Source organism: Rhineura floridana, chromosome 5 (assembly GCF_030035675.1).
Source record: "Rhineura floridana isolate rRhiFlo1 chromosome 5, rRhiFlo1.hap2, whole genome shotgun sequence".
In the NCBI taxonomy this organism is placed as follows: domain Eukaryota; kingdom Metazoa; phylum Chordata; class Lepidosauria; order Squamata; family Rhineuridae; genus Rhineura; species Rhineura floridana.
In genome coordinates this window covers 162,559,968-162,632,056 of record NC_084484.1, presented here as the reverse complement: position 1 = coordinate 162,632,056, position 72,089 = coordinate 162,559,968, and positions in this window count along the sequence as shown.

Genomic DNA, 72,089 nt, shown 5'->3' with positions numbered 1-72,089 from the left:
CTCCCCACCCCTGCAGGTTAACTGTGACAGGTAGGTGGAACCACCCACCCATCAGTCACCTGGCATCATCACGGCATCAGAAATTGACAGGTGGGTGACCCTTCCCACTTGTCAAAAATGGCCCATGGGAAGGGGGTAAAGATCCGGCCCACTGGGCCAAAAGAATTCCCCAACCCCTGGTCTAAGCTGAGGTTGGCTAATGGTCCCATAGCCTTACCCCTTTCTACATTTCTTTAGAAACAAGAGTGCTCATTACATGCTCAAACATTAGCACATGTAAAGAGGTCCTTTGAGCACAGGTGCTCTGCCATATTGCCCTCTAAGTGAAGGAGTCCGAGACAAAACATGGCTTGGACTTGGAATAACCTCCATATTTTTATAGGGATGACTGCATGGGAAATTGCAAAAAGGAGCTGAGTGCTAGAATATGGGAAGGGGATATAGAGTTGTCAAGGTGCTTTTTGACAAGGTACCTTGTGACGTTCCCATATGTCTCTGTGACTCCACCTCCTGATTCCCCATGCCTGGATCAAGAAATCCCCCAGGAAGTCTGCGTCAGCCATGCCCTCTGACTCACAAGCTTCAGCCCCACCATCTTTTCCCCAAAAGGTGACCACTGGTGTAAACCATAGTATAATTAGTATAGTTATGGGTATGGAACAGCACTCTGATTTTGTAGCACACGTGACCAAGCTGACACTCAGGATTTTAAAACAAACAAATAAACTTTATTATTTACAAGAATTTAATGTTGATAATTATTAAGAAGTTGTTGTCCCTACTCTGTCTACTTATCCTACCGCCCTAACCACAATAAAGTCTCCCTCAACATGCCAGCCCCTCTACCTAGATGTTCACTTCACAATACCTAATCCTATCTCCTCCAAGTCAATTCCCTCCCTAATTCTAACTGTCAAAACAAATCACTTTTCACTTTCAAAACCCACTCTGAACTCTCACTCACAGACCCCCTCCCACCTGTCAGCCTTACATCATCCACTCCCCCAGCATTCTATTGATTTTTTCCTACCTGAATAATAATCAGTTTCAAACATATCAACAAATCTGATTTCGTTACATTCCTCACCGAATTCCACATCCCTTGTTGAACAGCAACTAGCTAGGAAACAGGAAGCAGAGAGTAGGAGTAAATGGATAGTTCTCCCAATGGAGGGATGTAGAAAGTGGAGTCCTCCAAGAATCCTTAGAGAAAGACCATAGCTCAGTGGCAGAACATCTGCTCTGCATGCAGAAGGTCCCAGGTTTAATCCCTGGCATCTCCAGCTAGGGCTGGGAATTACCCAGTCTGAAATCCTGGAGTGCTACTGCCAGTCAATGTACACAATACTGAGCTGGATGGACCAATGGTCTGACTCAGTATAAGGCAGCTTCCTATGTTTCCTATATTATCGGGACCTGTGCTTTTTAACTTGCTCGTAAATAATCTAAAATTGGGGGGCAGCAGTGAGGTGGCCAAGCTTGCTTTTTCCCTTTTCAAACACAAAAGGATGCCAAGAGCTCCCAAAGGACCTCTCCAAACTTATCTTAAATATCTTCATTTCACATGTACACTCGTAGGATCTGGACTGGTGGTGACTGACCAGGAACAAGATCACGGAGTCATCGTAAACAGTTTGATGGAGATGTCAATGCAGTGTGTAGCAGCTGTTTTTTAAAAAAGGCAAATTCAATGCTAAGGATCATTAGGAAAGGTATTGACAATGAAACTGCCAATATCATAATGCCACTATGCAAATCTATGATGCTATCACATTCGAAATACTGTATACAGTTCTGTTTGCCTCACCTCAAAAAGGTTATTGTAGAGTTGGAAAAGGTTCAGAAAAGGGCAACCAAAATGACCAAGGGGGTGGAACAACTTCCCTATGAGGAAAGGCTGCAGCATTTGAGGCTTTTTAGTTCAAAGAAAAAGTATGATAGAAGTATTTAAAATTATGCACAGCATGGAGAAAGTGGATAGAGAAACATTTTTCTCCCTCTCTCATAACTCTAGAACTCATGGATGTCCAATGAGGCAGAAAGTTGGAAGATTCAGGACAGACGAAAGAAAGTACTTATTCACACAGCACATAGTTAAACTCTGGGATTTGCTCTCACAAGAGGCAGAGATGGGCACCAACTTGAATGGCTTGAAAAGACAATACATGGAGGGTGAGGCTATCAATGGCTACCAGCCATGATGGCTATGCTCTGCCTCAATAATGGGAGGCAGTATGCTTCTAAACAACAGTTGTTGGAAACCGCAGGTGGGGAGAGCGCTCTTGCACTCAGGTCCTGCTTGTGGGCTTCCCATAGGGACATCTGGTTGGCCACAGTGAGAACAGCATGCTGGACTAGATGGGCCATTGGCCTGATCCAGCAGGTCTCTTCTTATGTTCTTAAGGAGAAACTGTTTAGAGTTGCATACCATAGGGCTCTGCACAGCCCCCTTGATCTGCCCTGTAGCCCCAATTCAGCCCCCCCAAGAGGCCTACCTGCCCTGAGCCAACCCAAGGACCATCTGTCCCACCCTGGATCCATCCCCAAAGTAATTCAGGGGACAGAGCTAAGGGTTTTTTAAACCCTACTTTTAAGACATGGTTGGGTGGGGGTCGGGGAAGGGGGAGATGCTGCATCTCCTCTTTCCTCTTTCAACAAGCCTTTTAAGTTGAGACAAATCCCAGTCTGCATCTTTGTTGGAATTGCTTGTTAATATGTTCTTAAACTTTCTTTTTTAAAATGCTTTTTAATCTTGGAAGATGTTTTGATAGCTTTTTTTAAGTAACATTTTTGAAGGTTTTTTTTCTGTGTTTTAAAGTTTGTTTCTATGATGATTTTATGTTTTTACTGCTTTTGTTTGCCGCCCTGAGCTCCTGCTGGGAGGAAAGGCGGGATATAAATCAAATCATCATCATCATCAATCTCCTTCTCCCCAACCTCCCAAAGAAACATCAACCAGTGCTGCACAGGTTCCAATCCTCCTGCTTACCACGTGGTAAGTGGGAGGATTTGATCCTGTGTGGTGCTGCTTCAAGGGCAGGAAGAAGGAGAGGCCTGGTGGGAAGAAGGAGAGATCAGCCAGGAGAGACACCCACCTGACTCCTACCTTCTCCGCAAAGATGCAGCTGTCGAGTAGGTCCCCCCTTTTCAAATTCGTTTCTCCTTTTTCTCACTCATGCCTGCCACTCCTTCCTTCCTGACACCCTGCTCCCTGATGGCTCCAGATCACTCTGGGCTGCCCAGCCCAACCTGCTGCAATCTGGAGCTTTCTGAATCCAACTTAACCGAGTCCTGGATCCCTCCAAATAGGCCTGAATTGCCTTGTGCCTCGGACGAATCCGGTGCACAGTCCTAGCACTCACTTTTCAGACTGATGAACAAGACTGCACCCTTGAGGTGTTCTTAACAGAAGTTCTCCTGTTTATGAAAGCGTCAGAAACCAAGCAATTATTTTAGCAAAACCACACTGAGCCACATTTTTGAATGCAAAACTCATTTCAGCAAAAGCTCACTAAGCCATGTTTTTGAGTGCAAAATTCTCTGAGGGAATGTGCTTGCAACCAGCGCCTGGGAGGATATCTCTTTGTATCTGCTTTGTATCCTCCTTCTCCCAGCACCCTTCTGATGCTTTTTACTTTGTCAAGCAAATCTGTAATGCATTTTCTTTATCTCCTTGAAAACGTTGAGTTTTATTCTCAATTAGATAGCCGAGGGATTTACAGAAGCAATTCTAATTAATGCCAATGAGAGAGTTACCCAGTTTTTATAACCACACTTACTGATAATGGGAATAGACTAAACTTCTAAATGGCAGACAGGCACTACGAAGCAAGCCTGCTAACTGACAATGTAGCAGAAAGGTTAGATTGATAGTGACAAAGTAAGCATGATGTGTATTTGTTTCCTTCATTCTAATCCATTACAATTCTTGTCTTTTGTGACTATGGCAACTGGTGGCTGCATGTCAGTGGGGCAGTGGAATCCGTTCTGGGTTTTAGTCTGAACTTTCAAGGAGCTGTCCAAGGTGGACTAAAACCCAGAGCGAATTCCACTGTCCCCCTGTCATGGAGCCACCAGCCACCATTGATTTGTGGCCACAAGTGCTGGAAACATTATTTTTAAAAAAGTAGTCTGTGAGATTCATGAAACTGCCCTACATGTCTGTACACACATCCCCAAATCTGCTTTGGAGGGCTGGGGGGAAGCCAAGAACAGATTTAGAGGGCGCACAGGAGAACAGAGGGAGAGATCCTTCTGTTGCACAAGGATAAATCCTTGCACTTACAGAACAATCTGCTTGATGCTACATTGAATACAACCCTGAAGGTCGTAGCCAATTCTAGCCCTTCTCAGAGTAGGCTCATTGAAATTAGTGGATATAAGTCACTTAGGTACATTAATTTCTATTGGTCTACTCTGAGAATTTATGACATTGATTGGTTTTGGCTCAAAATATTTCACGGTTCTTGTTAAACCAAACACAACTCTTTCTCTATGCAATGAATCCTGAATCTATTAACTTTACGCTACATGGGTTCTGTGCAAATCATCCCCTTAAAAGTTCAGGCTAGATTTCAGGGGGACATAGAATCCAATAAATAACACAGAGGACTGCATCTTACATGTATCATCAGATGAAACCATTTTTTAAAAAGGCTTGATTTTTATTCTTCATTTCTTTAATTTGAATAACCATGCTCTCTAAGGGCTGGTTCACACAGAGTTTTAGTACGGGTCTGGTGCTACTCACAGCCCCTTTTAATTTGCATGGTTCACATGACATGACTGGCAATCAGCAGCTAAAACGCAGTTTTCCCCTTTAAATCCATAGTAAAAACATGCTGTTTTAATCCGAAAAGGGAAGGTAAATATTTCTCCAGTTTGTATCACTAGGGCTTGTAGACACTTTAATGCTTCCCCTTTCCACGCCCACACCCTCCTCCTCCCTTTGTTCATGTCATTTCCTGTTCGGTTCCTGCCTCCAGTTCTTCAAGCCTGCTGCAAATTGTGCTTTATTTTTCTCCTCCACCCATCTGTGCACAAAAGCATAACTCTGTTCAACCAAATATTTGCATTCCGGCTGGATTGTAGCAGTGAAAACACAAATAATTGCACTTCGGGAGGGGATATGAAACTCCAGAACAAACTGAGCATGCTCGGTTGCCAAGGTAACCAGGGGAAGTGAACTCTTGATCTTAAGAGGGCGTGGTCATTAGGAAGCTGCATGATTAATCTTTCCCTTCCCTGTGAATGAAAAGCACCCTGTTTGCAGCTGGCTTTGAGCCCCATATGTGGACTGTGCAAACAGAAATCGAAGGTAAAAGCAGCATTTTTAATATGATGTTTTGCTTCCATGTGGATAAGCCCTAAATTGGAGAACTTAAAGGGAAGAGGCACCAGAGATCATATCGCAAACATACGTTGGATAATGGAATGGACCAAGGAATTTCAGAAGAAAATCACCCTGTGCTTTATAGACTACAACAAAGCCTTTGACTGTGTAGATCATGAAAAACTATGGAATGCTTTAAAAGAAATGGGGGTGCCACAGCATCTGATTGTCCTGATGCGCAACCTATACTCTGGACAAGAGGCTACTGTAAGGACAGAATATGGAGAAACTGATTGGTTCCCCATCGGAAAGGGTGTGAGACAGGGTTGTATTTTATCACCCTATTTGTTTAATCTATATGCAGAACATAACATACGGAAAGCGGGATTGGACCAAGATGAAGGAGGTGTGAAAATTGGAGGGAGAAACATCAATAACTTAAGATATGCAGATGATACCATACTCTTAGCAGAAACCAGTAATGATTTGAAATGAATGCTGATGAAAGTTAAAGAGGAAAGCACAAAAGCAGAACTACAGCTAAACATCAAGAAGACTAAAGTAATGACAACAGAAGATTTATGTAACTTTACAGTTGACAATGAGGACATTGAACTTGTCAAGGATTATCAATACCTCGGCACAGTCATTAACCAAAATGGAGACAATAGTCAAGAAATCAGAAGAAGGCTAGGACTGGGTAGGGCAGCTGTGAGAGAACTAGAAAAGGTCCTCAAATGCGAAGATGTATCACTGAACACCAAAGTCAGAATCATTCAGACCATGGTATTCCCGATCTCTGTGTATGGATGTGAAAGTTGGACAGTGAAAAAGGCGGATAAGAGAAAAATCAACTCATTTGAAATGTGGTGTTGGAGGAGAGCTTTGCGGATACCATGGACTGCAAAAAAGACAAATAATTGGGTGTTAGAACAAATTAAACCAGAACTATCACTAGAAGCTAAAATGATGAAACTGAGGTTATCATACTTTGGACACATCATGAGAAGACATGATTCACTAGAAAAGACAATAATGCTGGGAAAAACAGCAGGGAGTACAAAAAGAGGAAGGCCAAACAATAGATGGATTGATTCCATAAAGGAAGCCACAGACCTGACCTTACAAGATATGTGCAGGGTGGTTCATGACAGATGCTCTTGGAGGTCGCTGATTCATAGGGTCGCCATAAGTCGTAATCGACTTGAAGGCACATAATAACAACAACAACAGGGAAGTGAGAGAACCTGAAGGGTGATGGAGGAAGCAGCAATCAGTTTGAAAATTGAGTGTTGAAGATGTCAGATGATGTTATGTCCTAGAGAGGGGGGTCCCCTGAACAACTATGAGTTGCTTTAAATTACTCCGCATTTCAAACAGGAAATCATCCAGTTAGAGTAACAGCTGCAGAGATGTGAATAAGCCTTGCACATTAGGAAAATAAAAATGAAAAAACATAGCTGAGCAGTACTAAAGTATATAAAGTAACTCCTCCCCCCTTTTCTCTACAATAAAATTTACTCTGTTCCCAAATTCCTCTTGAGGGCATTTAAAGATAATTTGAGGATCCCCGGTTTGCTCTTTCGGGGATTCTTTTGCGGAGCGGGGAGTTTGACATGCAAGTTATGAAGATATGCAGCCTGGCCAAGGCTTAGGTCTGTTTGGTGCTAGGAATTAGATTGGCAAATGTGTAAAGTTGTAGCATTATTGAGGTTAAATGGTTTTAGACTTGCCTGGATGGGACACTAGTGGCAATCTAGGGGAAGTAATTCTCATTTTCAGGGAACTTTAGAATTTCTTTAGAATTTTTATAAGTGGGCAGCAGGGATGGAAGAATCTATTAATTTTGGTTTATTTATTTATTTATTTATTGCACTTGTATACCGCCCCATAGCCAAAGCTCTCTGGGCAGTTTACAGCAATCAAAAACATTAAAACAAATATACAATTTAAAACATAATTTTAAAATTTAAAACAATATAAAAACAATTTAAAACACATGCTAAAATGCCTGGGAAAAGAGGAAAGTCTTGACCTGGCGCTGAAAAGATAACAGTGTTGGCGCCAGGCGCACCTTGTCACAAATATCATTCCATAATTTGGGGGCCACCACTGAGAGGGCCCTCTCCCCTGTTGCCACCCTTCGAGCTTCCCTCGGAGTAGGCACCCGGAGGAGGGCCTTTGATCTTGACCGTAGTGTACGGGTGGGTTCGTATTGGGAGAGGCGTTCCATCAGGTATTGTGGTCCCAAGCCGTGTAAGGCTTTATAGGTCAAAACCAGCACCTTGAATCGAGCTCGGAAACATACAGGCAGCCAATGCAAGCGGGCCAGAATCGGCTGTATATGTTCGGACCGTCTGGTCCCTGTTACCAATCTGGATGCTGCATTTTGCACAAGCTGCTGTTTCCGAACCATCTTCAAAGGCAGCCCCACGTAGAGTGCATTGCAGTAATCTAATCTGGAGGTTACCAGAGCATGGACAACTGAAGCCAGGTTATCCCTGTCCAGATAGGGGCATAGCTGGGCCACCAACCGAAGTTGGTAGAAGGCACTCTGGTTCTCCCAGTTTCTCATTTTTCCAATTTTAAATTCAGTTCTCCACATTTCTGCAGCAATTTGCAAATAAATAAATAAATATCCTCACAAAAATTCATAACATTTATCCTAATTAACACATCTTGTATGCAGTTTTGACTAACGTACACCATTTTGCAAGCAATTTCTCCTAACATAATGCATGTTTGCATGTTATTTTCACTTTCATTTTCAAGAATATTTCCCCTTAAGACTTCCGGGAAGGGTGACTTAGCCTGTGCCTGCTTTTGAGACGGGCTCCTGCCTCAAAAGAAGCTTATTCAGATATATCAGTCAGATTTTTTTTTTTTTTGACTGATTAAACTTCTCCCGGGTAGGGAGAAACGAAGAGATTAACCTCAAAGCCTATTTTTGTTGGGACGACCAGATCTCATTAATTTATGGGACGAGGTCCAGCCGACGAAGGTGGGACGGATTTTCAACAACAAGCTCTATCTGATAAAGCGAACGTTCATCTTATCTTCTAAGAGAGAACGCACTAACAGGCAAGCACCCTTCTTTCTATATTTTTCTTTTACTTGACTTAAATTGTTGCTGTTTAAAAGAGATTTGCCAGATTGATCGGTTTTTGACATCTCACTGGGGAGCCATAACTTCTCTCTGCTACTCACTAATTAATAGCTTATCTCTGTTTTTGTTGCAAAAAGCTGTCCTGGATTTGCATTCTAAAGATATACACAGAAGAGGGATTTCTATTCCAGATTTTTATTTTGAAGAATATTATATTGTCTGAGACTACTCTCTTTTTGGTCTATTTTATTTTGACGAATCTGTTTCCTGACGACCGCCATTAATTGTTTCGATCCTGGGAACTGCATTTTGTTTACTTAAGCATGGAGAGATAAGGCTGTCTGCTCTGTTTATACTGTGATGTCACCAAGTTTGGAGTATTAACCCAATTGTTGCTGAAATAAGAAGTGGTTTTCCTATATTTTTCTTTTAAAATGGCAATTAAGAAAGTGGCTGAGAATCTGGAAATAACTATGTTTCAGAAAATAATGGATGAGATTGAGATAACGAAACAAAACCTGCGACAGGGTTGTAAGGAGCTGAAAATTGAATTGAGTAAAATGAAGCAGGAGATTAAAGATATAGGGGTCCCTGTGAGAGAGGTGACCCTGGAAGGGGTCCCTGTGAGAGAGGAGACCCCGGAGATTGGAACAAACGTGGAACAGGAAAAAGATTTGGAGTCTATGGACTTTAGAAACAAAATCTATTGTTTGGAGACACAGGAGATTAAAGACATAGGGGTCCTTGTGAGAGAGGAGACCCTGGAGACTGGAACAGGGGTCCCTGTGAGAGAGGAGACCCTGGAGACTGGAACAGGGGTCCCTGTGAGAGAGGAGATCCCGGAGATTGGAACAAACGTGGAACAGGAACAAGATTTGGAGTCTATGGACTTTAGAAATAAAATCAATTGTTTGGAACTCAATGTTATCTCTGAAGAAATTAATGAAGATTCTAGAGATAAAGTTATCAATGGCATGGATAATCTTCTGGACTGGAATGATGTGATGGAGCCCAATATAGAGAAAATCTATGGAATTAACTGCAGCCATGTGACAATGGAAAAACTTTCAAGAGATGACCCAGTGTATTTTGAAAAAAAGAACAGAGATATGATTTTACAGCAGTATTTCAGCAACCTATTCAGAATGGATGGCAAGAAAATATTTGGGATAGAGGTAATTCCCATCAGACTCTTACTATATGACTATGGCTTTGACAGCAAGATTATTATGGAATACTGATAATGGAAGATTGGATACTGAAATTACTGGACTTAACAAGACTACTGAAGATGGAAGATGGAAAATGGAACTAATAGGGATAATAGAACAATGGCTACTGAAATTACTGAACCTAACAGATTCTGATGTGATGGATTAATTGAAATGTTTATTTTGACTATGGTTATGACAATAAGATTATCATAATTAGTAATGAGATGGATTAATCGATATGCTTATCTGGAAAAAAAAATTGATAGATATATTTCTTAAAGAATTGAAACCTCTCTTTGACTTTTTGTGGAAAGAATAAAGTAATGTTTATGAGATTTGATGATTAAGTAAGATAACTACTGGAGGAAAGTGATTTTATAATATGACTTAAGAGACAGGATTGTTATATATTATAGACTTATAACTGATTTGATCTTTGACAAATGGGAAGTCAATATTTTACTCTTTATTTTTTATTTTTGTTTTTTTTTTTCTTTTTTTCTTTTTGTTTAACTATTTTTGATTTTGTTTTTTGTCTTTGAATGTTTTATGATTTCGTCTTGTATGTTTTATGAAAATCTGAATAAAAATTATTGAAAAAAAAAAAAAAGAATATTTCCCCTTAATATATGCATTTTTGTAAACATTATTTGATTGGAGAACTGCATCACAAATGTGAATTTTGGCTATGTTTTGGTTTGCATATTGTTTCTGAAAATGTAAATTTGATAAATGTGGCTTTAAATGCAAACTGAATCGAATTTCTCCTCCACCCCAGTGGGTGGTTATAAGCTTACCATATTTTTCTAAGGTGATTGAGAATTGTTGCATTTGATCTTGCCTTTATTGAAATGTAGGCAGCAGCCTCATACCAAGTCAGACCGGTGGCCTATCCAACTGACTAACCATAACTCTCCAGGGTTTCAGGCAGGGGTCATTCCCAATCCTTCTTGGCGATGCCTAGGATTGAATTTGGGACTTTTGCATGCTCTGCCGCTGAGTTACTGCACTTCCCCTGTATGGTATGTAAGAATTATTGTCTCTCTGTTGCAGGTAAGGGCTGCAGTTTAATTCACTAGGCAGGACTGAAGGTGCCTAATGTGTCATGGTAGAGGTGACATTTGAAGTGGACTTTCTGGTTAGCAGCTCGGGCTTTGTCACAAAGTTCATCATTGGACAGCCATCTGTCAGGAATGCTTTGATTTGGATTCCTACATTGAGCAGGGGGTTGGACTTGATGGCCTTGTAGGCCCCTTCCAACTCTACTATTCTATGATTCTATTATCATTGTGTAGCTGATTTTTGTTAAACAAACAGTAGGGGAAGAAAGATGAGGCTCATGTCCTACTGGGCTCCTCATGGGCTCCTACTGGGAGGAAGGGCAGGATATAAATTAATTAATTACAGCTGTTGTTTGAGTGACACATACGTTCACATGAGTCACAGAAGCGCAGTGCTCTGAGCCTCTTCTGCGTAAGTGTAAAATATATTGCAGACCATTATTATTCTCTTATTAAGCTCCACACTTTAAAGAGCTGCTTAGATCAGTGGCCACTCCTCCATTAGGGCACATGGGACACCACCCCACCAGCCTCAGTCTGCCCTCAGCCAGCCCCCATCTGCCTGCTGTCTTGATTACAACCAGTCAGGGAGTGACTCTGCCTATTGTTGGCTGTGGCTCCACCTGATAACTCTTTACCTGTTGTACAGTAGGATCATTCCAGCCACAGAAAGTCAGACATTTCTAACCCACCCACTAACCTCTCCATAAGATCTGGCCAAAGGACCATCTCATCCAGCATCCTGTTGTCACAGTGGCCAAGCTGATGCTTAAGGGAAGCCTGTAAGCTAAGAGGCAATATCATAGTTCAAGGTTATATTCTGGCCAGGTAAAAATACTCGAGGAGGGCATGGAGGAAGGCCAGTGAGGGGATGGGCCTGGGAAGGAGGCATGGTCTAGGAAGAGTCCTGAGCAGTAGTGTAGTGGCAAATTCAGAAGTGCAGGGTCCCTTCATGATAGTCACATCCACAGCCCCTCTCCCCCTTTTGCTGCTGGGTTGAGGATGAAATCTTTGTATAATGCCTTTTCCCACAACATCCTTAGGAGCCAATCAGCATGAAAAGGGAGAATGTTGGCTATTGAGAAATGTCTTCTCAGTAGCTGACTCACCTCCTTTCACTCTGGCTCCAGTCTGCAGGAAAGGACAAGGAAGCATGTTAGAAGACTCTGCTCAGCGGCTAACACTCTCCCCTTTCATGCTGATTGGCTGATAGGACCCTGCTGGGACCTGTTCCCCCAAAAGTAAGAGGTTTAAGACCCCCTGAGACTCCGGATGACTAGACCCTTTGTTCTGAGGACCAAACAGAGAGGGCTGGAGGGCCTCATTCCACCTCTGGGCTGAGGTTTCCTACCCTTGTTTAAAGACATGCCCCTGCTTTATCATAGACTTCAAATACAAGAGAGAGAAATACCCACTTTAGGGTGTCTTAAATATCTAGTGAACTAGCAAAATGGATCAGATGAGGGAAAGCTATTTTTAAAAAGCAACCTACAATCACCCCCAGGGATATGTCAGAACCTTCTCTGCTGGCAGTCAAAGCACATAGTCGCATCCACTTTATTGGAGAGGTAAGCATAATTCCAGCTCCAGGTTAGAAATGCTATCAGAACCTGCATGTTGCTGCCCAAGATTATGGGGACAGGCAAGCACAATTGCTTTGCTGGATATTTGACTTCTTGTTTGGAAGGGCAGAAATGCTATTAAGCCTTACCCCCCAGGATTGATCTTAGAAAGTGAGTTGAGAACTAGCACTAACATCAGTTTAGCAAGAACAAATTCTTTTCCCAGGAGGAACAGTGTGAAATGGTGCACCAGTGGACAGGGCAGTTTATAGGTCTTGAAATGAAAGTCAAAAATGAAATGAGAGCAAGCAAAAGAATCCAGGTTTATATTTTGCTCAGAGAAACAGTTGTGAGGCTGACAATCTGCCTCCTCTTTCTCGCCCAGCAATTGATCTCTTTAACTGGAGTGCAAATTAATTTGGAAGTGGAGATTGGATGCAATCCTTTATATATTATTTACCTGTCCCCTGTCAAAATAGGTTTTTCCAATCTTGAATGCATGAGGCTTTCATTAATATAATAGGCCTCCCCACTGAAGCAGAGATATTAGCTTTACATGCTTATTTCAACCATCAGCTACACTAACTTTGCTTCCCATGCTATTGGCTATTAACATTTTGACCAAAATTGTGACTTCATTTGATATTTCTGTTTTATACTGCTGATTCAGTGGCTCAGAGAGAACTTGAAAAGTCAGGTCAACTGAAAATCCCTCCCCAATTTTGTGGGTCTATTTGTCCCCTGTGAAACTGGGGAGCAAATTTCTGCACCTCTCAAGGGGGAAGGAAAGCAGAAAAACAGCAAAGAAATTTGGGGGGGGTCACACTTACCTTATTAAGTGTCCAAAGTGATGGAGGAATCTTTATTGCTCTAGGGATGTTGGAGACTTCTGACTAAAACAGAAATGGAAGTAGAACTTGCTGATGTTTGCTTATTCGTCCGGAATGAAAATCAATCCAGCAATTACAATTGGTATTTGCTGGTGCTGCTGCTTTCAATCTGCAAGTGATAAATAATAGATTACTTGCCCCCACTTGATTTGCATTGTGTTTCCTTTGTGTTGAAACAAATGGGGTGGGATAATGTAATAACAATGTGTTTTATTTGTTTGTTTGTTTGTTTATATCCCCCCCTTCATCCCAGCAGGAGCCCAGGGCGGCTTGTAATTACTTACAAAAGTTATATCATTTTACCACAATGGACAGGGAGACAACTAACATCATTTTTGACAGAAGACAAACTGCAGTGGCATGGGAACAGTGCTGCATGCAACAGACACAGGGCAGAACAGAAAACGATGCCTTCTTACATCCCTAAGTACCTCTCAGTTCCTGTTCTTCAGGTCAATGCCTAGAGCAGGTAGGAAAGACTGCAGGGGTTAAATAGAAGAGCATTTTTGCTGTTTTGTGCATGTGAAAATAAAACTTTACTTCTCCCAAGCTTGTATACAAAAAGATTCTCACATACAGCATTTGCAATGCACACAAACATGTATTTTCAAGCAGTGGTGCATCACACATAGGGCTGCTGTGTGGTGAGGATCCCAAAAATGCACAATGTCAGCTCTTCACTGACACAGCAGTGTCGGTGGGGGTGCAGGCAGGGCTGGAGATTCCTTGGTAATTGCCAGGCCGTAAGTCCTCAGCCAGCAGCTTGGCTATAAATCTGCCAGGCTAGCAAGGAGGAAGCAAGATAAGGGCAGAGGCTATTTGAAGCTTACGTGCCAAGCCAGAAATCCAGAAGAGACATCAGTGAAGATCCAGGTCTAGTTTGCCGAGAGATCAGTCCAAGTCAAGGTTCAGGGGATAGGAAGACACACAGTGGTCACGCCTGACATTGTAGTCAGCAACAAGCTGAAGCCAAGGTTTGACTTTTAAGGAGCAGGTTTGTCAGCAGGTGTGAGCCCTCAGCATTTTGGCCTTAAGTGGACAGGCCTGCCCCTCTTCTGCCTGACCTTCTGCTGTCTATGTTCTGCAGGTGAGGGGGGAGTCTCCTGTTCACTGCCTGCGTCTGGCTGAAGGGCTTCAGCTGTGACTGGGGTGCTCTGCAGCTGAGGGGGAGAAGGAGCTGGGTTCTCAGGAGTTTCCTCCGTTTCTCCTTCTGGGTCTGCTGCTGTTACTCCTGAGTCATCCTTGTCTGATGAGTCCTCTGACAGGGCCATGACACACAATAGAAAAGGAGAATTGTTAATGTATTGAAAATTGGCCCAAGCAGTTGTGACTCTATTGAGCTGTCACATTTCTCAGCCATTGAAGAAGAGACATAGGGTGGTGTTCATTGCTAGTTCTACTCGGAGTTGAAGTTAACTGACATTACTAACTTAGATTCATTAAATTCAAAGGGTCTTCTCTGAGCAGGACTGAATACAACCCATGCCTACCTTCCTCCTTTTTTATTGATTTACTATTATATGTATTTATAGCCTGCTGTGCATCAAACAGTCCCAAGGTGGCTTACTATCTCAAAATAACTGCAATGCAGAATAAAAATAATACAATAAAACCATGAAACAGAGCAGCGGCACAGCAATGCTGGGGGAGAGAAAACACCCACTCAACCAATGGTGTGGATAAAGAGGTGCATATTGACCAATTGTTGAAAAGCATGTCATGATGGGACAAGATGCACCTCAAAGGTGCATATATTAGTGCAAAATATGCATAAAATGAATATGTTAGTGAAATTAAGATGCAAATGCATAATATTAGGAGATATTTTTTGTAAAAAACAGTCAAAACTACATACAAAAATATGTGTATTAGAAGAAATGTGAACTAAAATGTTCACTAAAATGCTGAACAATTCTCACAAGGATTTTTTTTAAATGCAAATTGCTCCAGAAATGTGGAGAACTGAATTCAAGACTGAAAAAATGAGGACTGGAATTGACAATTCCTTCCATCCCTTTCCATTTTCCCAAATAGTATGCATTTTATATGTTATTTTCAATAATACCTTTTAATGCACATTTTCCACTAGGAGCCCTGGGCTCCTACTGGGAGGAAGGGCGGGATATAAATCTAATAAATAAATAATAATAAATAAATAATATGTGTATTTTTATAAACATTGTTTGGTTGGAGAACTGCATAACAAAATTTGGATAAGTGAATTTCAAAGGATGGCCATGTTTCAGTTCTCATATTGTTTCAGAATGTACAGATTTGATAGATTCAGCTTTAAAAGCATCTGAATCAAATTTCTCCCCATCTCTAGCCAGTAATAGATCGGCTATCCGTATAATCAGTCACATCTCAGCTCCATCATCCTGTTTTATCCTCATAGTCACCACAAGGCTGTGAAACAGTGATTGACCCAAGGTCACCGAATGAACTTTGTGGCTGACCAAGATTTCTGACCCAGGTTTCTCCCAGTTTAAGAACAACACTCCATTCACTATACCTAGGAATGTCAGAGAATTCCAACAGAAACAGGAGCAGAAATTGTTATTTGCTTATTTGTCCCATGTCCAGAATGGAAATCAATCCAGCAAATACTGTTGGTATTCCCTATTGTTGTTTACAGTCTACAAATGATACGGATTTTATTATATTCCCCTCTATTTGCACTGTGTTTCCTTTGCACTGAAATGAATAGGGTGGAAAGATGTAAAGACAATGTCAGCATAAGTTATGTAGGTTACATAATTTTGGCACAGTAGGCAGAAAGACAAATAACATAGTTTTTGGTGGAAGACACATTGCAGCAGAACAGAAACAGTGCTGCATACAACAAATACAGGGTGGAACAGAAAACCATGCCTTTTTACATCACTAACTACACCACACTAGTTCTCAAGATCTATAAGCCTGAAATTATTGCTCCATATTTCCAAATGTTGAACCAACTTTAAAGGCTCTTGTCTTGTAATGGCTGTTGAGCAGTTCATTTTTCGGGGTATAATTTATGGTTGCTTACACCATGTCTCACATTTAACTACCATGTTCAAACCTTTTAGTTGCAGCTGTTTTCTTTCTTGCCTTCAGATGATATAACTTGGATAATTATATTTTGGTAAATTGGTTACACATTGAGATTGAATTGAACCAAAGGAAACAGGGCCACTGCTGAGCATAATATCTGTCTTAGGATAAATAATTATTGTTTTTCCACATGCAATAAAAATTCCAAGACTACAAGGGCAAACAGGGCATGGGGGTGGGAAGGAGAAGGAAAGAGAGCAGTTAGATTAAAAGACTAAAAGAGTATTTGTGACTGTGTATTCAATAAGCACACTAGCAAGGGGAGTGCGACCTAAGTGATGTTCACATGGGTTTGAAGGAGGGATCAGGCAATTTCTCCGACTTTGTTCCATTATTGTTCTGTGGGTTTGCCTGACCTTGTGTTCCACTCGTCATGATTTCATGTTTCACTTGAAGAATTCTAAAATTAATTCCACAGCTGAAGGATGCACAGCTTGCTGCAGCTTTCAGTCCCTTCAGTGTATTTGCATTGCCCTCCCCTTCTACATTACCACTGTGGACGTATGCATTGAAAAATGCAGCCCCCCCCCCAAAAAAATACCCACCATGAAGTGTGTGTATGATCACTCCAGAGTCTTGAAGCCTCCACATCTTCTGCACCACCTGGACATGAACCCACCTTTTTCACATCTCTCCTCTTCTGTGTGGTTCTGTGAAGTGGAGAGGATGGCAGGGAAAATACACCCTGGTCATTTGGCAGGAAAAATACACCCTGGTCATTTGGATGATATTATCAGGCATGAGATAGGGCAGGGGTGAGGAATCTATGGTCCTTCAGATGTTGTTGGACTCCAACTCCCATCAGTCCCAGCCAACATGGCTGATGGCTACGGATGATGGGAGTTGTAGTGTGGCAACATCTGGAAGGACACAGGTTCCCCATCCCTGAGCTATCTCCTGGATCCATCTTTGTCCCAGGTGATCTCAGTGGCTAGGAGTGCTTTTTATCAACTTCGGCTGGTAAGACAGCTGTGGCCGTTTCTGGACCGGGATAGCCTGACCACTGTTGTCCATGCACTGGTAATCTCCAGGCTGCATTACTGTAATGCACTGTATGTGGGGCTGCCCTTGAGGTTGGTCTGGATGCAAAATACTGCAGCATGACTGCTCACTGGGGCAGGGTATTGCCAACATATCACCCCACTGCTGAAAGAATTGTGCTGGCTGCCTATTAGCTACCGGGCCAAGTTCAAGGTTCTGTTTTTGGTGTACAAAATCCTATACAGCTTCAGACCAGAATACTTGAAAAAATGTCTTACCCCTTATATACTCAGTCAATCACTACGCTCTGGAGGTGAGGGCCTCCTGCAGATACCATCTTATCAGGAGGTCCATTCCACACAACATAGGAAACAGACCTTTAGTGCAGTGGCACCTACCCTTTGGAATTCCCTCCCCTTAAATATTAGACTTAAATATTAAAGAGAAAAATCAACTCATTTGAAATGTGGTGCTGGAGGAAAGCTTTGTGCATACCATGGACTGCAAAAAAGACAAATAATTGGGTGTTAGAACAAATTAAACCAGAACTCTCACTAGAAGCTAAAATCATGAAACTGAGGTTATCATACTTTGGACACATAATGAGAAGACCTGATTCACTAGAAAAGACAATAATGCTGGGGAAAACAGCAGGGAGTACAAAAAGAGGAAGGCCAAACAAGAGATGGATTGATTCCATAAAGGAAGCCACAGACCTGAACTTACAAGATCTGAACAGGGTGGTTCATGACAGATGCTCTTGGGGGTCACTGATTCATAGGGTCGCCATAAGCCGTAATCGACTTAAAGGCACATAACAACAACAAAATATTAGACAGGCACCATCTCTGTTATCTTCTCGGCGCCTAGTGAAGACCTTCCTCTTTCAACAAGCCTGTTAAGTAGAGACCTTCTCCCAGTCTGCCTCTGTGTTTGAATTGTTTTTAAGATGTTTGTAAAGATTTTAAAGATGTTTTGTTTTAATGTGTTTTTAAAGATGTTTTATTTTAACATGTTTTTAAAGATGTTTTGTTTTAATATATTTTAAAGTCTTTTTTATGATGTTTTAGACTGTTGTGTTTTTGTTTGCTGTCCTGAGCTCCTACTGGGAGGAAAGGTGGGACATAAATTTAATAATAAATAAAATAAAATAAAATAAAGCCCTCCAAGTCAGGAGCCTAATCTGAGTTGTTACGTGGCCCGGGCAAAAAATTAACCTGGGCAGTTTTGTTTCTTTCTTTCTTTGTTTAACTTTGGGGCCAGTTTCCAGAAGATCAAGGGAAAAGTCTCGTCCAATATCCAACTTTCTGCCCCTATCCACCATAGGTGGCTTTTGCATTAGGTTCTATATCTGAATGGCTCCACCTGTAGAACTGAAAAAAAAACAACAGTGACATTTCATCCATTGATCTGCTGGGCTTTGTCATTTGACTCAGAGGGCACCCTATATTGCTTTCAGGTACCAGAAGGATTTTCTGCATCAAGAGTTTGTCCAAAATGTAAAGACAAGTGAAAGTTAAGGCCAAAGTATATATACATATTTGCACTTAACATGCAATTTAAAAAAAAGCAGCTGTGGGAGCTAATAATAATTGAAATAACAGCAGACAGAGACGATGATATTAACCCTTTCCTCCTCTTTCTGCAGGTCTGAAGATAACCCTCCTCTGAAGGTACCATTTGTATAGGGAGGAAATCCTCCATGCACTCCAAGAGGCTGCTAGCCTGGTTGGAGGATGAGTGATAGTCTGCTCTGTTATGCCTGTTGGAAAAGTTTCCAAATACATAACAAGGCACTTTACCAATAATCCACCCATCAGGTTGCTGGTTGGATAATTTTTTAACTGCTTTGTTATGCCAGCTTGAGAGACCCTCAAGAGTCTGTTGACAAATCTGTTGTCTGGTCAATCATGACCATGCCCTGCAGTGTCTGAAAGACTTTGAGCTGTTTTGACTTTGATTAGAAGCAGGGGGGGGTGCACGGGAAGCATAGTTGTCTTGCGTTGGATGTTCCCTAATTTTTTCCATTACATCTCTGGCGGAAGTTGCTTGTCTATGTCCCTACTGGGCGGTTGCAAAAATTCCTCTTCAATGCAGAAATGTCCTCTTCATTTTGCTCAGCATCGCATCTGAAACTATCCCCAGAGGGTTAGGCAGCTGCTGCACTTCTGGGCGGATGGTTTAGTTATGTCTACCTGGGAGAGAGAGTGAGAGAGAGCAGTGCTTATTCAAAGTCATGTTCATATTTTTAGTTGCTTAAAATTATCACTCCAAAGGAAAGAAGGGATTCTGAAATCGTGAACCCTTTGTTTTTCCACAAGGGTTAGAATCCTACAGGATCCTACCTGTGGCCCTCTACATGTTGCTGGACTAAACGCCCATCATCCCTAACCATTGGCTATGGTGACTCAGGCTGATGTGAACTGGAGTCCAACAACGTTTGGAGGGCCACATAGTCCCCACACCTGCCTTACATGAGGTTGCATGTGTAGCCTTAACAGTTTCTGTGACTGCTTATCAGGAAACACCTCCACCTGTCTTCTCCAATATTGGACTAGCTGGATTCCCTCCATAGCTCACTGCAAATTATAATAATGGGTAAAAGGGCACTCTGTACTTATGCACTCTGTGACAATACAGCAGGGAGCAATTGAGAGGCTCTATCGAAAACCATCTGGCTGCAAATAAAAGGGGGGGGTAAAAAATCTGTATTTCCTGCACCAAGTTACCCATTTTTGTGTGCTGTCTCTGTGAGTTGTTGTTCACCCGGCTGTCAAGTGGAACAAAATGTGCTGCAGTTATTCTGGGGGTTACAAGCAGCATACCTAAAAGGATAAAAATGTAATTCACAGCTCAGCAGCTGAAAGGTTGTGACAACAGCTATGAAAGAAAGAAGTACTGAACATTTGGTTGTATGATAAAGCTTCATCATTTAGTGCCTGAAAAGTATCCAGGATAATGTCCCAGGTACTGGACCACTGCAAATACACAGCAGAAAACACAACATTAGCATTCCATCGTCAGAGTAAATTTAAAAAGTGGGGAGGCAATTCAGAGGTCATGTCCAGTATTCAAAGTCCCTTTGAATATAATGGAGCTACTGCAATAGCTATGATTCATCCCTAGGACTCATAAAATGTTTCAAGCAAAAAAAAAAAAAAAAGCCACACACACCAAAAAACGTGCTGAATAAAAAACTAATGATGTTTTTCAATTTCATCTTTGCTGGCCAGAAATACGAATCTCAGTAGCTTTTAATGCTCTCCTCAAATACGAGATTGAGCATTAGCAGCCTGCAAGTTCTTCTCCGGCTTGGATTTTAATGCAAGCTGGAGAAGAAATTATGTTGCCTTTCCTGCCTTGCTCTCCAATACATGCCTGCCTCCAAACCCCATCAGACTAGGTGTGTCAGGGTTCAGTTTAGCTTAGAATTTACCTTGGAATAATAATAATAAATAATAATAAAATTTTATTTTTGAGTCGCCTATCTGGCCGAATAAACGGCCACTCTAGGCGACGTACAATATCATGATAAAATACAATATAACCAAAAATATAGTAATTAAAATTAAACAGCATTAAGCCAATCTATTTTTCATTTGAGGTGGGGCTGGATAGTTTGGGTTTCGAAACCTTACTAGGGGTGTTAACTCAGTCATTAACATGCCTATGAGAAGCCCACAAGCAGGACCTGAGTGCAATACCGCTCTCCTCACTTCTGCTTTCCAGCAGCAAGTATACAAAGATATACTGCCTCTTGCAGCGGAGACAGAGCACTATCTCAGATTCTGCTTGCAGGATTCCCATTGAGGCATCTGGTTGGCCACTGTGAGAACAGAATGTTGGACTAGATGGGCCATTGGTTTGATCCAGCAAGCTCTTCTTATGTTCTCATGAAGCTGTATGTAGGCTTAAAGACTTGGTGTGTGGTAGGCTCCGCCTCCCTGGAAGGATGGGCTGGGTGGTTAAAGGGCCCTCAACTTATTTTGCAGGTTTTGACTTGGAAGATTTTGAAGCACTTGGAAGGTATTGCAAGGGACCTGATGGTTCTCCACCCAAGGAAGCAACTTGAGCCTCATCAGAGTTCTCCACTGGCCACTGCAGGGTCCTCAGGCATGAGTCTTGGGGCCGTATCCAACATTCTGTGTCTGCTAGCCCTAGCACTACAGGCTGGCAGAATTTAAAGGCTGTGCAACAAAGGAATCAAATGCAACAGTTTCACTGGCGGAAGCTTACTTACAATAGTCGGTTCTTGTTGTGCAACAGCTGATTCTTGCTGTGAAATCTGTTGCGCAATGATCTTTGGTAATGTACTTGCATTTTCCCTTACACAACAACCCTCCATCAGTGCAGCACGTATACCTCTAAGTGACTTTAACTTAGCCCTAGATTGGATACAACCAGGGCCGGTGCTATCATTAGGCCAACTAGGCAGCCGCCTAGGGCGCAGACCTCAGAGGGGTGTAGTACTGACCTTTGAGGGGCACAGTTTTATATAGTTTAGTTTTTTTTAACCCTTGTAAAAATGCAACTGACAATTTATATTTTTTATTTTAAGATAAATACCACAACAGTGCTATGGAATATAATTAATTATAAAGTATTATGAAAAATTTATATATTCTGTTTTTTACAGTAGGGCCCCACTTTATGGCACTTCGCTTTACGGCGCTTCGCTAATACAGCGGTCTCAATTAGATGCAATTAGACTAAAGCCCCACTCATACAGCGCTTGTTCCGCTTTTATGGTGGTTTTCAGGCATCGCGCTCCATTCTATTCAATGAGTTCCACTTTTCAGCAGTTTTTGCTTTTCTGCGGGGGTCTGGAACGTAACCCGCCGTATGAGTGGGGCCCTACTGTATTTGTCCTTTTTATACGCGAGTGAGTAACAGTGTGTTTGTGCAATTTTAGGAATATTGACAATTTAGAAAACTATCAGACCTGGAGAGAACTTGAATTGCACTTATCTAAAGGAAAAACAATGGATGATATTAACCAGCAGAAAATTAGGCAAGAAGAATAATATTGGTGACAAATCTTGGAACACTTGATTGCTTTGGTCATAGTTCTTGACATACAAAACTTGACATTCTGTGGTACAACTGAAAAGTTGTACAGTGCTAGCAATGGAAATTCTTTGAAGTTTGTAGAATATCTTGCCCTTTTTGATCCTATCATGAATTTATTTATTTTATTTATTAATTATATTTCTATACCGCCCAATAGCTGTAGCTCTCTGGGCGGTGCACAACATAGAAACATCCAATATACAAATAAAAAATATATCAACAACTTAAAAACAATATACCAAAAGTAGTAGAACATAATTAACATATAAACAACTACAACACAAGCCTAAAAAATATTAAAAACGTATTAAATCAGTTAAAAGTATTAAGATGTTAAGATGTTAAGTAATTAAGATTACTAAAATATTAAGAGCGTAAGTGCAAATGTAGGTGTTACAATAGATGTTAAAAGTGTTGTTAAAATGTTGTTAAAAAGCCTGGGAGAACAAAAAGGGTTTTACCTGGCACCGGAAGGATGAACATTTGTGCAGAGTTAAAGATCAAGAAACAATGGTTCACTACCTAGGAAAAGATATCCAAAATGAGCTTATACAGCTTCTGATGATGATGGACTGCCTTCAAGTCGATCCCGACTTATGGCGATCCTACGAATAGGGTTTTCATGGTAAGCGGTATTCAGAGGGGGTTTACCATTGCCTCCCTCTGAGGCTGAGAGGCAGTTACTGGCCCAAGGTCACTCAGTGAGCTTCATGGCTGTGTGGGGATTCAAATCCTGGTCTCCCAGGTCCTAGTCAAACACCTTAACCACTACACCACACTGGCTCTCATATACAGCTTCTAGCAGGTGCTATAAAGCAGAATATTTTAGCACATGCAAATTCAGCCAAATACTACTCAATTATTCTGGACTGCACACCTGATATTAGTCATATTGAACAAATGACAATGATTATACGTTATGTTGATGTAATCAAACCATCAGTTAATAAGATGTCTGAGCCTGAGGTTATCATAAGAGAACATTCTTCTTGGACAGCTTGAACAAATGGGATTACCCATTGAGAATCTGCGTAGTCAAGGTTATGATAATGGAAGTAACATGAAAGTCAAAGAAAATGGCATACAAAAGAGAGTCCTGGACATAAACCCACATGCCTTTTTTGTGACCTGCAATGCACACTCTTTAAACTTGGTAGTCAATGTTGCTGCTAAGTGTTGTCTGGAAGCAACTAGTTTCTTCAGTTTGGTTCAACAGATCTATAATTATTTCTCTGCATTGACTCAGTGTTGTCAAATTCTAACTAGCCATGTATCAGACTTAGGCATAACTGTTAAGCCATTGAGCGAAACAAGATGGGAGAGTCGGATCAATGCTTTGAAACCACTGAGATATCATCTTGGTAGTATATATGATGCTTTAATAGAGATCTTGGATGACACAAGCCTAAAAGGTTTATCTGGAAATACTTCCCGAATTGAAGCTAAGGCCCTTGCTGATGCAATTTGTAAGTTCATGTTTGTGGTATCCCTTGTTACATGGTACAACATCCTTTTTGAAGTCAATCTTACAAGCAAGCTACTACAAAATAAGGAAGCTGATTTAAATTCAGCTACAAGCCAATTGCAAGTGACCAAGAATTACCTTGTGGGCTGCAGATGTGATGAGGGTTTTCAACAAGTTTTGTTAGATGCTACTGAGATTGCAAAGGAGCTAAAAAATACTACCAAACTTTGAGACAGAACAGGTTAGAGAAAGGAGAAAGAAACAGCAGTTTGAGTATGAGACCCAAGAAGAGGCACTGCAAGATCCAAAGCAGAAATTCAAAGCAGGTTTCTACTATGCTGTCTTAGACATGGCCATACAATCTGTTGAAGAGAGATTCCAACAGCTACAGCAATATAATTCCCTATTTGGCTTCCTGTATGATATATACAGTATCAACAAAAAATCTACTGAAGATGTGCAAGAATTTGGAAAAATCATTGATGCACAATGGAAACAAAGATATTGATGTTGAAGATCTGTGCTGTGAACTTATAGCAATAGCTTGAAGACTTCCAAAGTCTATGACACCACTTCTCTTCATGCTACAACAAAAACTCCTGGATAATGTGCCTAATGTTTCTGTTGCTCTAAGGATCCTTCTCACACTTCCAGTGTCAGTGGCAAGTGGTGAACGCAGTTTCTCAAAGCTCAAACTTATAAAAACTTACATACGCTCAACAATGTTGCAAAAGATACTAGTTGGCTTGGCAGCTATATCAATTGAATATGCCCAAGCATCAGCATTTGACCTGAAGGAATTGGTGACAAAATTTGCAAAGGGAAAGGCACGCAAAGTGATATTTTGATGTGCCTGAAATTGAAACTTTTAAGAGAGTTAAATTTTAACATCACATTCACAAGATTATTCAACATGATTTGCGTACTAAAACATTTTCTTTTGTATTTGAGAAAGATAATCAAAGATTCTTGTATTACTTATTCTTGCAATTAAAAATAAATTTGGCCATTTCAAGTTTTGTGCTTTTCATTTTTTCTACAAGACATCTGTTTTTGAAAATTGAAGTGAGCAATTTTTTTGGGGGGTGCAAGTAGTTAGCCTTGCCTAGGGCGCAAAATATCCTGGCACCGGCACTGGATACAACCTATGGTATATGTCTGCATTGCCCCAAAAGTCGCACACATTGATGATGAATGTCTCTACATTTGGATGAGATGGAGACGTGAAGAAACAGAAAGCCAAAGTGCTTGAACCTGGCATTGGTGTTGCATCCAAAGCTGCTCTCTGGTGCAATATTCACACAGGTTTTTTTGCACTTCTCGTATCTGTAATATCAACATTAAACCAGGGGCTGGAATGCACATTTTACTTTTAAAAAACCCTCTTTTATTTTCTAATCCACATTCAGAAATGGTGCTTACCATATTAAAAGACATTTTTAGCATAATTTACAAAAACACGTTTATGAAACAGACTTAAAGTTTAGGTACTTGGGAGCAAGTCAGTGGGATTTACATTCCAGTTAGTGTGCTTTGGAATGCAGGATTACAGTGCCCAGCACACCTTACTGACACTAAGGCCACCTCCACCCAATATATTTAAAGCACTGTTATGCCCCTTGAAACAGTCATGGCTTGTTGTTAGGAGGCCCCACTCCCCTCACAGAGATACCAATTCCCAGAGTATTTTAGCAATCAATCCTCTTCCCAGGGAACTCTAAAGTGTTAGCCCTGATGGCCCTTTTGCTGATTGCTGGAGGGGAAGGGAAAACTAAGACCTGCATGGGTATCCCTCGGGGCCTTTTGCTGAGTGTTGGCAGAGAATTCCTTATCATGGAGGATAAGGCTATCAGCGCAGAGGATAAGGCTATCAATGGCTATTAGCCATGATGGCTACACTCTGCCACCATAGCCAAAGGCAGTATGCTTCTGAAAACCAGTTGCCAGAAGCCTCAGGAGGGGAGAGTGCTTTTGCACTCAGGTCCTGCTTGTGGGCTTCCCATGGGCATCTGGTTGGCCACTGTGAGAAAAGGATGCTGGACTAGATGGGCCACTGGCCTGATCTAGCAGGGCTGTTCTTATGTTCTTAACTGTTGGTCCCCTCTTCTGCCACTGCCACCTCAGCCATATACCTGATAACATCAATAGAGAGGTGGGTTGGTGGACATTTTTGCATCTAACCAAGTGGAGAGGGAAAGAAAAAAGTGGCCACTGTTTGGGTGTGGGTACATAGGCAGAAGGATTTAAATTTCTGTCTTATATTTACCAAACATCTCATTCTGTCTGAGGGGATGACCAGTGACCGTTTGGGGCTGGGGAAGAGTGTAAGGAAAGGTTCAAAAGAGTTTCTAGTGTGGTTCTTACCTGAGTGGGGATTTGAACCCCGATCTTCCAGGTCCTAGTCCAATGCTGTAACTATTACCTTCATACAAATACAGACAGTCATTTTAAATAGTTTTAATTTAAAACATATTGTCAACTTGCCCAAATGTGTGTTTTCTTTTGTTTTCACTCTTAAGTTGAATTCTTTGCATGGCTTAGGGTTGGCATTGGGGGAAAGCCACACTCATATGCCTTTAACAGCTGTGTGGCAGGCAGAAATTATTATGGACAAAAAAGTGCATTTGGATGAACTTGAGTGAAATGAGCTTTCCAAGCACTGGTGGTTACTAACAACACCCTTTTCATTTTACAGAGGGCTGGTTCACATGGCGATGTAATGTGAGGTAGTAGCTACTTGCATCCCTGTTTAATTTGCAGGGTTTACATGATGTTGCAGGCAAAGGGAAGTGTCACTGTTTTTCCCTTTAAATCCAAATTAAATCAACCTGCTGAAAATGTGAAAAGGGAAGGAAAAAACGTCTCCGCTTCCCCGCATTCCTCCCATGTAGGTGCTTTGCTCCGATGTTTTTTTGCTGGGGGGTGGATCATCACTTTCAGATACTCCCCTTTCTCCACCCACTAAACTCTCCATTTTATTTCTAGTGTCTCAACAAGCAACTTCCGACTGACTGCTCCTGAACTACTGCAGCCCTCTTTTGCCCCTTTCTCACCCAGTAAACTGCCTTCCTTCACTCCTGTTCTTTCTTCCTTTTTTAAAAAAGCTTCGGCACAGTTCAAACTCTTTCCACCCAAACTCCTCAGGCTTTGCAAAAGCAAAGCTGAAGTATCCCCGCAATTTTCCCGCTCAGCACCACTGATCTGCAGGAAGGAAGGGAATGTTGGGCTGTGAAATGTGTGGGGGCAGAGGTGATGGTGTCTACTTTTTATTGTAGCATCGTTAGTCTCTCGCACACACACATAAAACCTGTCTACAACTACCTAATTTTAAAAAAGAGAAAAAGGAAGAAAGGGTTTTACTAGGAATAGGAGGGGGGGTCTAGTAAGTGTCATGTCAATTTCACACCGAGGTGCTCTCCCATCTTCAGCCTTGAAGCCCGAACAGTCATGCGAATTGCACCCCCCTCTCCATTCTGAGTTCCATAGTCTCTTCTTCCGACCACATCGTGAGTGTGTGTGTATGTTATTTAACAGTCCCCTGCATGGTGGTCGATGGAACCTCCCCCCAAAATATTGTTGCATCACCCAATTATCAATGTGACAGAAGGCACACACACGCACTCTTCCACTAAAAATTGCATTTCATAAGTACTTAATAAAAAAGGGGGATTGCTATAAATATGTCAGGAGGAAACAAAACTGACAGAAAATAGTTTTTCATGTCAATTGCACCCCCAACATTCTTCTGGCTTCAGCTTGCAATTGACTAGAAACAATGAAACAAAACCCCCTCCCCTTCTCCATTAGCAATACTCCGGAGGGAGTAAATGTAAATTTGTGGGTGGGCCCACAAGAAAACAGCGATACTAAATGTGAATAGAAAACAGCGAATTGGAATGTAGTATGAATCTTACAAATCTATCGCAAAGGGAAAAGCTGTGTCTTTAATCCAAAGTTTACCTCCCGTGTGAATCAGCCCACAGAGTAAGTAAACCCTACCGTGTTTTTTAGGGCTTACTCACAGGCTTTACTATTGGGGGGGGGAAGGACTAAAGTCTTTTGCAGCAACTCACTTACTTTGTGCTCTCTTTTTTTAAACAAGATTGAGAGCATTATTGAACAAGCAACGATCTAGGTTTCTGTTCACTACTGCGGAGGCATGACTTCAAAACCCCCTTCTTAACCAAAGGAAGTCACTTTTAGTTTAGTTAGGTGCTATCTGTAAAACTGCAGTGCTTAAGTGTTCACAGAGTCTTTCAAGGGAGGGGGAGGGGGAGAAAATGAGAGTTTGGCCGTTCCCCTGTGACCTCATTGGCCACATCCCCATTACCTCATAGCAGCCCCACCAGTTTTAGATGACACCTGCTGCCATTGGGAACAAACCTTGGAAAATTGTACTGTATGTGCTTTTTCTCACCCCACCCACGAATGTCTATATCAGTTCTGTAGAGAGACTGCGTTGCTCCTTTTCTTTAAAAAAAAAAAGGCAGATAAAATTTGTAATTATACTCCATTGTCCAAGGCGCTAACCCTTATTACAGTCTAAATGTAAAAATATTTGACATTAGTAACCAAGGAGTGTTTGCAAAAAATAAATACAACCTTCACAAAGATAATGCAAGCTTAACAGAAACGAGGAAAGCAATTTTATTTAGGGAATGAAAATACACCATGAGGATATGGTACTGTATATCTCATTTTGGTTTGTTTCTTTATTGACCAAGCTGCTACCAAAAAAAAAAAAGTAATTTCCCCCCAGTGTGGGTAGTAAAGTGTGATTAAAAAGAAAATCATTTTTGTCATCTATCACCATTCAGGATAACACATCCGGAAATGCATCTGCTGAATACACAAAAATGTGTCAGGGGGAAGGAATAGGTAGGGGGAACTTGTTGCAAACAATGCATATACCAGACAAAAATGCCAAATACTTCAGTGTCCACCAGCAAGGGTATGGATTGATAATGACAGTTCATGCTTTGCTGCACAATAGGCAATTGGAAGCAACGGGTTCAATGATTTCTGCCTCAGACAGAAAAGAAAGAAAATGCAGCAAATAAAGAGGCTTGCTGAGAAGATGGGAATTTGCACAACAGAACTTCAGTCGTGTCATTGTCGAGATCCAGACCTGCACGTGTTGATTGGGGGAAGTTTAATTACCAATCAGTAAATTGTTAAGGACAACAAATAGCACTTCCTTTGTCAATTCACTGTTGATTAAGATTGGAGGAGTAAATTAAAGCAAAGAACACACATGGCTAGGGGTGCGGAGGAGGGGACAACAACACAATAACTCCACGACAATTTGGCTCATTCTGTCACCATCTCTTTCCCCTACGGTAATTGCCTCCTTAGGAAACTCAGCACAGAATCAAAATAGACCATCTGGGCAGTGTTTTCTTTTCATTCATTGGTTTGATTAAGGATGGAGAAAGAGCAAGACAGAGATTAGATATTTGCCTCTTTTGCCAGAGAGGAGTCAGGGATGGAACTGTAGCACAAGATTTGAACTCAAAGCTCAGCACTCATAGGCAGGCTCCCCCCCACACACACACACACACTTGCATCTAAGGGGCACATCAGATTCTACCATTGGACCCCATTTTCAGTCTTGGAAGCAGTCAGCTCACATGGACAGAGAGGCACCAGACCCTCAGTTCTATGACTCTAAGGTGTGATTCCTAGTTTTCATTTTTGTATTAGAGTATGTATAGCCAGGAAGGAAATGCATGTATGTCACATCAAGCATGAAATGCAAGTAAATATAGAAAAAAATATTTTATATATATATATATATATAAAGAAATATGGGAAATCTGGGAAAGGACCAGTGCATCAGTTCTGTGTGTGTGTGTGTTTATTGTTACTGAGCTTTTGAAAGGAATTTTAAAAAAGACTGGCCAACTCACTACTGTCACACACAAAAATACTATTATAACATTTAACTGGCCTTATGTACTTGGTACATATGTGGAAAGCACAAATCCCTTTGTCTCACATTTTGAAAAAATTACATAGTTATTATAACAGTGGGGCTTTGGTCACTGCGTACTTTGCGTGCCAACCCCATCACCAAACCTCTGGAACAGGAACCCCAGGCACTCCCCACCCTCCTCAGCAAACCCCATTGCCTCCAGGTGTTGGTGCGTGGTGGCCACTGTCACTTTGGGTGCCTGATGCAGGGCCCCTCACACTCCTCAAACACTTGCTTGCACACACTCATGCCTGTTGGCCGTGCGCCTCACTTGCCCTCCTCGTGCACTCTCTGTCCTGCCTTGCTTGGCCTAGCTGCCACCATGGAATGCTGCAGATCATCACACTGTAGTTCACAGTGCCATCTGTCTGTGGCCAAGTGAACTAAAGCATGATGCTTACATTTTTATTATACAGTGTATCAAATAGCAACTATAACAAATGCTTTGATGTTTAATTTTGAATACATACAAGAACAAGCCTTTAAATGTTGCTGAGAATCTTTCTGTGCCCTATTGAAACTAACCCTGGAGGATTTGATTCCCCATCCTTGGGGAATGAGGCAATAATTCCAAGTGGGAGAAGGAACTACCCTTACAGCTAGCCTCAAATGTTCTTACTACCTAGTGCAAGAGAAGCATCTCTCCAACACAAGGAGGCCATGTTGCTATGTCTGTGGACTCTGGCCCAGAAGACCCAGCAGAACCATGGTTTCTCTTGCCCTGTTGGAGCCAATGGTCAGGTTCCTTTAACTGAAGAGTCAGAGCTAGATGGAGCTGCAGATCTATTTAAGGCTCAGTCTGAGATTACCTGGAAATGAAGCCACTTCTGACATTTCCAACCAGTGTGTTGCATGGAACTGTCCAGGGTAAATCCTGAATCTTTGCTTTGCCTTTCTTGAACCTAGACTTTTGGTTAGCCACCCAGGGAATATGTATTGATGGGCAGCCATATGAAATAATGACTGATCATTTGCATGTGAGACTGGGTCAGCACAGATCAAATCCACAGAGATACCAGCCATCAGATACACAGACAGTAAGCAATGTGTGCAGAAATCAAGTGGTGTATGTATATGCATGTATGAATAGTAATGAATTACAAGTAACTTGTTATTTCTAACGAGTTACTTCCAAGCTCTGGTATGAACCAACTCAAGCAGTACATCAGCTAGTATCTGATTCATCAAATGAAGATTTATTGTACAAACTTACAACACAATTATGTTGATCTTCATTTTCATCATAAAGTATTGCCATGCCATGGCTGAATAGGTGCAATTAATGGTCAAATATGTGGCCTGCAAGCAAAGCTTTTCTCCAGCTCAGCTCTGGCTATTATATAACCATGAAAGTGTTTCTGGACATATATATAAAGCAATTATTTCACCACTAAGCTAGTGCAGCCCACCCCACACATTTGTGATTAGGAAGCAACATTTTCATTTAGATGTTACAGTGAACCCACCATCCACATGCATACAGAAGCTGCTGGTGGGGCAGTGACGGTGGGGTTCCATTACTCCCCCAACTTCCTGACATTGTGGGTTGCTGTCGTAGACTGAGAGGGGGAAGGTCAATACATGGGGAGCTTAGTACAGTGCACCATGTCACAGCAGCAGTGAACCATGTGGCAGCACAAGAGTTGGATGTAGCAGTGTGACAGCACAAGTGGAGCTCCCTTGCTCTCTTGGCTTCCCATGGGTCACTGCCACAGACTGAGAGGAAGAGGGGAGGCGTAGGGAGCTCAGTGTGCTGCATACCACACTGCTGCATACTGTATATGTACACTATGCTTGAAATGACCATGTGCCATTCAACTTCTCAACTAACAATAATGATGAGTCTGAAATCAAGCCTGATGTTTATTCCCTGCCCAGCTTAGCGGCTGGTCAACCCTGGTATTATGGGCTTCCTCTGGTCTTATGGATTTTGGCTCTCATGAGCTCTCTAGTGGCACATAAGGTTTGTAATTGGTGTAAAGGTGTGTAGATTTCTCCATAGTAAAACACAAGCTGTTTTTAAAGAGCTTCTGACCTTTCACTCCCCTTTTCCTCCCCCATTTCTGGGAAGCCAGTGAGCGTGCTCTCTGTTAATGTAAACATCAGATAAGTGACCAGGAAACCTACCAGTATTATGGTAGCTGTTCTTGCTGGCTGCAGCCATGTCTTCAGCAACACACAGATTTTACAGCCTAGTCCAGACAACAAGAGTGGCAGGACAAGAGCACCATAGGTCAACAACCTTGAGCTAGTTGGCCTTGAGTTAGTAAGTTCCAGTGTCTCATCAAGGCTCCTCATCAAGGAGCAGCCTCCAGAAGTATACACAGTAAGCATACACCAACCCCCAGAGATCCTCCTCTTCTCCCAGGCATTTTAGCATGTGTTTTTAAATTGCTTTTAAAAAATGTGTTTTTTAAATTTGTATATTTGTTTTTAATGTTTTTAATTGTTGTATACCACCCAGAGAGCGTCGGCTATGGGGTGGTATATAAATGCAATAAGTAAATAATAAAAATAAATAAATAAATCTACAGATGGGATCTTTATTCATTCATTCATTAAATTTATATCCCACCCTCCCTCCTAGAAGGAGCCCAGGGAGGCAAACAAAAACACTAAAAACACTCTTAAGACATATTAACAATAAAAGACTTTAAAACATATTAACACAAAACATCTTTTAAAACATATTAGAATCATAGAATAGTAGAGTTGGAAGGGGCCTATAAGGCCATCAAGTCCAACCCCCTTTATTAAAACAAAGCATCTTTAAAAACATATTAAAACAAAACAGATCTAAAATATTTTTAAAAAATTTAGAAACATTTTAAAAAGTAATTCCAACACAGATGCGCACTGTCTCTACTTAAATCTCTACTTAAAAGGCTTGTTGAACAAGGAAGGTCTTCAGTAGGCACCAAAAAGATAACAGAGATGGTGCCTGTCTAATATTTAAGGGGAGGGAATTCCAAAGGGTAGCTGCCACTACACTAAAGGCCCCCTTCCTATGTTGTGCAGAACGGACCTCCTGATAAGATGGCAGTAAAGAGCTATATATTTAGATAATAAAGCGCTATATAAGACAGACAGCCCAAGACAGTTGACCAGTGCTTTACGCCTAGTCAGAAGAATGTTGTTCTGCGTGTTGATGATCCACACACAATGAGGGTGAGGTAAGTCCATTACCTACTGTATTGATATTGTGATTAACAAGCTAGCTAAATGTGGGCTGGATGAAACAACTATCAGATGGATCCACAGTTGGCTCCAGAATCGTACTCATAGACTGCTTATCAATGGTTCCTTCTCAAACTGGGTGGAAGTAATGAGTGGGGTACCACAGGGCTCGGTCCTGGGCCCAGTGCTCTTTAACATTTTTATTAACGACTTGGATGAGGAGGTACAAAGCATGCTTATCAAATTTGCAGATGATACAAAGTTGGAGGGCATAGCTAATACCGTGGAAGACAGAAACAAAATTCAAAGGGACCTTGATAGGCATTGGGCTGAAAACAACAGAATGACATTCAACAGGGATAAATGCAAAGTTTTACACTGAGGAAAAAGAAACCAAATGCACAGTTATAAGATGGGGGAGACTTGGCTCAGCAGTACGACATGTTAGAAGGAGCCAACAGTGTGATGTGGCTGCAAAAAAGGCAAATGCTATATTAGGCTGCATTAACAGAAGTATAGTTTCCAAATCGCGTGAAGTACTAGTTCCCCTCTATTCAGCACTGGTTAGGCCTCATCTTGAATACTGCGTCCAGTTCTGGTCTCCGCACTTCAAGAAGGATGCAGACAAACTGGAACAGGTTCAGAGGAGGGCAACAAAGATGATCAGGGGACTGGAAACAAAGCCCTATGAGGAGAGACTGAAAGAACTGGGCATGTTTAGCCTGGAGAAGAGAAGACTGAGGGGAAATATGATAGCACTCTTCAAGTACATGAAAGGTTGTCACACAGAGGAGGGCCGGGATCTCTTCTCAATCATCCCAGAGTGCAGGACACGGAATAATGGGCTCAAGTTGCAGGAAGCCAGATTTCGACTGGATATCAGGAAAAACTTCCTAACTGTTAGAGCCATATGACAATGGAACCAATTACCTAGAGAGGTAGTGGGCTCTCCGACACTGGAGGCATTCAAGAGGCAGCTGGCCAGCCATCTGTCGGGAATGCTTTGATTTGGATTCCTGCATTGAGCAGGGGGTTGGACTTGATGGCCTTGTAGGCCCCTTCCAACTCTACTATTCTATGATTCTATGATGAATAATGTAATGTGATGTATGGCATGTACTATTATGAGTTGTAACATGATTGGTGTACATCCCCTGCAATGTGATGTGTATTATCTGAGATTCTTATTCTCTGGCTATGGCTACCAATAGTATCATTTGTAACAAAGGGATTGATAAGTAAGAAATAAATAGAACATTGTAAGCAATCTGCTGTCAACTTTCCATTTATTTTCCTGGGACATCCCAAAACCCAAGGATACTTTAGTGGGGTCTCCAACCAACCACCTGCCTGTCTCAGACTAGCTGCTGTTGGTGATGGTACAAGCTTAAGTAAATGCCACAATGGACATATAAGCGGTCTAGATCTCCGCAAGGCAAATGAGGAGAAAGTAAGAACCCTCAATCCTGTGCATTCACAAGAAGGGGGCTGGCCTTGCTGGTTTCCCCGGGCATTCTTGTGGAAGATGCGAACAAGAGTACTAATATCTTCGTCTGCTGTTCAGAAGATCTTAAACATTAATTAAGTCTCTTCGTGCCTTGCGACAGCTATGCAAAGACCTCAGTAAGCACTCTATGAGGAGACTCTAAAATGAAATGCTACAGCTTTTCTAGCTGAATGCACATCCCCTGTTTAACATTCTAGGGAAAGGACATTGAGTGCATATGGGGGCAGGGAAAGAGCTGACTTTGCACAAGGGGAGGGGCACCTTCTAAGTCTCGCCCTACAAGCATAATTGGCCACTTCTCTCACACAAAGTGCCTTCATCTCCCATTGATAACTGGCTAATGAATGTGTGTTTGTTTTTTCACACAGGGCTCAAGCAAGTGGGCTGCTGTATACAGTGAGATGCAGGAGGAAACTTTGGGCTCACACACCCACTGAACATCATATACCCTATCTCAGCAGCGGCAGACCTTTTCTCCCCTAGGGGCCACATATGGTACTGGGTTTAGTTGGTGATGGGGAGGACAAGTAACTAGGTATTTCCATTGAATGTTGGGTTTGTTGCAATCAGCACTGTTTCTGTTCCACTACAATTCAGCTTCCACTAAAACCGATGTTATTTGCCTCACTATCCACTATGGCTGAAACATATTTATGTATGTATTTATTTATTAAATTTATAGCCCGCCCTTCCTCCCAGTAGTAGCCCAGTGCGGCAAACAAAAACACTAAAAACACTCTAAAACAACATAAAACCAGACTTTAGAATATATTACAACAAAACATCTTTAAAAGCATCTTCTTCTAAAAAAGCTTTAAAAGCATCTTAAAAAGCAAATGTAATTAATTATGTAACTAACTTTAAAATGAGGAAAATAACAATTACAATTATTTATGTAACATTCATGGGCTGAAAAAAATGGCAAATAGCATCTGTATTTATTTGCGTAATTTCTGTTCCTGCCTTTAGACAAGCATGCAAATTGTGGCAGTTTCTGCTCCCATTTCTGTTTCCCTTAGAATTCTCTGACATCCCTACCAGTAAAACACAAATCCAACCAACGTACACACTTTAACATCCCCATTCCACTCCCCAGCCATCCATTGCAGGTAAAATTAGTGTTCCTGTGCTGCTTGCTGCAGTAAAAGAAGAGCAGTCTTTTCTTCCATCTGCCCAGCTGGTGGCTGATTGTGAAGAGAGTTGCTTTATGCAGCAGAGTTCATTGGAGATATCAAAGAATATGAATGAGAGTGGTGTTGATCTTAAACAAAATAAACATATTTCATTTAGAAAGTACGCATAGATTGGAAAGCCTAATAATCTACACTAGCTGAATTCAAAAGGGTAGGGAGACAGAGAATTGTGGGCAGAAGAAGGAGGAACTAGAAGTGATGATAGCACTGAGAATATCAGTCTAACCAATCAGAGGCATGCTTAAACATAAGGAGAGTATTCAAGCAGTGGCCCTTTCAACTGACTAACTATATCTATTGCCCCTAATGGTCAACAGATTCAGCTCAGACAGCAACACAAAGCATTGATTGAAGTAAAACTTCCAACAGATGGGCTGGGTGGCAGAGGAAGGCTAAAGTGGCTCCCAAATCACTGGAAGAGGCTTCACAGCCACTACAAAAATCGCACAGTGCATCATCATCATAATCATCATTATTTATTAAATTTATATCCCACCCTTCCTCTCAGTAGGAGCGCAGGGCAGCAAACAAAAACACTAAAACAACATAAAAATATATTGAAACAAAACATCTTTAAAAACATCTTTTTAAAACACCTTTAAAACATATTAAAAAGGAATTCTAACACAAACACAAACTGGAATAAGGTCTCTACTTAAGAGGCTTGTTGAAAGAGGAAGGTCTTCAGTCTTCAGGCACCAAAAAGTTAACAGAATTGGTGCCTGTCTAATATTTAAGGGGAGAGAATTCCAAAGTGTCGGTGCCACAACACTAAAGGTCTGCTTCCGATGTTGTGCAGAATGGACCTGATAAGATGGTATCTGCAGGAGGCCCTCTCCTGCAGAGCGCAGTGATCGACCAGGTATATAAGGAGTAAGACGATCTTTTAGGTATCCTGGTCCCGAGCTGTATAGGGCTTTGTACACCAAAACTAGAACCTTGAACATAGCCCAGTAGCAAATGGGCAACCAGTGCAATTCTTTCAGCAGCGGGGTGACATGTTGGCAATACTCTGCCCCAGTGAGCAGTCTCGCCACTGCATTTTGCACCAGCTGCAGCTTCCGGACCAACCTGAAGGGCAACCCACATATAGAGTGCATTACAGTAATCCAGCCTGGAGATTATCAGTGCACGGACAACAGAAGTCAGGCTATCCTGGACCAGAAACAGCCGCAGCTGTCTTACCAGCCGAAACTGGTAAAAGGCACTCCTAGCCACTGAGGTCACCTGGCCCTTTAGCGACAAAGATGGATCCAGGAGCATCCCCAGACTATGAACCTTCTCTTTCAGAGGGAGTACAACCTCATCCAAAGCAGGCAACTGACCAATTATCCAAACTCAGGAACCACCAACCCACAGAGCCTCCGTCTTGCTAGGATTCAGATTAAGTTTATTGGCCCTCATCCAGCCCACCACCAAATCCAGGCAGCGGTCCAGGGCTTGCATGGCCTCTCCCAATTCAGATATTACAGAGAAATAGAGCTGGGTATGGTCAGCGTACTGCTGACACCTCACCCCAAATCTCCTGATGACCACTCCCAAGGGCTTCATATGGATGTTAAACAGCATGGGGAACAAGATGGTACCTGAGACACCCCACAGCACAACTGCCAGGGGGCTAAAAGACAATCATCCAATGCTATTCCCTGAAAATGACCCTGGAGGTAGGATCAGAACCACTCTAAAACAGTGCCTCACCAAGTTGGCTCAGAAGGATACCATGGTTAATGGTATCAAAAGCTGCCAAGACATCAAGCAAGAATAACAGGGCCGCACTCCCCCTGTCCTTCTTCCAATAAAGGTCATCCATCAGGGTGACCAAGACCAATTCAGTCCCATAACCAGTGTGAACCCAGATTGGAATGGGTCAAAATAATCTGTTGCATCCAAGAATACTTGCAATTGCTGCACCACAACCCTCTCGATCACCTTCCCTAAAAAGGAGGTATTTGCGACCTAGCAGTAGTTGTCACAAACCAATGCATCCAGGGTGAGCTTTTTCAGGACTGGTCAGATCACCACCTCTTTCAGAGTGACTGGAACCACTCCCTCCTACAATGACATGTTGACCACACCCTGGATCCACTTGGTCAGACCCATTGGCAAGCTTTAATAAGTCAAGAAGGGCAAGGGTTGAGAGGACACGTTGCTGGCCGCATAATTACAAGCACCTTGTCCACATCATCAGGCCGCATCAACTGAAACCAATCCCAAGAAGTTTCAGCAGACATTGCACTGGACACCTCACAGTAGATGTGGATGGGACATCAAGATTGCTACGGAGGCGAGCAACTTTACCGTCAAAGTGCCTTGCGAACAATTCACAGTGGGTCTCCGAAGGGTCTAAAACTCCACTTCCTGGAGCTGATGACAACAGACCCCTGACAATACAGAAAATCTGCTCCACTAGACGGCTGCTTGAGGATGGGATGGTGGCAGACAAGTGGGCTTTCTTTGTCACCCTCACCACCACACAGTAGGCACGGTTATGATGTTTTACTCATGGCCAATCAGCCTCACAGCATGTCTTTCGCCACTTGCTCTCTAGCTCTCGTCCACCCTGTTCCATTGCCCTTAGTTCACTGGTGTACCAAGGTGCAAACCAGAATCCTCAATGCTGGAGATGGTGCTCAGGAACAACCCTGTCAAAAGCCTGACATGCCTTGTTGTTCCACAGTGTGACAAGGGCTTCAATAGGATCAGCTGCTCTATCTACTGGGAACTCCACCAGGCCATTCAGAAATCCAGCGGATTCCATTAGTCTCCAGGGGCCAATCATCTTAATTTCTCCACCATCTCTGCAGGGGAGGATCGGAGCCATAAGTCTAAACTTCACCAGGAAGTGGTCTGACCATGACAATGGGGTGACATCCACCCTGCTATCTCCAGACCACCCTTTCTCCATCTGGAGCAAAAACCAAGTCAAGAGTGTGCCCTGCCCTATGTGTCAGGCCTGTAACAACTTGAGACAGCCCCATAGTCATCTTGGAGGCCATGAAGTTATAAGCTGGAACTCTAGAGGCAGCCTCAGCATGGAATTGAAATCACGCAGGACTGTTGTTCTGGGCTCCTCCAACACCACAGCCGAGAAGTACTCCACCAGCTTTGTTAGAGAAGCTGCCGGGCAGCAGGGTGAAGAGTACACCAGCAGCAACCCTAGTTTACTGTCTCCTTGGCTTCACACCAGGCGCAAGCCCTCACAGCCAGCTCCAAGACAGAGTGGTTTCCTGGTGACAGAGATGGAAGTTCTGTAGACTACAGCAACCCCTCCCCCCCCATCCCTGCAGCCTGTGCTGGTGTTGCACCAGGTAGCCAGGTAGACAAAGCTGGGTCAGATCAACTCCTCCCAACTCACCCACCCAGGTCTCATTAATACACACCAAATCATCACCTTCCTCCATGATCAAATCATGGATGAGTGTTGTCTTAATCCCGATATGGCATTAAACAACAGCACACCCAGGCGAGTGGTCACAGCAGATGAGCAATGAGGAACCTGTCCATAGGAGGAGTGGGGGCAAGGAACAAGGTAGAAATAGCCTTGCCTTCGACTTCTGTGGTGGCTCACTGTCTCCCCATGTACATCTCCCTCTACCCGCCTATCTGAGAGCCAGTGTGGTGTAGTGGTTAAGGTGCTGGACTATGACCTGGGAGACCAGGATTTGAATCCCCACACAGCCATGAAGCTCACTGGGTGACCTTGGGCCAGTCACTGCCTCTCAGCCTCAGAGGGAGGCAATGGTAAACCCCCTCTGAATACCGCCCACCATGAAAACCCTATTCATAGGGTCACCCATAAGTCAGGATCGACTTGAAGGCAATCCATTTCCATTTTCACCCGTCTATCATGTTATTGGGTTTTGCACATCTTGGGTTCTCAAAGTCTTGTGCAGATATAAGATCGACCAAGACATTAGCCCCTTTAAACCTAGACGAAAGCCAGCGCACATTGTTCCAAGTATAACAGCATATCCCTAAGAACCAATTCAATGTCAAACTTTAGCCTAGAGTATTGAGCATGAAGCTATAACCTATGAGTAATGTACTGACTAATGTAAGCTGGTGGTCTCCCAGGAGTACTTTGCAGCTCTTGAAGTCAGCTGTGATTAGTGATTGGCAAATCAAAAGGAGAAGAAATTGCTTCAGTCAATAGTGGAAAAGGCCAAGGTATGATTTGGGTCCAGAATGTCATTATTATGACAGAAATGATGTGACCTGATTCTTAATTCCCCGAAGTTAAGACTTGCATTAGCAAGGAGGGGTCGATGAAAGGGGCATTGTCAGGAAGAGCATACCCAAAAATATTGCTAATGTTTGGGTCAGAAGGCAAGAAAGGGGACAGAAGGTGGTCACAGAAGCCAACGCGAGAAACGGGAAGCATGAAGTTCATTCCTCTTTGAATAACCTTCTAAAGCTGAAGCTTCTGACACAACTGCAGTCTGAAAGGGGAATAAAGGCCTCTGCAGCACATATTAAACTGACACAAATTAAGCTCTGCAACACTAATTAATATCACTTTGTCGAGCAATTGTGACAGAAATGCAGGCCGCATTCACACTGAATTTTAAATCGTGTTAAAAATGCAGCTCTTTAACATTGTTTCACAAGCTTCAAGGAGTGAGAGCCAGTGTAGTATAGTTGACAGACTGATAGCCCTTTTCACAGATTCAGGGAACGTGTGGGAAGGAGGGGGAAGAAGTCAGATACAGCTTGCTGTGCCTGCTGCTGGCTGGCACACATTCATCTCAAGGTAACCGTATGATCCTATGCAATCAGGAATGCCAGTTGTGTGCACAGCTCATAGAACAGTAGAGTTGGAAGGGACCTATAAGGCCACTGAGTCCAACCCCCAGTGCAACTTAAAACATACCCGACAGGTGGCTGTCCAGCTGACTTTTGAATGCTGCTAGTGTAGGACAGCCCACCACCTCCCTAGGTCACTGGTTGTACTGTTCTAACAGTTAGGAAGTTTTTCCTGATGTTCAGTCAAAATCCGGCTTCCTGAAACTTGAGTCCATTATTCCATGTCCTGCGCTCTGGGACAATTGAGAAGAGATCTTGGCCCTCCTCTGTGTGACAACCTTTCAAGAACTTGAAGAGTGCTATCATATCTCCCCTCAGTCTTTTCTTCTTAAGGCTAAACATGCCCAGTTCTTTCAGTCTTCTCACAGGGCAGTGTTTCCAGTCCCCTGATCATCCTTGTTGCCCTCCCCTGAACTTGTTCCATTTTGTTTGCATCCTTCTTAAAGTGCGCTGTCCAGAACTGGAAAGTGCGGTGTCCAGAACAGGAACTAGTACTTCACACGATTTTGAAACTATGCTTCTGTTAATACAGCCTAACATAGCATTTGCCTTTTTTAGCCACATCACACTGTTGGCTCATATTCAGCTTTTAATACAGGGCTCATATAGCGGTACATGCTAGGGATGTGCATGAGCCCCACACTTTGTCTTATATCTGTCTTGTATCTGTTTGCTTCAATCTGTAGTTTTGGTCCCAAGGTGCTCTGTATAAAACAAAGCTGTTTAGTCCCCTCCCCCATCCACTGTATATGGCAATTATAAAATGGCTATAACCTCTCTCCCCTTTTGCCAAAGTGGATGAAATTTGCAGGCACAGGTGCCCCTCCAGAGTGGTTTAAGCCTGCTGAATTGCAGACAAATATGGCCAGGGTCTTTTTGTGGGGGAATGAAAGGGTTTCATTTTGTCCATAATTCCTTTGGGAGGGAAGCAGGGGTTTGTCTTTTGTTCTTTCTTACATTGGATTCCTTGGAATGGAGTTCACAATCCTCCCACACAAAGATCTACTCCTGGTTACCCCTGTGAGCGTCTTCTTTTTTCATTCCATTTGCATAATTTAGGGTAGGAGGATTTTGTTGCTATTGTTAAACAGTTAGGAGCCCAAAATCCTTGCTGATCTACTGCAAGTCACTCAGAGATCTACCAGTAGATCCTGATCTACCTTCAGCCTACCCTCAATATATCACAAACCCTGCTATCTGAACCACTTGTGGCAACCTTGCAGAAGGCTAGCCAGTCAACAATTGGATGGATGTAGTAACTAAGGCTGCATTTCTAATGCTACTTACTTGGGAGTAAGCCCCATTGAATCCAATAGCACTTGTTTCTGAGTAGACATGGTTAAGATTGCACTGTTCTTCTATGTGCTTAGTTAATCTAGCTTTAATAATACTTTCTACCAGTTTTCCAGGGACAGAAGTTAAGCTAACTGGCCTGTAATTTCCGGGATCCCCTCTGGATCCCTTTTTGAAGATTGGCGTTACATTTGCCACTTTCCAGTCCTCAGGCACGGAGGAGGACCCGAGGGACAAGTTACACATTTTAGTTAGCAGATCAGCAATTTCACATTTGAGTTCTTTGAGAACTCTCGGGTGGATGCCATCCGGGCCCAGTGATTTGTCAGTTTTTATATTGTCCATTAAGCCTAGAACTTCCTCTCTCGTTACCACTATTTGTCTCAGTTCCTCAGAATCCCTTCCTGCAAATGTTAGTTCAGATTCAGGGATCTGCCCTATATCTTCCACTGTGAAGACAGATGCAAAGAATTCATTTAGCTTCTCTGCAATCTCCTTATCGTTCTTTAGTACACCTTTGACTCCCTTATCATCCAAGGGTCCAATCGCCTCCCTAGATGGTCTCCTGCTTTGAATGTATTTATAGAATTTTTTGTTGTTGGTTTTTATGTTCTTAGCAATGTGCTCCTCATATTCTTTTTTAGCATCCCTTATTGTCTTCTTGCATTTCTTTTGCCAGAGTTTGTGTTCTTTTTTATTTTCTTCATTCGGACAAGACTTCCATTTTCTGAAGGAAGACTTTTTGCCTCTAAGAGCTTCCTTGACTTTGCTCGTTAAGCATGCTGGCATCTTCTTGGCCCTGGCGGTACCTTTTCTGATCTGCGGTATGCACTCCAGTTGAGCTTCTAATATAGTGTTTTTAAACAACTTCCAAGCATTTTCGAGTGATGTGACCCTCTGGACTTTGTTTTTCAGCTTTCTTTTTACCAATCCCCTCATTTTTGTGAAGTTTCCTCTTTTGAAGTCAAATGTGACCATGTTGGATTTTCTTGGCAATTGGCCAGTTACATGTATGTTTAATTTAATAGCACTGTGGTCACTGCTCCCAATCGGTTCAACAACACTTACATCTCGCACCAGGTCCCGGTCCCCACTGAGGATTAAGTCCGGGTTGCCGTCCCTCTGGTCGGTTCCATGACCAACTGGTCTAGGGAATAGTCATTTAGAATATCTAGAAACTTTGCTTCTTTGTCATGACTGGAACACATATGCGGCCAGTCTATGTCCGGGTAGTTGAAGTCACCCATTACTACCACATTTCCTAGTTTGGATGCTTCCTCAATTTCATATCTCATCTCAAGGTCTCCCTGAGCATTTTGATCAGGGGGACGATGCATCGTTCCCAGTATTAAGTCCCTCCTGGGGAAGGGCATCACCACCCACAACGATTCTGTGGAGGAGTCTGCCTCTTTTGGGGTTTCGAGCTTGCTGGATTCAATGCCTTCTTTCACGTATAGAGCGACTCCGCCACCAATACTTCCTTCCCTGTCCTTCCAATATAGTTTATATCCAGGGATAACCATATCCCACTGGTTTTCTCCATTCCACCAGGTCTCGGTTATGCTCACTATATCAATGCTCTCCTCTAAGACCAAGCACTCCAGTTCTCCCATCTTGGTTCGGAGGCTCCTAGCATTAGCGTACAGGCACTTGTAAGCAGTGTCTCTCTTCAAGTGTCTTTGGCACTTGTGGTTTGGCCTGTGGTAATTTTGCTCTTCTGAATTTATATCCTGTGCCCCTGCTCTCACAATGCCTACTTCTAGGCCTACCCCTTTTAAAATTTCATCATTTCTTTGGTTTTTATCCCAGGGGGGAGGTTTATTCCAAACCGGACCTTTCTCAGCTCCTGTCGGGTTTCCCCCCTCAGTCAGTTTAAAAGCTGCTCTGCTACCTTTTTAATTTTAAGTGCCAGCAGTCTGGTTCCATTCTGGTTCAAGTGGAGCCCGTCCCTTTTGTACAGGCCTGGCTTGTCCCAAAATGTTCCCCAGTGCCTAACAAATCTAAACCCTTCCACCCGACACCATCATCTCATCCACGCATTGAGACTGCTAAGCTGGGCCTGTCTGGCTGGTCCTGTGCGTGGAACCGGTAGCATTTCAGAGAAAGCCACCTTGGAGGTCCTGGCTTTCAGCATCCTACCTAGCAACCTAAATTTTGCTTCCAGAACCTCACGGCTGCATTTCCCCATGTCGTTGGTGCCAACGTCCACCACGACCACTGACTCCTCCCCAGCACTGTCTACCAAACTATCTAAACGATGGGCGATATCCGCAACCTTCGCACCTGGCAGGCAAAACACCTTGCGGTCTACACGCCCATCACATACCCCACTGTCTATGTTCCTAATGATCGAATCACCCACTACAAGGATCCCTCCAGCCCCTGGAGATATATCCTCGGCATGAGAGGATAGCTGCTCATCCCCCAAGGAATGGGTCCCTTCTAAGGGATCGTTTCCCTCTTCCTCAGCTGGATGCTCTCCTTCCCCGAGACCATCGTTCTCCATGATAGCAGGAGAGCTATCATCGCTGGAGTGGGACACAGCTATAACGTCCCTTGAGGCCTCCTCCACACACCTCTCTGCCTCTCTCAGCTTTTCCAGGTCTGCCACCTTGGCCTCAAGGAAATGAAGTCGTTCCCGGAGAGCCAGGAGCTCATTGCACCGAGAGCACACCCACGACTGCTGTCCAACAGGCAGATAGTCGTACATGCTGCAGGCTGTGCAAAACACTGGAAAGCCCCCACACGCCTACTGGCTTCTTACCTGCATAGTTTTGTTTGAGGTTTATTACGTCAATAGGTTGGAGACTGCGGTTTAGTTGAGGTCAGGGAACAGACGGGCAGAGAGGGGGGCCCTGGCCTCCTCGCCCTGCTGCCGAACTCGCTCTGCTGCTTAACTCGCCTTGACGCTTCATCAGCTGGGGCTCCCTCTAGCTCGTGGAGCAGGCTCCCTCGCTAGGGTGCTCTGACTTTATATGTGTGGCTGGTTCCTCCCAGCTACTGCTGCCAGCCAATGATGTGTTACTTGAGGCTGATGGCTCAACTATCAGCTGGGGCTTAACTCTTTAGTATTATCTCAGGCTTCCTTCCTTTGAAGGCAGGAAGGCAGGCTTCCTTCCTGAGCAAGGGGCGGGGCTGTTTAAGCTTTTGGCTGCTTTTAATCTCAGCAAGGGGCTGCGACTTCCAGGCAAGTCTTTTGTGTTTGTTGTTTTCCCACCTAGAACAGCCTGATCTTTCTTTAACCTAGGGAAATCTTCCAGGAACTAAAAATTGCTGACATCTTTGACTGAATTTCCTATAGGCCTCATTTAAAAAATAATTTCTATATAACTGATGCACTTGTAAACTCCAGGGAAATTTTGCTATGCTCAAAGAGCGAGGCCTACTATTTGCAAAGAAGTGAATACTGTGTTCTTCAGATGTAACAAAATGGCAACATTCATGTTTTTAGATCAAAACAAGTCCAGCCTCTAAGCAGCCTTTCCCAACCAGTGTGCCTCCAGATGTTGTTGGACCACAACTCCCATCAGCCTCAGCCAGCATTGCCGATGGTCAGGGAAGATGGGAGTTGTGGTCCAACAACATCTGGAGGCACTCTGGTTGGGAAAGGCTGAATGCGATATGAGTCGTACCACACTAGCGGCAATGTAGTACAATCAGGTTATGAGTGGATGGTTAGATGCAGGTCCTGCAGCATTGCTTCTGTATTCAGATGCAGTGGTTAGTGCAAGCTTTACCAACATCACAATCCAAACCGTATCTACTCAGAAGTAAGTCCTATTGAATTCTATGGGACTTAGTCCCTTATAAGTCCCCCCTGGGTTCCATGGTGCTTGCTGCCTGCTATTCTAGGTGTGCTAAGGTGTGTTGACAAACTCAACAAGTAAATCAACATGCAGGTTCAAACCAGCAGAGAGAAACTAGCTTTATACCATCATATTCTAACAACAAATTCTTACCAACACCTGGTCTTGTAGGTAAAAGTATTATTTTGCCTCTTTATTTCTGTTATAGAAATGTACAGGTCTTGGTATTAGAAAGCAAATCCAGACGGCTGGCTGCATCCTTTATGAAGCGAGTGGAGCGATTGCTTTATGAGTGGCAGTCAAATCCGTCGCAGGAAGGTTTTTCATGTTGGATACAATGATATGGAGGAGATGGAGTGTGATAGATGTGATATGAACACAGATTCCCTTGCCTGTTCCTAGGCTTACGAAAACAGAACATTCATTTTCCTTTTGCTAATGATGTCAAAAATGCATTACTCATTGTACATAGGTTATTGCTCAAATCCGTCACTCTTCTTTCTTATGGGCGCATGAAGTCAGAGTTCATCTGTCTGTTCAGGCTGGTGTTATCAAAATGCATTATCCTCTTACCAAGGTTTTTACTGTATTCGGTATGCATCGTGTATCTTGTTTAGAGTAATGATTTGACAGAAAAGCATCCTCCAGTCAGGAGATTTGAAAAGAAACTGAGAATGTCACTTCCTCACCTCGGGCTAATGATGTCACATACCATGGCTTCCTTTGCCTTATGGTGTGCCCTGCATCCCAGTGGATTATGAATCCCAGTATGTCACATTTTCTTCTGAAAGTGCACACATAGTATCCACCAGCTGTTCTTCGCTATTGTGACGACTCCATCATTTAATGAAAAAATCGTTCATATAACAGCACATCAGTTGTATTTACAGTGAGACCAGTGAGGAACATCCACAGGGGCTCAAAACAGCTTGCGACCAATTTACTTACATACTCTACAATAGGTTGGGACTGGTTTACTTGCAGGATTGCCTTACCCCATATATGCTCCTCAACCTTTTTGATCTGTGGAACTGGCACTGTTACAGGTGCCACATAATACTCATTTGGCATTTGTAAGAAATTGATATTTTAGTGTGGCAGCACCTACGCTTTGGAACTCCCTGCCTATTGACATCAGGCAGAAACCTTCACCGTGCTGTTTTCGGCACCTGCTTAAAAACATTTTTAAAGAAGCCTATCCTGGCATATAGAAGTTACATGCTTTTTAGCCTTTTGTTGATTTTAATTATCATAGAATCATAAAATCATAGAATAGTAGTGTTGGAAGGGGCCTATAAGGCCATCGGGTCCAACCCCCTGCTCAATCCAGGAATCTAAGTTAAAGCATACCCAAGAGGTGGCTGTCCAGCTGCTTCTTGAATACCTCTAGTGTAGAAGAGCCCACCACCTTCCTAGGTAATTGGTTCCATTGTCATACCACTCTAACAGTTAGGAAGTTTTTCCTGATGTTCAGCTTCCTGTAACTTGAGTCCTACACTCTGGGATGATCCAGAAGAGATCCCAGCCCTCCTCTGCGTGACAACCTTCAAGTACTTGAAGAGTGCAATCATATCTCCCCTCAGTCTTCTCTTCTCCGGGCTAAACATGCCCAGTTCCTTCAGTCTCTCCTCATAGGGCTTTGTTTCCAGTCTCCGAATCATCCTTGTTGCCCTCCTCTGAATCTATTCCACTTTGCATCCTTCTTGAAGTGCGAAGACCAGAACTGGACGCAGTACTCAAGATGAGGCCTAACCTGTGCTGAATAGAGAGGAACTAATAATTCATGCGATTTGGAAACTATACTTCTGTTAATGCAGCCTAAAATAGCATTTGCCTTTTTTGCAGCCATATCACACTGTTGGTGCATGTTCAGCTTGTGATCAACAATTCCAAGATCCTTCTCACATGTAGTATTGCTGAATCAGGTATCCCCCATCTTATAACTGTGCATTTGGTTTCTTTTTCCTAAGTGTAGAACTTTGCACTTATAAATTTCATTTTGTTGTTTTTAGTCCGATGCTCCAGCTTATCAAGATCCCTTTGAATTTTGTTTCTTTCTTCCAGCAATCCCCCCCAATTATGTATCATCTGCATTGATAAGCATTCCCTGCACCTCCTCATTCAAGTCATTAATAAAAATGTTGAAGAGCACTGGGCCCAGGACCGAGCCCTATTGTACCCCTCTCATGACCTCCCCACAGTTTGAGAAGGAACCATTGATAAGTATTCTGAGTACGATTCTGTAGCCAGCTGTGGATCCACCTGATAGTTGTTCCCTCCAGCCAACATTTAGCTAGTTTGCTCATCAGAATATCATGGGGCACTTTTGTCAAAAGCTTTGATGGAGTTGAGATATATTATATCCACAGCATTCCCACAGTCTACCTGAGAGGTCACCCGATCAAAAAATGAGATAAAATTAGTTTGGCAGGATTTGTTCTTGATAAATGCATGCTGGCTTCTAGTAATAGAAATCACCTTCAAGTCGATTCCAACTTATGGCGACCCTATGAATAAGGTTTTCATGGTAAGCAGTATTCAGAGGGGGTTTACCATTGCCTTCCTCTGAGGCTAAGAAGCAATGACTGGCCCAAGGTCACTCAGTGAGCTTCATGGCTGTGTGGGGATTCAAATCCTGGTCTCCCAGGTCATAGTCCAACACTCTAACCACTACACCACACTGGCTCTAATCACTGCGAGCGAAAGTGGGCTAAAAAGGGGGGGCTCGCCCTGTCTCCTTGGCCAGAAAAGGCATGAGCAAGTTGTCTCATGGGGTACTGGTGATCCGCACCAACGCCAGGAGAGGGGGCACCTTGACGCCCTCCTCCGAACCGTCTTCTGTCTTCGGGCCGGACTCTGGGTTGCTGGATAGAGGCTACGCGGGCTCTTACTCAGCCATGCTGAAAGTGGCCCAAATGTTATTGCTGCTAATTGGATTCATCTGCATAAGATCTTCACGGTGGATAGATCACAGTACATACACCTACTTCAAAATTATCTCCATGTATGACTTAGTTATGATTCTAATTTTCTACATTGTCTACGTCTTCAGAATTTACCGAATGCTGGCCTGCATCAACTGGCCACTTGCAGTAAGTTCCTGTCATAATTAAAATAACTTTTGTTTCTAATTTCCAGAGGGCTAACTGGTTTTAATAAATTGCACCATGGCAGTTGTAAAAACTAACAAAACTTCTTTTTTAAAACAATTAGTAAAACAGTGGGATAAAAAAACCATGAAAAGACCATGAAATGTGACAGTAAGAGCCAGGCCAAGTCCAAATGTATACAAAATTAAATCTGAGCAATCAGCTGTCAGTTATACATGTCCACAGTAAGAAAGATATAAAGAGGAACCTCTGGGTTCCTTCTTCTCCCCCCCCCCCCGCAGGTCCTTTCTTGGGAACTTCTGAATTGGCAGGATTCCCATGACTCCAGACTGCACCAGGGCCTTTGAAATGTGATGGACTCTGCAATCTGCATTTGTAGCTGGAGTGGGTGCATGTGTGTTGGCTGAGCTGCTTGACTGCCATGGTGATCCAATTTAGCTATCAGTTTGTAATATGATTTATTCTACATCAACAAAAATGGTTGATTTTTGCCTTATTTGAATTTACTGTTGGCTTTTGTAAACTTGCTTCTCTACGCACCCCCAGCACTTTGTATTTTGATATTTTGAATGTTCGTTGTGAGCCACTTTGAGCACAGCATGCTGTAGAAAGGTGGCATATAAATAAACTCAGTCAATCAATTATTTTCAAGGTTATAATTTGCTCCAGAATTTTCCCAGGGATCGATGTCAGGCTGACTAGTCTGTAGTTCCCAGGTTCCTCCTTTTTGAAGATTGGGACAACATTAGCCCTCCTCCAATTATCCAGCACTTCACCCATCCTCCATGATTTTGCAAAGATAATAGACTGTGGGTTTTGAGAGTTCTTTAGCCAATTCCTTCAATACTCTAGGATGCAGCTCATTGGGCTCTGCAAATTTGAACTCATTCAGAGTGATTAGGTATTTCTTGACCATTTCTCTATCAATCTCAAGCTGCAATGCTGCCGCTTCACATTTACCAGGAGTGTCATAGACCCTCTTTTGGAAGAAGACTGAGGCAAAGTAGGAACTGAGCACTTCTGCCTTTTCTTTGTCATCTGTTATCATTTTGCCATCCTCACTGAATAGTTCTACCACCATTTCTTTTCTCTGCCTTTTACTATGGATGTACCTGAAAAAAGCTTTTTGTTGCTTTTAGAATCTCTTGCTAACCTCAGCTCATTCTGTGCTTTAGCCTTCCTGATGCCATCCCTGCAATTCTGTGCTACTTTTCTGTACTCTTCCTTTGGAGTCTGGTCTTCCTTCCACTTCCTGTATGTGTCCTTTTTTTTTTTCAGATAATCTCTAAACTTTTTGTGAAACCACATTGGCTTCTTCTACTGTCTTCCTCCTTTTTTTCTTCATGGAATGGTTTAGAATCATAGAATCATAGAGTTGGAAGGGCCTATAAGACCATCGAGTCCAACCCCCTGCTCCATTTGTTGGCAGCGGTGTATCGATTGCGTGTGCCCAGCAGGATAGAGCAGTTGAAAGGATACCCACACACAGGCCGTTAATTGTTAAGAGTCTTTTACTGACAGGATTTCGTACAGGAACGGTTACAATACAGATACAAATACTTTCCTTTACTCTCCTAACACCCCCACACCTTGTAGTTTCTTTTTCAAGGCTTTATAGACTGGGTTTGCTCTGTGCCAGCTGCAGCCTCTGCTGTCCTTGAGCTGCTGCACACCTTAACCTTAAATACTTGTCTTTCATTTCTGTCTTTCTGGAAAACTAGACAGATAGACTCCTCAGCAGCCTACAGCTCCCACCTTTTCCATAAAGACACAGTTCATATAGTAGTTATTGTTTTTTTCACAATTACAGTCAGTACATACCAAGCTTAATAACCATTCGGTTGTATTTCTCCCCACATATTGGTTTGGTCATGACATCTGCCAACATATCATTCGTGTTACAGTAACTTAATGTGATAAACCCTTGCTGTATGCATTCTCTTATGTGGTGGTATCTCACACTGATGTGTTTTGTGCGCTTGGTGTTCGCTTCTGACGTTGCCAATCTAATGCATGTCTGATTGTCTTCATAAACCAGTATTGGCTTCTTGACTTCTATACACAGTTCCTGTGTTAGGTGTTCGAACCATTGCAGTTCGTTGCATGCGGTAGACAAACTAACATATTCAGCTTCTGAGCTGGATATAGCAACTACCACTTGCCTTCTGCTACACCAGTCGATTACAGACCCATGTAGTAGTATCACAATGCCAGTGGTGGACTTACGGCTCGTTAGTTCACCCGCATGGTCTGCATCCACGTAACATTCCATGCCACCCTTTCCTTGTCCAGACATAACCAGCCCCTTCTTGCTCGTGCCCTTAAAGTATCTGAGCACTCTCTTAACGCCTTGCCAATCATGTTCTGTTGGTGTTTCTACCTTCCTGCTTAAGATGCTGACTGCATTGCAAATGTCAGGGCATGTTACCTTCACCAAATATTGTAACTTGCCCATAATGTGTCTGTATAGATCCGGGTTCGTACATGGTATCTCGTTTGTTTCCTGTAGGAACGAGACAGTCATGGGTGTACTCACTGGTTTACATTCAGACATGCCACATATATCTAGCATCTGCTTTATTTTCTCTTCCTGTCGTAGCATAAAGCTACCGTCTTCGCTACATATCGTGTCAGTTCCTAGGTAATGAGTTACTGGCCCCCAAACACTTCGTATCCACGTGTTGTTTGAGGCTGTTATGGAAGCTTATCTCATCCTTCTCGTCGTGGAAAACATGCAAGATATCATCCACATACACAGAACAATACGTGGTTTTGGTCCCACTGTTCTTTACATACACACATGCATCTGCAATGCATCTTCTAAACCCCATAGACTTCAAAACTTCGTCTAACTGGGGCAAAGACATCGTCATAGTCAGTACCATACTGCTGTGTAAACCCTTTGGCTACTAAGCGCGCTGTATATCTTTGCACATCCCCTGTGCTAGTCCTTTTTCTCTTAAATACCCACTTGCAGCCAATTGCCTTCTTTCCTGTGGGAAGATTTCCCAAGGTCCATGTACCGTTTTTGTCCATGGCATTTAGCTCCTCATGCATGGCTGCCTGCCATTTGGCCTGCTCAGCCTCAAACAACCGCCTGATGTCATTGATGCTGGAGGGGTCCTCCTGTATCGCATCAATTGATGTTAAAGCGGTAGTGAATGCCAGAGACGATCTATCACTGGGCACGTCATTGGTACGCATTCTGGGCTTTTGCTAACTTCCCTTTGTGTTGTCACCTTGTCTTCCACCCCTTGAACAAACCTCAAAACACCCAGTTTGATATGGTATAGTGCGTTCTTGAGATACCCTCTCAAACAGAGTTTGTCCCCTTTCTTTATCTCACATGTCCCTTGTCTAAACGTGACGATATATCCCATTGCGTTCAGTTTCGTAACAGACATGATATTACTTTCTAAGCCTGGTACATATAATACGTCAGTCATTACAGTGTTAAGTACGCTTAACTTTACAGTTCCCCTCCCCAATACCTGTCTGTGCATGCCATCCGCAAGCACAACATCCTCTTTCGTGGGAAGTGTAGTTTTGAATAATGTTTTGTCCTTTATCATACTGTGGGTAGCGCCTGAGTCTACAACCCATACAGTGCAATCTCTGTCCTCTTTTCTTGAACCTGATACTCTGACTATGTGTACTTTCGAAGGCTTCCTTCCTTGTCCTTTCCGCTTCGCTTCACAGTCTCTTTGTAGATGAGTATTAGAACCACAGACGTAGCAGGCCTTAAGTCCGAAAGATTGTGCTTCTGTGTCCTTAAAGTTTAGCTTCCTGCTTTCTCTTTTCTCATTTCGCTCCCTTCCTTCGGCTTCCTTTCGTCTCTCCCACTCCTGTAGCAGTTTGCCCAATACATACTCGACTGTCAGACCCTCGTCTGGCATAGCTTCCAACGAGCTTACGATTGGATCCCAGGACGAATTCAGTGAAGAGAGAATGATGTACACTTGTTGCAACTGTGTGTGCACCACATTCCTTTCTTTCAGCTCCGCAAACAGTTTCTTTATCTCCAATAAATGGGCAGACATTGTCCCGTCATCAGGCATCTTCATCTGATAGAGTCTTCGTGCTAAATGGATTATACTGCTGGCTGTTTTTCTTACGTGCACCTTGTTTAATGTAGTCCATATAAGCCTCGCTGTCGGCTTATCTTGTATATGCAGCAACTGGGAATCATCTACTGCCAAGATGATAAACGCCCTTGCTCTTTCATCGATTCAAATCCATGGAGCCGGTTGCGGTTCCGCCAGTGGGTTGGTCACAATCACCTGCCATAAATCTTCCTTAGTAAGGAACGCCTGTATCCTTAATCGCCAACAGGAATAGTTTCGTTCGGTGAGCCTTTCCAAAGGCATCCCGGCTGAAAGTGAGACTACCATGCCTGCAGCCACGTCTCCTGAACACTTCTGGACACTATTCCGTCTTTCTTCCGTGGCACTGTGGACCAGCTGCGCTTTCTAAGCCTCTGGGCTTCCTGTGCCTGCTGGACTAGCTGGGCTAACTGGGCTAGCTGGGCTAGCTGGGCCCATAACCCTTGTTGGCAGCGGTGTATCGATTGCGTGTGCCCAGCAGGATAGAGCAGTTGAAAGGATACCCACACACAGGCCGTTAATTGTTAAGAGTCTTTTACTGACAGGATGTCGTACAGGAACGGTTACAATACAGATACAAATACTTTCCTTTACTCTCCTAACACCCCCACACCTTGTCGTTTCTTTTTCAAGGCTTTATAGATTGGGTTTGCTCTGTGCCAGCTGCAGCCTCTGCTGTGAGCTGTCCTTGAGCTGCTGCACACCTTAACCCTTTACTTGTCTTTCATTTCTGTCTTTCTGGAAAACTAAACAGATAGACTCCTCAGCAGCCTACACCATTTAGGAATCCATGTTAAAGCATGCCTGAAAGGTGGCTCTCCAGATGCCTCTTGAATGCCTCCAGTGTTGGAGAGCCCACCACCTTCCTAGGTAATTTGTTCCATTGTCGTACTGCTCTTAACAGTCAGGAGGTTTTTCCTATGTTCAGCCGAAATCTGGCTTCCTGTAAGTTGAGCCCATTATTCCATGTATTGTCACTGTGCCTTTAGAATTTTCTTTTTTAGAAACACCATCTTGGACTCCTTTTCTCATTAGGGTTGCTTGCCATGGAATTAGTTATCACTGTTCTGAGTTTATTAAAATCAGCTTTCCTGAAATCCAGAGTACGTGTACGGCTACTATTGGCAATGTGCTTTTCAAAAGTTTCATCCTCATCTTCTCCTTGATTGGGTGATCAGCAGTAGACTCCAACCACCATGTTCCTTTTATTCCTTGCCCCATTAATTTTAATCTAGATACTCTCAGTGGAGCTAACTAAGCTCATTCTCCTGTATTTCTGTGCAGGGATATATATTTTTAACATATAGTGCAACTTCTTCCCCCTTTCTATTCCTTCTATTCTTTTTGAACAAGTTATATCCTTCAGTTGCTGTATTCCAGTGATGGGAGTCATCCCACCAAGTTTCAGTTATACCAATCAAGTCTTATTTACTCTCTTGTATTAAGAGTTCAAGTTCATCCTGTTTGTTTCTCATACTGTGGGCATTAGTATATAGACATCGAAGAGCATGTGATTTACGAACTGGCTTCCTTCCTACATTTTTATGAAGAGTATTACTGGGGCCCATTAGAGTCGTTCCCTCAGTTCCTTTTACTGTGCACAAGCCTTTGTTAGTTGTTACCACCAAGTTTACATCTCCCTCCCCCTTAGGATTCAGTTTAAAGCTCTCCTGATGAGGTTCTCCAAGCTGTGGCCAAACACATTCTTCGCAGTCCTTGTGTGGTGCAACCCACCACTTGCCAGCAGTCCATCTTCCAGGAAGTGTAGCCCATAGTCCCAGAATCCAAATCTCTCATGTCAGCAACACCTTCATACCCAGTCATTCACCCTGAGTATTTTTCTTTCCCTTTCTACTCCAAAGTCCTTGGGTTTCCTTCCCAGAGCTTCGAAGTCTGACATGATTTCTTTGCAGCTCTGCTTGGCAGTATCATTCGTTCCCACATAGATGAGAAGAAAGGGATACATGCCAGTGGCCTTTAAGAGTGATGGCAACCCTTCCGTCACATCTCTATTCCGTCCTCCAGGGAGACAGTATAAGTGGCGAGTCTATGGGTCTTCTTGGCATACTTGGGTTTTGTTGTGGGCTTCCTATGATTCTCTTTATATTTGGTCCTTCGAAGTCTCCAGGAGTAAACAAAATGTGTAAAAGTTTCATTTGCAGTGGGAAAAAACCCAGTTAGAAATACAGCCTAGCTGCTTCCAGGCTTAGCTGTTGCAAGGGTTAATGTTTCTTTCACTTTTCACTTCCTCCTCCGTTTCTGAAGACTGGCACTCCCACCTGGCTAGGAAGATAGCTGGCTAGGAAGTCTGCCAAGAGTTTGGGCACTTCCCCCTCCTTTCAAAAACAAGAAGTAGATCGAGATGCAAACCTGTGAGGTTTTAAGGAGACAAACTGTGCTATTGACAGCTTTCTAAAGCATCACAAGACCTGTCAACTTTTTAACTAGTTCCAGACTGTGACACTGTCAAAGCTTTGAGAAGCTTTGCAGTGTAAGCAGTTAACCCTTTAAAGAGACACATAGGGGCATAGTGAGAGTTTATTTATTTATTGCACTTGTATACCGCCCCATAGCCGAAGCTCTCTGGGCGGTTTACAGCAACCAAATAATAAGAATAAGAAATGAATAACTGTGCTTGTTATTAGATAAATCCTTGAAGAAAAAAGTTGTTTGCATAAAGCTGTTACTAGAAAAAATGTTATTTGCCAGCCACCTTAAGGAGTATAACTGCTGCATAAATATAAGCCTCACAGTTATAAGCACTAATTAGTGAACTTAATAATGCTACCTATGTTCCTATCTAACGCATGCTATGTGCCTATCTAACCCATGCAAAGTAAGATAGAGTTTAAGTATTATGCCCTGGCTATAGCCAGCAAAAATGGCTGTTTAACTAATTAACTATTAAGTTACTGACAAAGGCCAGAGTTCCTCAGCAACTATGAATACACAATTTTTGCACTGGTTGCAGCCAGTTACTTGTAGTTCTAAACTGTAATATATAAATAAAGAAATATATATTTGTATTTTCTACTGTGGAACTCTATTATTATATTTCCTGATACATCCTCAACCCCAAGAGTGTCTTGGGTAGGATTTCTTTTTCTAGGTTTACCTAGCCAGTCGTCTGCTGTTGATAACAGGACTCACTTAGCTGCGGTCGAAGTTTGACATATAAGGCTCTGACTAGACATAAATCTAGAAAGAATGTATAGAACCCTCATCTTTGTGCATCCATGAGACAAGGGTCTGGCCAGTAACAGTTTCAATCCCACACAAGAGAGAGTCTCCCACTACTACTACCCAATCAGTTTCTGAATGTTTTAAATAATTGTTTTTAACTGTTTTATTACAATCAAGCATTACATAAATGTTGTTAAATAAACAAATAATGAAGTCCCTGTGGGCACTTGAGATGAAGGAGAAAGGTATCTATCTATCTATCTATCTGTCTGTCTGTCTGTCCGTCCGTCCGTCCGTCCGTCCGTCCGTCCGTCCGTCCGTCCGTCCGTCCGTCTGTCTATCTATCTATCTATCTATCTATCTATCTATCTATCTATCTATCTATCTAATCTATCTATCTATCTATCTATCTATCTATCTATCTATCTATCTATCTATCTATCTAATTAGCTGATTCATACTTGACAGCAGTCTCCCCACAAACATCTTTAGAAAAATCCCTGCTCATCCATGAAACTCACTGGGTGATTTTGGGCTTGTCACCATCTCTCAGCCTAACCTGCCTCATAGAATTGTTGTGAGGATAAAGTGGAGAGGAGGAGAACCATGTGCATCACCTTCACCTCCTTCAATGAAAAGTGGAATATAAAAATTAATTATAAATTAAATAAATAAAATCTAAGCACCAAAGTAAATATGACCTGCTTTATGGCAAGGGTGGGGAACCTGAGACCCTCCAGTTGTTGTTGGACTCCAACTCCCATCAGCACCAACTAGCATGGCTAAAGGTCAGGAATGATGGGAGTTTTTATTTATTTATTTATTTATTCAATTTATATACCGCCCCATAGCCGAAGCTCTCTGGGCGGTTTACAACAAGTAAAAAACATCTGACATACAATTAAAACCTCATTGAGCAGTTTAAAAATAAGTTAAAAATATCAAGAATTAAAACATAATTAAACACACACTAAAATGCATATTAAATACTACTAAAATGCTGAAAATGCCTGGGAGAAGAGGAAGGTTTTTATCTGACGCCGAAAAGATAATAATGTTGGTGCCAGACGTATCTCATCAGGAAGAATATTCCATAGTTTGGGGGCCACCACTGAGAAGGCCCTTTTTCTTGTTGTCACCTTCCGGGCTTCTTTCTGAGTAGGCACCCGGAGGAGGGCCTTCAATGTTGAGCGCAGTGTGTGGGTAGGTTCATATCGGGAGAAACGTTCCATCAGGTATTGTGGTCCCATGCCGTACAAGGCTTTATAGGTTAAAACCAGCACCTTGAATCGAGCCCGGAAACATATAGGCAACCAGTGCAGGCGGGCCAGAATTGGTGTTATATGTTCGGACCGCCTGGTCCCAGTTATCAGTCTGGCCGCCGCATTTTGCATGAGCTGTAGTTTCCGAACCATCTTCAAGGGCAGCCCCACATAGAGTGCATTGCAGTAGTCTAATTTAGAGGTTACCAGAGCGTGGACAACTGAAGCAAGGTTTTCCCTGTCCATATAGTGGCGTAGCTGGGCCACCAACCGAAGCTGGTAGAACGCACTCCGTGCCACCGAGGCTACTTGAGCCTCCAGTGACAGGGATGGATCTAAAAGAACTCCCAGACTATGAACCTGCTCCTTCAGGGGGAGTGCAACCCCATCCAGGACAGGTTGTACATCCACCATCCGGTCAGGGGAACCACCTACTAACAGCATCTCAGTCTTGTCTGGATTGAGCTTCAATTTATTCGCTCTCATCCAGTCCATTATCACAGCCAGGCACCTTGACAGCCTCACCTGATGAAGATGAAAAGGAGAAGTAGAGCTGCATGTCATCAGCATACTGGTGACAATGCACTCCAAAACTCCTGATGACAGCACCCAGCGGCTTCATATAGATGTTAAAGAGCATGGGGGACAGAACTGACCCCTGCGGAACTCCATATTGGAGAGCCCAGGGTGCCGAGCAGTGCTCCCCAAGCACTACCTTCTGGAGATGACCCGCCAAATAGGAGCAGAACCACCGCCAAGCAGTACCTCCAACTCCCAAATCTGCAAGTCTTCCCAGAAGAATACCATGGTCGATGGTATCAAAAGCCGCTGAGAGATCAAGGAAAATCAACAGAGTTACACTCCCCCTGTCTTTCTCCTGGCATAAGTCATCATACAGGGCGACCAAGGCCGTCTCCGTGCCAAAACCGAGCCTGAAACCCAATTGAAATGGATCCAGATAATCGGTCTCATCCAAGAATGTCTGGAGCTGGTCCGCAACCACTCTTTCTAGAACCTTGCCCAGGAATGGGACATTCGCTACCGGCCTATAATTATTAAGATTTTCTGGGTCCAGTTAGAGTACAACAGATTCCCCATCCATTCTTGCTGTGATCTCTCAACATTTTTTTTATTAGTTCAAATCAGTCACAGGTGTGGAGTGGCAGAGTTGCAATGGATTATATTTTAATGAGTGATGATGATGATGATGACATAATCTTTGTAAGAGGTCACGTTACTAATAGCTTTGTATATCCCACCAGGTAGATCCAGGATCACCTTCCACATGCAAAAGTGTAATATACAATGTGAATACAGAGATCCCACTTGCATTTTATTGAACTGAGCATATAGGAGAGCTTATACCCCTCTGCCCAGCTGGAGTTGTCACCAGTCCTGAAGTGAATAATGCTGCACATGCAGGAGCTCTATTTGCATACTGGAGCTCGTATGGAGCTTTGGTCTTAAGCCCATATTTGGAGGACCAAGCTAGAGCACTAACATGTGCAGCACACCGAAAACATATTTGTTTGTGGAGACTAACAGTACTATTCTTCAAATCTGATATGGCACCCCAATGCCAACCTATCACTTGTCCCCCAGACCAGTCCTTCCAGCAACGTTCCAGTCCTGGCTAATAGAATGTTGTGCATGCAAAACCTCTGTGGCAATGGCTGTCTGTACTGGGGGTGGATAAAGCATACCACTCAGCTGCTTAGGTACCACAGTGGAAGGGAGCCCTATGTGGTTTCTGGAGGGTGTCATCACGGGGCAGGGTGGGGGAATGGATAGTACTGTACAGGTGCCATAGTATAGCACCTGGAGAATAGCCAGCAATATCCACCCCAGGCAGAAGCTAATGACATTATCTGCAGTGGGTTTTCCTGAAACTGCTTTAGAACCTAATAAGAGCAAGCCTTGGCTCACATCAAACATTTCCTACTCAAGAGTTCAAGCTGATTGAGCCTTGTTTCTTATTTTATATCTCCTGGATTATATTGATCTCATGCTGTTTTGACTTTGAAAACCTAGCTAGCAGCTCAGCGCATCACCTCCTTGCCTTTTTCATTTCCCCCCAGAAATGATTGTACTCCAGGAGGCTTAAGAGGGAAAGGCAAAAGGTTTCACAGAGAGGTTTTTTATATTGTCAGCAGAGATACAGAATTCAGTTTGATGCCTGTGAATAAAACAGTGAAACCTGATCTTACTTGGTCGTCACAGTTCTTCTGTACCAGCTTCCAGTGTTCTAAAGAGAGAGAGAAGCAGAAAGGCAAATATATATAGTAAAGAATCCTGTCCAATCAGGGTTGCTGTCTGCATGGCAGGAGCCCTTCACGCATACATCCATTTGTGTGTGAGGCTCTATCACAGGTTCGCTGCACCCTGACCCATGTGAGGAAGGGGGATCAGGCCAACCAGCGTGTCCCTCTGTTTGCCCTCCCTTCCTATGAACTTTTCGCTGCTACCAGGTGGAAGACTTTATCTCTCCCAGATTGCCTCCACCAAACAGCCTAAACTCCCCTGGGTCTCCTTGAGAACACCTCTAGGGAGTGTGGGTTTCGGCTCTTAAGTGTGGGGTGGACAAAATAGTAGAGACCACAAGCTATTATGAACCAAGATTTAAAAAGTTTACTGAAAAGATAAGAAAGGTTATTCTTAGGAAAAGGGTTTCAGCTTATGAATTGTTACATGAATAAACACAAAACCATTCCAAAAGGAGAAATAAGAACAAATCAACTCTCCCGGGTCTCCTTGAGAACACCTCTAGCTGGTATCGTCGTCGTCGTCATCATCATCATCACTGATATCCCGCCCTTCCTCTCAAAGGAGCGCAGGGTGGCAAATAGGGTACAGACAATTAAACCAGAAAATCTCATCCATCTAGTCCTTACTAAGGGAGCAGCCCTAACTATGGGAAACCAATACACCAGATCCAGACTTCATTCAGAGGTGAAGCTACTGCCAGATGAGCCGGTCCAAGCCTGACAGAGGGAAAACAAGCCTTTGAAACAGAGTTTGACTTACATTACCCTTTTTGCTGGTGTACGTTCTGCCAGGTCACGTGACTGAGCTGAACAGAGTTAGGATCCAGTGTGAGTCCCACCTGCCCAGTCCTGCACCTACTATGTCCCTTTTTAGGGATTTATGTTGGCCTCGGCTGAGCCGGCTTCAACTAAACTGGCTGAACTGGGATGAGGGACTTATGCTGGAGTTATCTCCAGCTGAGCCAGAATTGGGCTTAAACTGGCACAGCCCCAGATGAGTGGGAATTCAGCAGGTGGAGCTGGAGATCAGCCAGATCCTAACTCACTCATCCCAGAAGATCTTGGGTTTGGATTGCTCCCTAAAGCAGTGTCATAACGGTTAATTTTTTTCAAGCAAAGTTCTTCCATTGGTTCTTCCATTAGATTTCAGCTCATTTCCAGTGCCATTCTGTGACCTTTTGTTCTTCTGAGATCCTCCCTGATCTGTCATCTCTACAAATAGCCCCTTAATGATATCCTTAAGGTACCTTTGTTTTACATTTCAGTCCCCAGCCAATCAGAACATTAAAGAACTATACTTTTGTCTTAATCTCATCTGGAGACTAGGTGATTTACAATGCTCATGCCTGCCTCTCCTTCCTGCCTGACACCCTGTTTCCTGACAGATCCGGATTGCTCTGGGCCGCCCAGCCCAACCCATAGCGATCTGGGGCTATCTCAGCCCAACTGTGCCAAGGCCTGGATCCCTCTGAATAGGCTTGATTTGATTTGGGCTTCAGCCACCTCCAGTGCAGAGCCCTTGCCAGAACACTCTGTTGTCTTGCTAAAATACAGAGAACATGTCCATCAGTGTCAGAGATGGAATGGCTGAGCTGCAATACTCGCAGAGCTTATGGACAAGAATTTACGTAACTAATCCTATTACCCAAAAGCACTGGGCTGTGGCCAAACCTTTTTTATTATTGAAATTCAGCACCACTAATGAAATGCAAAGACAGGTGCTAGGAAACGTATGGAATAGAGATGAAAGGGGAATGATGTTGGGATCTTTTCCTGTCCCTCACTTTGCACATAATGTATGGTTGGGGGAGGGAACTTGTCAGATTTTCACACCATTTTTAAAGTCTGCAAGCTAAGTACCAAATGCAAAAAAAAAAATGCATAGGGTTTGCCTGGGTGGGATGCAATTAAATGCAGAAGAGAGTGAAGATGCTTATCTGGCAGATATTGTTCAGGAAAGGCAAATCATACATCATTGCGCGTGTGTGATTTGGTCCCTTGTTTCTCAGTGCTCCTCACCCTGCACAAGATCAGGCCAAAACAGGTCATTTTTTCAAAAAATGAACGATTTGCATTTTGTGTTATTGGGTTCTCAAGAAATGATATCGTCATTACATAGCCCAGTAATTTCATATGTTGTGAGATACTGGAATATTGATTTTAATCAGTAGGATTAATACATTAATTTGTTAAAAAGAAAGACATTAAAAAATTTAAAAATAAAATCTGCTAAGTATTGGCAGCCCTGAAATTATGTTTGGCAATAACATTTCAGCAGAATGAAGAACTACAAATACTATATTACATTGGGAAAAGGGCATTGCGCAGTGGTAGAATATCTGCCTTGCATGCAAAGGTCCCTGGTGCAGCCCCTGGCATCTCCAGTCAGGGCTGGGAAAATGCTCCTGTCTGAATTCCTGCAGAGTCGCTGATAGTCAGTGTCTAATGGGGTGGGGAACCTCCAGCCTGTGGGCCTAATTAGCCCTGCCAAGTTTCCCATTTGGCCGACGAGGCCATTTCAGCCAGGCCAAGTCCCCTGCCCTGCACCTAATATCATATGTGACATTGGAGGGAGGGATCAGGTAAAAACTTGACTCATCTGAAAGGAGGTTTGCAGGCACCATAAATCAGCTGCAAATCCCTGTGCAAATCCCTGGGCAAGGTAGCTCTGTGAAAGGACCTTTGCAAGACCCAGGAATCAACTGACTGTGGGGTCCTGAGAAGTCTCTGTTGAAGAGCTATCTTGCGGAGCACTTTGCAGAGCTCTCTGCAAGACTCCTGATGTCCCAGTGATGTCATTTATTTATTTATTTATTGCACTTGTATACCGCCCCATAGCCGAAGCTCTCTGGGCGGTTTACAGCAATCAAAAACATTAAAACAAATATACAATTTAAAACACATATTTAAAAAAAAATTAAAACACAATTTTAAAATTTAAAACAATAGAAAAACAATTTAAAACACATGCTAAAATGCCTGGGAGAAGAGGAAAGTCTTGACCTGGCGCCGAAAGCATGACGGTGTTGGCGCCAGGTGCACCTCGTCAGGAAGATCATTCCATAAATTGGGGGCCACCACTGAGAAGGCCCTCTCCCTTGTTGCCACCCTCCGAGCTTCCCTTGGAGTAGGCACCCGGAGGAGACACTTTGATCTTAAATGTAGTGTACAGGTGGGTTCGTATCGGGAGAGGTGTTCCATCAGGTATTGTGGTCCCAAGCTGGGTAAGGCTTTATAGGTCAAAACCAGCACCTTGAATCGAGCTCGGAAACATACAGGCAGCCAATGCAAGCGGGCCAGAATCAGTTGTATATGTTCAGACCGTCTGGTCCCTGTTACCAATCTGGCCGCTGCATATTGCACAAACTGCAGTTTCCGAACCATCTTCAAAGGCAGCCCCCCGTAGAGTGCATTGCAGTAATCTAATTTGGAGGTTACCAGAGCATGGACAACTGAAGCCAGGTTATCCCTGTCCAGATAGGGACGTAGTTGGGCCACCAACCGAAGTTGGTGGAAGGCACTCCGTGCCACCGAGGCTACCTGAGCCTCGAGTGACAGAGATGGTTCTAGGAGAACCCCTAAGCTACGAACCTGCTCCTTCAGGGAGTGCAAGAAATCGGGACAAGGCTGTGCTCTGGACATATTGTGATGTCGCAGTGATGCCATCTCATGGGCTCCTGTCACACTTCGCCCACAAGGGGTGGGAGAGACAGTGATTTGTAGGCAATACTGAATAGATGAACCAATGGCCTGACTCAGTATAAGGCAGCTTCCTATGTTCCATGAAGAGAGACTGGGGGAACAGGAGTTCTCAAGAGCGACTCCCTAACCTGGAAAGAGCTTCATACTCACACGTTACACTATCTGCTGCTTGGGCAAAAGATCCCACATATGTATTTATTATTTAAGTATGAGGTTTATATCCCGCCCTTCCTCCCAGTAGGACCCCATCGCCAGACATATGTGGGATGACATTATAATTTTTTGCTAGTCTGAGGTTACTCTTATAGAGTCAGCAAGTTTAATAGAAATCATTCTTTAAATTCCTAAAAGGCCATCTGGCAGGGGGACCCACAAATCCTTTGCTGTTTACACAGGCACTCCTTCAAGCTCTGCTTTGTCTTGAACAAATGGGAACTTGTACCGGCAAGGCCTTTTGAGGCTCAGACACCCAAATTGCAACATCAAATAAATCTCCCCTGTGGCCCTGGGCTTGTTGAGAGATGACATTTCTGTTCTCTTAGTTACTTCACATAGAGCAATGCTAGCAAATCTTAATGCCAGTGCAAGGGAAACGAATCCCCCTGGCTCCTAGCTTGTCTTCATCCCAAGTCTCTATCCTGACATTTTCCCCCTGTGTTTTTACAAGTGTTGCTTCCTTGGTCATTGTACTGTGTTTTTATGAAAAGAAAAGAAAAGTAATCATGCAGCGGGCAAGAGAATAAAACAGCTGTAGCAATGGAAAAGCTACTGAAAGCAGGGCTAATGTGAAACAATGAGCAAACTGAGGGTTCCTAGAGACAACCAGTTTATTGAGCATTCATTCTGATTTGCTTGCAGAAAGCTTAAGCGGATGTTAGACTATGCTTGGTCTTTATTGAGCATTTATTCTGATTCCACCTCAAGAAGCTCTGCTTTGTCTTGAATGCCTGATTTATTGGGTATTCTTTCTGATTTGTTTATGGGATAGTTATACGACAACAATCATTCATCCTGCTTTGCTTGTGGGGTGTTTATATGTCTCCCCATTAATCATTCATTCATCCCACACTTTTCAGTGGTTGTCACTTTCCTAACTGCAAAAAATCTGTTTCTTTTTTTTTTAAAGTAGCATTGTTGTGCTGGGGTGTCAGAACGCTTTAACCCACTTTGGTTGTGCAAACCTAAATTTTTGGTATGCGCTTGAATCCCTCCCACCAAATAGTGGCAACCTGGAGGCACCCTGAGATGAGCAAACTTCCTTATGATAAACTCTCTTCACTCCTCAATATCTTGCATCTTTCTGCTAGGTAGGGTGACCCTGAGTCCTATTTTACAGTCCTCAATCTGTTTGAAGGCATTCTCTATTTGAAGGGCTATCCAGCTTGTAGGAGAATTCATCCCTGTTATTCATATCAGGATAATAGGTGATAACATTTGATCAAGAGATTCTGGTTGAACAAGTGACTTAAGTGCTTTCTTGCAAATGAAAAGCCTGAATTTTGCTGAAGTGCTGCTTCTAGGCTCAAAAGGAGAAGTAAGAGAAGACCAAGTATCGAAAATAAACTAAGCTGACAACATCCTGGTATAGTGAGTGGAAAAACATGGGCCAGAAACATGGGACATACTAACCATATGGACAGAGAAGTAGGGTCTCATGCTGATCACCAGAACAGGGCGCACATGCACACAAAAACACAGGGATAATCTCAGAGAGAAGTCCAGGTGACACATTTATTTGTGCTGAACCAGTAAGATAGCTAGACGTTCACTCATTGGTCATGCCACACTGGGTTTGACAAAGGCAATTGGAAAGGATATTTAATTTAGTGCAGGGGAAATAATCAGGGTCTTATCTTCGGAATCTGAGAGGCCCCACATCCAGGAGTGCAAATGTCTTCACATGGGGTTCTGTCATTCTAAGAAGCTCTGGACTGTGTGAGTATGTATATTGATTTAGTGCTGGTAACCTTAAGCCAGCATTGAACTGTGATAACTGAAGGACTGTCTGCAGTCAAACTTATAATTAAATTGTAACCACTCCTTTGAGAAATTAGACCTAAAAACAATTCCTTCCCAGTCCAAATTTAGTTAAAAGCTAAAACACCATAAGGAAAAGAGAGCAGGAGGGGTCTTGAAGTTGCCCATTAACAGTGAGCACCCAGGCAGCAGACTGAGCCAGCACATAGGACACCTGGTCACAGTCTTCCCTGCTAGTGGGAAGATGTATTGCATTTTTATTGAAATTATAGTCATCGTGCCTGAATGTGCATATATACCTCTTAATTAGCACATGCCAATTGGTAACCTCTTTTTTGTGTGATGCATTTCCTCTTTATTGGCAGTGCCTGAGCAGCCACATGTCTACTATTGACCATGTGTGGTGGAACACGCAGCAGCATGCACTCTGTATTCAGCAAAGTATTTCTTCTGCATGCAGGATCTCCATATTGCTTCTTGCTAAGCAGATTATCTTCTTCACCTTCCTGAACTCAGTGGTTTATCTTTTCTGCAAGAGAGAGAGAGATGCTAAGGCTGAGTTGAACATTCTCCACAAAGTCCATCTCCCCAGCTTTTTTTCACTGGTGACTGTTTGGGCCCAGGTATGATTTGAAGGTGCATGAGGCCATCTTCTTGATGAAGCGAAGCAGGTGAGCATCTAGTCAGTGCCTGGGAACTACATGCATTTGTTTTGTATTGTTTTAAATGTATTTATGTTGCTGTACACTGTCCTCATGTTTTGTGAGAGGGCAGCGTATAAATACTTTCATATGCAAATAATAGGGATGGGTGAGAATACTGTATGTGCTAAATTGGATTTAGTACCAGATTTTGACATAATCCGATAATCTGCTGTCTTTTCAGACCGGCATTGATTTCTTGTGGTGGATCACAGCTGTCATCGGCATAGATTTAAAAAAAAAAATCCACTCCAAATTTACGTTATTGTCTGGCTTTCCTCTAGGCTGATGTATTCTTAACTGCTGTCTAGGTGATAATGATCACCATTTACATCCATGAACCTCCCTTCTATTTTAGGCAATTATCTGCCTAATTAATATGTAAATAAAAAAAGATGGAACAATATAAGCATTTTCATAACCATTTTAGTTAAAAATTACGGGATTTTTTTGCTTTAAAAAATCACCAGATTGGCAATTGTGAAAGCAAACAAGTACAAAAAAAGAGCAGATTGACAACAAAAGCTGGACTCTCGGAATTCAAGTAGGTCAGAACTAGGCAGCAAACCCCATCCTTAACTAGGGTTGCCAGGTTCATGGCCTGAGACTGATCCTGTATCTTTAGGAGAAGAGAAGGTCAGCCAAGTGCAGGTGCTCTTGCAACTCTGTAATGGGAAAGACCAAAAGGTGGAATTCTCCCTTCCCCCTGCACAACTTTTAAAGATACAGAAGACCTCTTGGAGGCCGGGCCAGGCAACCAAGAGGTCTTCTGTATCTTTAAAAGTTGTGCAGGGGGAAGGGAGAATTTCACCCTGTGGTTTTTCCCATTACAGTGTTGCAAGAACACCTGCACTTGGCTGATTTTCTCTTCTCTTAAAGATACAGAATCATTCTCAGGCCCTGAGCCTGGCAACCCTAAGATGACACATAGTGGCCATCATCCACTGCACGCAGGAAGGTGCCTTACAATTTTTGCCTGCCTGCTGCATATGCAGAATCTAGGTGGTTTGCAAACTGCACGTGCTTACTTGATCAACACTTGCAGCTCCATGCCTTATCTAGAGACTCTAGCTCACTTTCTGGTTGAGCCAGCAAGGAGAAGCAGTCTTCATCTCAATTGTTTCTGTGTCTTAGGGTACATGTCTTAAGAGGTGAATGCAATGGGGGAGTCTGCCTGCCGTCATGGAGAATGGAATAAAGGGGTTTGAATCCACCAAATGCTCCCTCCCCAAACAAATACAAGATATAAAAGCAACCCTCTCTGTAGAAAAGGCTGTGGTATTAGTATTTGCATTTTTGGCCCTACCCCCACCCTGTTAAATGGTGCTTACTCTCAAGTAAAGTTGTGTTAGAATTAGGGATTGGCGAGAATTTTGATTCAGTTTGCATTTCAAGCTGAATTTATCAAATCTGCACTTTCTGAAACAATATGAGAACCAAAACACAGCTATCCTTTGAAATTCACACGTATTCGAATTTTGAGATGCCGTTCACCAACCAACCAATGTTTACAAAAATGCATATACTGAGGAAAGTGTGCATAAAAAATGAATATGAGTGCAAATAACATGCCAAAATGCATTAAATGATGAGAAATGGCTTACAAAAATGTGTACATTGTTCGAAACTCCCTACAAAAATGTGTTTAAAATGCTGGAGAATTTTCATGAGGATTTAAAAAAAAAAAAATTGCAAATTGCTCCAGAAATGTGGAGAACTGAATTTAAAATTGGAAAAATAAGAAACTAAGAGAACCGAAATTGACAGATCTTTCCATCCCTAGTTGGAATGCAGCCTCGCTCACACTCTCGCCCGTGGCAGAGGTTCTGTTCAGCAATTCAGAAAAGGCTAAAAAGTATTTTTTTTAATAATATCCTTCTTCAAAATATCTGGCAGGCATCTCCCCACCAAAGATCATCATACTTCATTTCCTCCCCTGGGATGGATGGATGTGTGTATATATGTATGTATAGTCTTGACATCCTGTTCCTAAACACTTCATGTGAAAGTAAATTCCACAGTTATCAGTGCATTTTACTTTCATGCAATGTGCCTAGGATCAAGGAGCAAATATTAATATGAATGGATAGAACTGAAGAAGAGCATAAAATGAACCTTGGCATGATTCACTGGGCATCTGCTTTGATGGCATGGGTCATGTAAATGAACTTCATCGATTCTCACACACCAGTTGTTGGGAGTTTTACAGGAATCCAGCATTTGCTATTAAAGCTTATATGATTTATTTACTGCCACTCTTTTGCAGAAAATACAATGTCTGAGATAATGAGATTTTCTAGTGTTTATTGTAAGGAGTGAATTTTTTTAAAAAAAGAATCTTGCAATATATTGGGTGATATAGCATAATGTGTTATTGTTTAAGAGTTCTTTTGAATCAAAATGTGTCTTCACATTTCCCAGGGCACACCAGGATGATGAGGTGATGTCCTACATTAGTATTCCACTTCCAGATTTGTTGCAGGAAAGTTTGTACCTCATTACAAAGGTACAAAGTTTCTCACAATATTTCTTGTAATTTCGGGCAGACATGAAGAACAGTGTTCCCTGCAAGCTTGCTTGCTTGAAATTGCAAAGTAGGACACTTACTGATAGATCTGCTTGAAGGTCAGTAGCTTGTTTTGGCATGACAAGCAGCAGGATATAGCAGCATTCACCTGTCAGCAGATCTGGAAATGATCATAGTGTGCTGAAGTGCCTTTCCTGCACTATTCTTTCCATAGGATGAAAATAAAGATTTTGAGACTTGAACTCACAACCTCGGCATTGCACCCTCTTGTACTGCTTTGTAAATATCACACACTGGCAGATTGTGCCACTGGATCTGTACTCTCACCCTTCCCTCCGTACCAAAAATAGACAGATTTTTCACCCACTGTTTATCCCTCTGCTTATCTGAATCCCATGTCTTAAAATTGCACCAAACTTAGCAGGAGCTCTTTGGCATTAAAGGTGAGGGTAGGAATCTATTGAAGTTGGATTCCAAAGTAGAGTCACCTGATTTGATCCAGGCAGATCATGGCTTGGGCCAGATTGTGAATCCTTTTTGGAATCTGGAGTCCAGATCGGATCCCTTTTCAAAGTGGATGAGGGCTGCTGTGCTGCCTCTTTCTGGTAACAATTTTTTTCTTTCCTTCCAAACATTTTAGAGCCCAACACCTAGAGTAGCTAGCATGTGGGGCTCTTTGTTGCTGATTGCTTTAAATACAGTAGAGCAAGTGTCACCGGGAGCAATAGGAATTCATGACATTCCATGGCTCTCAGACGGAATTGTGCAGGGAAAATGGCATCAAGTCCTGTTGCTCCCAGGGGACATGCGCTACCATATTCAAAGGACATGGCAGCAAGGGGCCCTGTTCACTAGCTGCTCTAGGCTGTGGGCAACTGTTTTGGAGCTTTTAAAAAAGAAAGGCACATTACCAGACAAAAGCAACACTGTAGCCTTCGGACTGCCTCATAAATAGGGATAGACAAATCTGACCATTTTAGTTTCTCTTGGTTTTTCATTTTTCCAATCTTAAATTCAGCTCTCTGCATTTCTGAATAATCTCCTGTATGCAATTTTCCCCAACACATAACAAAGTTGGATATAGCAACCACTGGTTAGGCCTCATCTTGAGTACTGAGTCCAATTCTGGATACCACACTTTAAAAAGGATGCAGACAAACTGGAACAGGTTCAGAGAGAGGCAACAAGGATGATCAGGGGACTGGAAGCAAAGCCTTATGAGCAGAGACGGAAAGAACTGGGCATGTTTAGAACTCCAGGCATGTTTAGCCTGGAGAAGAGAAGACTGAGGGGAGATATGATAGCACTCTTCAAGTAGCTGAAAGGTTGTCACACAGAGGAGGGCCAGGATCTCTTCTCGATCATCCCAAAGTGCAGGACACGGAATAATGGGCTCAAGTTACAGGAAACCAGATTTCTACTGAACATCAGGAAAAACTTAGAGTGGTATGATAATGGAGCCAATTACCTAGGGAGGTGGTGGACAATCATCTGCTGGATGTGCTTTAATTAGGATTCCTACATTGAGCAGGGGGTTGGACTTCATGGACTTATAGACCCCTTCCAACTCTACCATTCTATGATTCTATAGATTGCAGAAAACATCATTGTGGGTTACACTTCTGAAGAATGTCAATTGCTAAGCAACAGAAACTGGACTAGCTGAAATTAGACTTTTTTTCTGGTCCAGAAAAGTAAGACTGAGTTGATTTCTGTTTTCTGTTAGGTGGCATAATCTTTGGGCTAAGCAGAGTTAAAACTTAAATGGTTAAAAACCAGGATGTGTTCAATTGCTTTATATATGAAGAGTGTGCTTGGAAGATAAAGAAAAACCATGCAATACAATTTTGTATCTACTTGGTTAAAAGAACAAAAACAACTCTTCAAGGGATTCTCAGGTTGTTGTTGGCTTATAGGTTTGTTGTGTGTGAAGAAAGAAAAAAGCTGCATTATTTAATGCCTCCTTGGGTTGAGTACTCAAAATGCTATTTTTAATTCCCTGCAAAGGATTTCTAGCTTTTGTTGATGCAGCAAGGGGAGTCCTAAGAAAAGTCTGTGAAAACAGACTTTGCGTAGTTTCATTGAGGAGGTATCAATAGATATCTACAAGAGAGAGGCTTCTAAGGTTTTGTCACACTAGCTTGTTCAAGCCGGGCCAGCTCAAAACATCTTGTTGCCTGAGGGGAGGAAAAAGATGGTGCCCCCTTTATGTCATGCACAGAAGTGAGCTTGATTGTCACTTAAATCTTGTCACTTCAATACTGCAGACAGGATAGCATCTTCCACTATTCCTGAGGTTGGCAGGCTGCCTGAGAGAGAGCAGTACAGGAACACACAGAAGGGTACTGGGCTCAGGAGGAACAACGGAAGGGGCTACCACTCCCCCCATTATATGCCATTTGAAGTTATTACCTCACTCTGTCTAATGGTAGGACGAGCCCTGCAGCCAAGAGAAACAAACCCTAGCATAGAGGGTTGCCCCCCCCCCAGGATTTGAGGTGCTTTATAAATAATGCTAATTAATATTAGGAATATGAACGGGGAAAGCAAGCATCATTCCCAAAGTTTGAGGTCTAATGCACATCAAGTGAGGGGTTCAAATTCAGCAGCTGTGTTGTCTGTTGAAACTTAACTACTGAATTCAGGTTCCACACAGGTTTGGGTTACATACAGGTTTAGTAAACAGGTTTTTTACTTATTATTTTGGTGGTGGACCCATATTTGTGGCACTCCTTCAAACGGACAGGCATCCAGCATTCCATTCCAAGGGATAGGCATCAGAATGGGTCTTGAAATGGGTCTTGAAAACCCGTCCATTCCAAACTGCTTTTAAATGAGACACAATCAGATTTCAAGTTTTAATTGTTTGTTTAGTCAGCCATTTCTTTACATAGTTTCTCAAAAATTGTTTACTTTAATTCTAGCAAAGGTGAGGAACCTCTGACTGAAGGGACTGATGTGCTCACCCTGCTTAATTTTATCCACCCTTTGGACATTTCCAAAATTGCATTAGATTTTTTTATTTTTATTTCTATTTTTGACTGACACTCCCACCTTTTATCATTAACTCAGGACTGCTTATACAGTCACAAAGTGAACCCATTTGCCATACAGAAACACAAAACATCTTTGGGGGTGGGCGGAATCCTAAGGGAAAACAGCCCAGTGAGGATTGAAGGCTCTATACACACCATACATTTAAAGCACATTTCCTCTCCCCCTCCCCAGAATCCTGGGAACTATAGTTTATCCCTCACAGAGCCACAATTCCCAGGACTATGGTTCACAGGCTTAGTGGCCATAGAATGCTGACTGATTGTTGGGGAATGGAATGGAGCATGGTGAAGGAGGATATGGCTGCCTGAACAGGAGCCCCCCACCGTACAATATTTTGTTTCAAGTTGCGCTTGGTAATCACAATCATAAACCACAGAAATCTAGTATTAGAAAATTGAAAATGGACATAGCAATGAAAAATGATAATGAAAATTTTATATAATGGAATATAAAATCTAAAGCACGCACATGATTGTGCAGAACATGGAAGAGTAAAAAAATGGAAGTAGTTGATAAAATTGTGATTTGTTTCTTTCAAGTTGCCACTGTTTGTTCTTTCTGGATTCCTTTTGCTGGTTCCATTTTCTCTCTCTTATGTGCCTTTAATAAATCCTGTTTGATTAGAGTAGATCAAATAGTTCCTATCATTTGAGAGACAGTTGATCATCATTCGACT